This window comes from Strix aluco, chromosome 1 (assembly GCF_031877795.1).
Source record: "Strix aluco isolate bStrAlu1 chromosome 1, bStrAlu1.hap1, whole genome shotgun sequence".
Taxonomy (NCBI): Eukaryota; Metazoa; Chordata; class Aves; order Strigiformes; family Strigidae; genus Strix; species Strix aluco.
Window position 1 is genome coordinate 9,541,617 of NC_133931.1, and position 72,089 is coordinate 9,613,705.

The following is a 72,089-nucleotide window of genomic DNA, read 5'->3' on the forward strand; positions in this document are numbered from 1 at the left end:
TTATACTGGAAGATGGCTGACACTTCTGCTTCTTCAAGCCCCAGATGATTGCCTTTAAACCTTTTAATTAAAATGAAATATGTCATGTGGATGAAAGACAGAAAGAAAACAAGGGCAGCTCTGGCTTGCTAAAACTTGGAGAAGACTTTCTAAATAGGATGTGTTGATATGAAAACTGTAGATATATAGTACTGTAGATATGAGTAGATATGAAAAGTTAAAAGGGTAAATAAGAGAAAATGGTGCTCTGACTGACAGCCTAGAAACTAAGGAAAAATTGAGACATTCACTTTGTTCACAGTCACTTTTATCCAAGCTAAGCCTTGTGGCAAAGATTTCCACATCTTTACCTGTTTAAGAAGCCACATATTCTTATGTTCTGATTATATTCTTAGATATTCAGAAGTACAGAATAGAAATCACAGAATCACAGAATCAACTAGGTTGGAAAGGACCTTGAAGATCATCTAGTCCAACCATTAACCTAGCACTGCCAGTTCCCATCTACACCATATCTCTCAGCGCTATATCGACCCTACTCTTAAACACCTCCAGGGATGGGGATTCCACCACCTCCCTGGGCAATCCATTCCACTGCCTAATAACCCGTTCTGTAAAGAAATACTTCCTGACATCTAGTCTAAACCTTCCCTGGCGCAACTTGAGGCCATTCCCTCTTGTCCTATCACTTGTTACTTGGTTAAAGAGGCTCATCCCCAGCTCCCTGCAACCTCCTTTCAGGTAGTTGTAGAGGGCGATGAGGTCTCCCCTCAGCCTCCTCTTCTCCAGACTAAACAACCCCAGTTCCCTCAGCCGCTCCTCATACGACATGTGCTCAAGACCCTTCATCAGCTTCGTTGCCCTTCTCTGGACACGCTCGAGTAATTCAATGTCCTTTTTGTAGTGAGGGGCCCCAAACTGAACACAGTCATCGAGGTGCGGCCTCACCAGTGCCGAGTACAGGGGTAAGATCACTTCCCTGTCTCTGCTGGCCACACTATTTCTGATGCAAGCCAGGATGCCATTGGCCTTCTTGGCCACCTGGGCACACTGCTGGCTCATGTTCAGCTGGCTGTCAATCAAAAATCTAGAGGGTTAGAACTGCTGAAAATGTCTGATAATTAAGAAAGAAGGAGAACATTGTGGCTGTCATAGAGGGAATCTTGTACAGGATATCAAACTAAAATCCAGATGGGTCAGACTCCTTGAGAGAAACTGGTGAAGTTCTACAGAAAACTGGTCTGATTAAAAAACCCAAACTTTCATTTCCTAGGGGACTTCTGGAAAAAGAATTCAGTTCATCCAATCCTTGGAATGCAGTGGAAAGTTGTTTTTTTTCGGTAGGGAAACTTAAAATAACAAATAGTTAGAGGCTTTACCAGACCTATTTCTAATAGAAAAGGAATAATGATTGAAGAATGGAAAGATTAAAAGAGTCAGTGAAATGACAGGTTTCACAACCCTTAGACTATAAAGAAAGAACAATAAAAAGAGATAAAACAACAGAGTGCAAGACAGTGGACTTCAATACATGCAGAGAATTGACAGATTAGGGTTTATGGGAGGCCAATCTACACAAAAAGTGTTAAAGAGAACTGGCAGCTCCTTAAAAGAGGTATATTAACGAGGATAATCAGGACTGGGCAATATCTCTTCCCTTTCTGCACTGAGGTTTCCCAGTACTACAGTTGAGACCTCATAAACATTGAGTCAATGAGAATGTTTACCACTTTTCTTTTTTCACATGCAACACAGCTGTTGATGCCCCACAGAAATACACTTGACCTTTCTGCACCAGTGTAACTTTATTGGCTCATGCCACATTTGCAGGGTAAAGTATTGTGCACAGTTCAACCTTCATTTCACTGGCAGGTCATCCCAGTATTTCATCAGTATGTGCTTGATTCCAACACTTATTAATAAAAATGCCACACACAGAAGCAAATAAAGTACCCTTTCAGTTTGCTGTAACCTCCCACTAAAATACTCTACAGGTGTTTTTCACCAATCACTTGTTCAAATATGATTTTATCTAGAACATTTTTCCCTGGCTGGTTTATAGGAATATAAAGGGAGACAGTGTCAAACCCTTAAAAATTCAAGTTTAAAAGTTATCTGCAATGCAAATTATCTAGACTATCTGCACCTCCTTCGCCTTCCTCCCACATTAGAATGGTTTGATTTGACTTGTTTTGAAAACTCTGTGCTGGCTGGTTCTTACCACTTTATTATTATTAATGCTTATGTAATAGCGATGAGTTAAGAGTCTCATTCCAACAGCCCAAGTGAGGCTGAGCCACCTGAACTTCTCTGTGAGATCCTTCTCTCTTTTTAAAGACGGATCAGATGTTTGCCTCTCTTCAGTTCTCACTGCCACCCATCCCTCGTGCTACCAAAGATACCAACAAATGATGTGGTGACTAGACAGCTACTCCCGTAAATACTGCAGAGTGATTTCAGCTGAGCTGCTGAGTTGTTTATACCAGTCTTCCTTAAATATTCCTTAAATGCTTTTTCTCTGATTCTTCACTGTCTTTGTTGAATCCCATTCTGACTTTGGGTCATAAGTCACCTTTGTAATGAGGCCTTACAGAGAAGGCAAACACTGCTGTAGCCTTCTGTGTGTCACTAGCCTTTTGTCAGGATTTTCTTCCCTGTCTGGTAGTGAACTTCTCTTTTCCTTGTTGTTTTTTTTTCTCTTGCTTCAAAAGTATTTGTACAGATTTTTCTTTCCCTCACTAGAAATAACTTACTTTGTATATTTTTCTGGTTTTTTGTTCATTCTTAGTCATCCAGTCTTATTTTTACATTTTGTACAGTTTTTTAATACTGTTATTCTCAAACCTTTTAAGGACTCTTCATTCAGCCATAACCATCTCTCACTCCACTTTGCTTCCTACCTGTTCTTAGCATTAGGGGAGTTTACTTCTCAGTATGTGATACAATCTAACAGATCACCTGCCTTCTTTGAATTGGACTATTTTCCCCAAAGATCCAACCTCCTTGCCTACAAAGTGAACAAATTCCTTTCTAGCCTTACTCTACTGGTCCTTTTCACCCATTCCTTAGGGTAGTGAATGTTATTCTTCACAGTAATTTTCTCCCAGATTACCATTTACTTTTGGATCCTCAGTCAGTTCCTCCTAATTAGCTGGAAAGAAAGCTGAAATAGTCATTCTTCTAGTTGACTTCTCTAGCTCCTGGGGGAAAAAAAAAAAAAAAAAAAAAAAGGAAAACAAAAAGGTTTTGGTACATTTCAAAACTTGATGAGTGATTTTACTGTTATAAAATTTTCATAAAGAAAGCTGAAGTTCTCCATCACCATCAGATATGGTCTTTTTGACACCTCTGTTGTTCAAAAACTCTCTAATTAAGCTGACTAGAATATACCATCTCACACATTGTGCCAAAAGGGCTTTTATTCTCCCATGGGTCTTGCTTTTCATACATGCTGTACAGATCTGACTCTCTATATTCTTACTTACAAGAATACATGATCTGTTTTCTCAGTCATGGTCGGGTTCCTGGCTTTTTTGTGCAACAGTTCTCTCTGCTAGCCAAAAAGTGGTAGTTGACTCACTGTATTTACCAGAGCCCAGGGAACTGCTGATATAATAAGGCTTTGTGTGACTTTGTGAGGAAACAGGCTAAACCTCCTAGTGGCTAGGGTACCAAACTGGGAAAGGAGAAGTCTGGGGTCTTACCCGGGCTGAGAAAAACTTGTGCATATTTTACATTAAAGAGCTATTGGAAGAAAAAAACCCAATGCTAGCTATCTTTGTAGCAATAATCAGAGCCCAGGGTTTATAGTCCAGGTTAGCATCCCCTGCCAGGGCATCTCAGCAGTTCTGGGCTTGGTTTAACTACTCTCTTATCTTCTCCTGAGAAACCTGGGTCATTCCTGGAACTGCAAAGGGACCTGATGTTCCCAAGTGCTGCCACAAATCTCGCCACTTATCTTAGGCAGAATTTTAGCCCCTAACCATAAGATACTTGCATTTTTCATTGGAGCTAGTCCAGCATCCACATTACATCAAGCTTTGTCAAAGCTCTTAGTTGTTTCAGACATTGTTCAGAGCTTGTATGAGTGCTTGTGATAGAGAGAAAGGGGAAAAAAAAGGAGATGTTTTCCTTTTTTGGTGTTGTTGTTACTGATCTCTCAGGCTTTTCCACTTGGAGCAGATGCCACATATTCATCCGGGATGAAACAATTCTCTTAATTTCACACCCAACATCTGCTCTTTCTTGACTGAAGACCTGCTCAGTGACTAGACAACAATTTTCTTGCTGTATAAGACAGAAGATAAGATAAGGCTGTCCTTTACTTACATTACAGGGAAGCTTTTCCCCTCTGCTTCTTCCAACTATTATAGCTGCAACAGATTGGACTCTTCTGTGTTAAAAAGCAAAACATTCTCCTTTTTCCAAGCCAAAGGGTATGGAAGTGACACCCATATTATTCATATTTTCAACAGTTACATTATTCTAGATATTGCCCTAGAAGATTAAAAAAACAGAATGCTGGTTTAAAGATGAAATCAGGAAGCAATTTTCAGAGTCCTGTAAGGTTATGCTTTGAATTTTAATTCCTACAAAAAGAAAATGAATCAGATGATCTGAGACATTTTAGCCTAAAGATCTATGACTGGAAGGGAACACAATTTAGAAGAATGAAGGTAAAACATTTCTGAATAGTTATGATTCAGCCACAGTAAGGAAATGCAGTTAATTTGAGAGTATTTATGATTCTTCAAATGACATTAATAAATCTGGCTGGAGGTTTTTATTTTTTGGCAGTAACAGTAACAGTTGTAAGTAATTCACGTTTATAGTACAGCAATGTGTTTTAGAGAAATGGGAAAGAGACTGTAAATTGCTGTGAGTGAATGTTGGTGCATGTGGATTAGGAAGCATGAATTGGCCAGTTTCAGCTATATAGCAAGTTTCCAAGCCATCCCTTTAAACGATTGTTCCTAAACTCCTTGCTTTAGATGGCATGTACAGCTGCACAACATCAGAAAAGCCTTGGAGCTGTCAGTGTTGTACAATGCTGTTCATTCACCTCCCAGACTCCTGCACCCCCAGCTTTCAACACGGTCATGCAAAGGAAGGGATCTTAAGGACAAAAAAAAGTTAGGTAGAGAATTAATGACGAACACCTAAAGTCAAGCGGGTGAGAACTGTTGTTTCAGCATAGAAAAAAAAAAATAAAATTATTGCAATGCAGAAGCTGGTGAGAAGAAATACAGCAGGTTGCCTGCAATCATGGTTACAATACCAGCTCCATGTAAGCAGGGAGGGATCAGATACCTATGGAGCAAATAGCAAGTTGTTCAAACACGAGTTATAGGCAATGGAAGAGAGGAATGGCTGTGAATAAGCCAGCTGGTTCCTTTAAGAGCCTGTTGAGTGGAGCAGCACTGCCGTTTGACCTGCTTCACAGAGCTGGAGCAGGGGTTTCAGTAACTGCAGGGTCCTTGCTGAGTGCTGTCCCACTCACCTCTGGTTGGATCAGGAAGCGGCATTACTACTGCTTGTTGTTGGGCTGTGGTTTCTTGACATGTGTATATACAGACTGAGACTGAGTCAGAGGTAGTGGAGAATTACCTCCTCCAACATCCACAGTGAGTTGCTGAGCTCTGAACTGACTCCTAGTATTCAGTCCCTGCTGACAGCACTATCTGCAAGGCCAGGCAACACCTGGGCTTGTTCTCACTTTCTCCATCAACATCTCCCTGCTTCTTTGAGCACCATGGGATTGCAGTCTTCCACTGCTGGGCAGCCACACAGCAATAGCTAGCAGTGCCAAGACACTAACAGGCAGATGGGGATGCTCTCCATTTGACCTACCTCTATCCAAGCTAAGTGCTTCCAAAAGCATGTGGCTGTTTTCAGCCCCTAACTGGAGTTTCATTTCAACACATCTTGAACAGGTCTGATCCTCAAGGGCTACTTTTCTTGAAAAGTGAAGGGCAACTTGACTTTTCTTGCAACTACTTTTCCTGGAAGTGGTGTGATCAGTGAACAAGGCCTTCAAAATCACTAGGTATTTTTGGAAATCTTTAGTGAGGACTTGTGAATTCTTAAGCACATTTTACCTTCCCAGTGATGGAAGCATTGTCTTGTCCATCTCTCTGTCATCATGTTAGTGCTGTTTAGCTCAATTATATTCAGTATAAACACAAATGACAGCCTTCAGCTATGTTAAAACAAACTGTCATACAGAAAGTTCTCTTTGCTCTTTGCCAAATTTTGAAACTACTTACAACAGCGTATTTTCTGATTCACTCGAGATGCTGTGGAGTTATACCCTTGGTGAGACTTAATTTTCATAAACATCTCCAAGAATAGTAAATTATTCATTATCAAGACCTTTTCATTAATGACTGACATATTATCAGTTCCTCTCTCTGCTCTGATGAGAGAAAAATAGGAGTCTGTTACACCAGGAATGAGAAAAGAATAGCTGTTTGTCATCTAAATTCCATTTAATTCTATAAATACTAAGCATCATTCATAACCTATGATTAGAAACTTCAGCTCAAGATTCAAGACTATGTGTTCAGTTCTAGTGATTTACAGTTTCCCTCCCATTTTTAGCCATGATAACAACTGTTAGTTTTACCTAAATGATCTGTATTAAACCAAAACAAACTAGAACAAAACATGACCTTTTTCTCTCTATAAACTATTGTAAATCAAGAATAATCTGCTAAAAGCACTAGACGTGCCTTCATCTGAATTAGTCCACATGTATACCACCTTCCTGAAAATGGATAATCAGGGTGGAAGTGTGTAATGTTCTCCAGCACAGGACATGGTGTTCATGAGTAAGAGATCAATTTGTCAGGTGAGCTGAAGAAGCTGAGAACGGAAACCCAAAAAACCTCATTGCTTCAAAATTATATATTCTTGCTTTTCCTCTTTTAAACAAAAAATCCCCCAATCAATCATGAACAAACTTAGAGGGTGTCTTAATTTTAAAGCTTTTTTTATACGCTTAAAGGCAAGCTGAATTTTAAAAATGCATGCTGTTTCAAAACGAAAAATCAAACCGTTTCCATCAAAATATATAGAAACAAATGGTTTTTTAAAAGAAATATGTTTTATTTTAGTCAGAATTCTCTGCCCATTTTAAATAGCATTCCTATTTATTTTCTGTGATTCTAAAACTGCATTTTTCAGCAAATATGCTATTATTGACAAAAATCAAACAACCTTCTCCATTTCTGTTCCCCTGCTTCAGATGGAAGGAGGCTTTGTTGACATCATCTTAACAACATAGATGTAAATTCCATATTTCTGTCAAAATTAATGATCTTGTCCTACATTTTGGTGCCCCCCCTGGATTATGGGCATTTTCTAATGAGCTGATCTGATTCATACCAGGATGATGATCAACAGCTTGGGGCATAACATCATCAGAAATCCCTTGGGAGTTTGCAAATTGTCAGACAGATGAAGAAGGCTGCTTGTAGGTTGTGTTTATGACTCCTGCATTATTTTTAGGAACTGTCACTGAAAACCCCTCAAAGTCATTATGTCTCTTCCATGTTTGTCTTCACACAGAAATGTAAGTAATTACTGCTTTACAAACGTGTATCTGCTATGCAATCTCATATTAAAAAGTCTCCTGTGCATTTTCAATACTCATCTCTCTGAACCCTAGTTATTCTTTCCTTCAGCAAAAGTTGTTTTTCCCCTTAAGGGAATATCCACTGTGTGGGGAAAAAAAAATAGAAGAAGAAAATAAAATAAAATTAGTTTTCTGAATATTATGGGCCCATTACATTAAAAAAAAAGATTGCATAAACCAGACAGGTGTTTGGAAGTACTGATAAACTTTGGAGTCCCTAAGAATGGCAAGAAAGAATAACTGTCCAAGTGTTACTCTACACATTACATTTCTCTGAATATTCTTTCCATGTTATTATCAATTAAAAAAACCACCAAAACCCAAAACTGAAACCCCCAAAATAACAAAGTAGGAATCTTGGATCCAGATTGGTCCAGAAGTTTTAGAGCATTCACTTCATTTGATGATTTAAATGTGAATGAGACCCTTGAGCACTTTTGCTGAGCAAGGCTTTTTCATTAAAGGTCAAAAGAGTTTGAGCTTCTAAGGACAGGACATTCAAATACACCAAAAAATGGAAAATAGGAACCCAGCTTGATTTTCAGAAGTGGGAACTTGTGAGGTACTTCTGATCTCATAGGATGGAATAAGGTAAAGACCTCTGGCAGTCTGATCCTCGCTGTAAACATCTTTTTCTAAAATGAGATGTATCTTTCCGCCATACTTACATGATTAAAAAGTAATTAAAAAATTAAAAATCATTCTCCTAAATAAAAGCAGTTTGAAAGTCTTTTGACACAAGCAGTCTTCATCCCGTGGTTAGCAGGCCTCCTAATGGCAATTTCAGTGGATTCTGGAGAACACAGGAAAAATATTTCAAAGCACATAGTTTAATTAGTGCCCTCACTAGGATCTCCAAGAACACCTACTGATTGGGTCTTGTCTTTGAATCAGATCTCAAATAGGTGCTTATATCAGCCAACAGAAGAAAATAATTTCAGCATAAGAAATGGAAGTTTAATATTCTACTTTCAGTGACAAGAAAATACCACAGTAAACATACTGAGCTGATGTTCTTTATGTGCATAGAAAAAGAGGAGATTTGATGCATCCAGTCAGTACTAATTTGAGAAATGACATTATCTATTGATAAGCCTTAATGTGTCATCCTGGTACCATTCATTGACTTGCATTTGCCACTCTGCAGACGTAAGTCAATGAATATGCACTGGTGATGGACATCACCACAGTTGGACTGTATCTAAACTACATGTTGATGCTCTGGATTTTCTGAGGTCATATTTTGTTATTTTCTTTCTTTTTCTTTGGTGGTGGTTTTTTTTTAATTGTTTGTTTGGGGTTTTTTTGTTTATTTCTTTTCCTGAAACATTAGTGATGTTTTTTCTAGTTTATTATTGTTTGTTTGCCAGGGATAGCTCTTTGAAAACAAACAGCCACAGTAAGGACTTATATCCTCCTGGAAAGTATTTCAAAGTATTTGGCAGTTCTCAAAGAAGACTGGCAATAATTCAGTTCTGAAAGATTTATAATACTTAAATCCAGTTTAGTCAAGGAGACTTCAAAATATATGTTCATTAGTACTGTGGCAAGAGCACAGCTTACTAAATGAAGGAAATGCAGGGGTTAAAAAAATCTGTTAAATGTTGGTGAAACATTCAAATTTTAATAGGAGCATCAAATTTTGAATATTTCTGGCAGGCCAGCTTCGTACTTCCGAAGTTTAAACAATGACTGCAATAAAATTTTCATTATTTTATAGACTGACAGATCTCTGCAGATAATTTCTGCTGATTAAGTCTATTTTCTCTGACACTTGTACCAGAAATCCTTTATGTACTCAAGAGGCTTCCAAAATGTTATTTCTGGCTTGAAATTGAGATTAAAAATGTCACTCAACAGCAGCAACAACAGAAGTTATTGCATAGTCTGGATGGTACAGATGATTGCTAACAGAATAAAGTATACAAACTTTCACAGTAAGATCACTGCATTATATGTGGTGGAAATGAAAAACAACGCTTCTATTGTTCCATAGCTATTATTTTGGAATGCCTTGTCTGTTTATGAAGTGGAAAATTGCCAAGTAGAAATACCAGTAACATCAAGTAGATGTCTTTTAAAGTTTTATTCCACACATTTTTCCAGAACTTATCAGATTCAAAAGTACCCTCTTACACAGAAGAGAAGCATAATTGTCTTCATTACAGAAAATACTACTCTTTACTAAACAACAAGAGAGTAGGTATGATCATTGTTCACTCAACTGGCAACTTCATGACTGAACAGCATAAATGTCACCTTCTTAGCCCTTCCATCAGGAAGAACAAGATGGTCCATGATCTTTTTGTCTGCCCTTGTTTTTCCCAGTGATAACAGTGGTTAGAAAGAGCGGCACATTTCTAAGGTTGATTGGACAAGATTTATTGCCACTACAATGTAATAGATCCAACATATAAACAGCAAGCCTGAAGTGAAAACTCTGCAGGACTGTCTTGGCTCACCAAGCTCAGTGTATAGAAAAAGAGGAGAAATAAAAGAGGCAGATTCAAGCCCATATTGCTCAAAAGGTTTATTTCAATATTTCAGTACTCGCTCTAGGCCTTACTCAAAAAATATTTTAGAAGACATCAGACAATTAATATTTTTGCCCATTTTATTGACTTTTAACTAGTTTGTACAGCTGCTGAAAAAAAATTCTTCAAAAGTGACCCAAAGTGTGTTTTAGACATGATTATGTTCTCTGATGCTTGAACACACAATATACTTGTGTTTTCAGATGCTGAGGTGCAGCTTTGTTATTCCTCCCTTGCTAACACTTTGTGCCTGAAGTGCAGAAAGCTCCTCACTGGACACCAGTATTAACATCCCATGTGCAAGGAAGATGAGCCTCTGGGGCCAGAGAAGTGCTTTCCCACAGCGACAATGGACCATTTTGCTCCACAGTGGGATTCAACTCACCAAATGTTTTGGGCCTTTGAATCCCTCCCTGCCTAAGCATCTGGCGTAAAATTGTAAAATATCTGAGACATGGACAGAGCTGGCAGCTATGATGCCAAATGCATAGGAGACCAATGCCTTTCTGGGGAAGTGGTAGAAAACCACATGGAATAACACAGAGCTTCTACAATGCAAACAGCATCTAATATTTTACTACCTAAGTTACTCTGGTTGTCTATTAAACTCTTGTCTGTTGTCTGTTAAACTGTTAAACTGTCTGAACTACTCATCCAGAACTCCTTCCTTTCACTCATGGCTTATCCATTTACACTTATACATTTAGGTCTATTAACTTTAGCACAGCTAAAGGTCCAGGGGACTCTAGCACCCCAGATTTTATCAATGGGACTTGTTAATGCTCAAGATCTTTGAATGCTGTGCTAGTCTGCCACTTGTTTGGGGACATTTTTTTTCTTCTCAGTAAACACTATGGAGAGGATCACTGAGTTCTGTCCAGAATAGTTTAGCTTAATTTCTTAAGTCTTCCATACATCTTAGATGTTATTTTTGTCCCACCAGAGGTAAGCAGCACTATGTCCTCCTGTGTGGAAGTGCTATGGGGATATTTTTCTATCTCACTGGTTGAAGAAGGATTATATTCCTCACTCTCATTATCTCAGTCATTGTGGTTTCTTTGCACTTTGACTTTGCTTTTAATGTGTAAACTTTCCATATCTCTAATCTTTTAATTCTTCATTATCTTCTGGTTCTAGCTGCTTGTGATTAACATCAAAAGAAGAAAAGATGATAGAAAAATGGCTAAGCGAGTATAACACACTTTTAAATCTCATAGCAAAGTGCTGGTTCCCATTTCTCTGGTAATGAATAAAATAAAATAATGAAAGATTATTTTTTTATTTCTGCATATTTAACCTTTAAAATTCCAAATGCTTTGTAAAGGAGACAGAATAATAACTCCTAAACTACCAGAAACAGATAGTTTCACATATTTAACATACTCTTGCATCATATGAGGTTTTTGTCTGATCGGATACACTCCCTGAAACCTACCTACACCCTAAAATCAACATCACTCAGGTTGTAAACAGCATGGATTAACAACATCAATTGAAGATGAACTGGAAAATATCTTTATTGGTGTCAGCTACATTCTTAAATACTGTGAATGAAACCACTCCTGCCTTACAGTAGCAAGAAAAGAAGACCAGATTTACAAAGGTCTCAGAAAGAAACTTTGTGTTGTGTGCAGAAGGCCCAAGAGAGTTGTGTTTCCATAGTAACCACAAATGTTTTTTCTGGCTTTTAAGCCATTCCTCCCTTGCCTCATGAGTCTGTTTGTCATATCCACCCACGTATGCCCAGGTACTAGGATACACTAACCCAAGATCTAGAGCTAACAGATATGTCAATCAGATGAACTGACATTATTCTCATCTTGTTCATGACAAATTTTCAAGCTCCCAATGGCCTTGCAGCCTGGCAGTCACAGAGCCTGAGCCTTGAAGGATGCTTACAATAGAAGCAATGGACATCAGCAAAAGTAAGAGCCTGCAAAGGCAGCCACAGAAGTTGGATGATCCACTGAAGTGACTGAGAGCTTTTCCCTTCATGGGCAAGAGATGTGAAAATCAACCCCTCTCAGACGAAAAAAAAATAAATAAAATAAAATCACCGACACCATGGAAAACTTGGAAAATAAGGTTTCATATTGTGCATTCAAGAAAGACAGGGTTTTGTCCTTTGGAATATTGTTAATTTATGTACTTGCTTTAAAAAGCACATAGCCTATAAAGGTGTTAATTCAATATAACACATTCTGGCTCATAAGATTTATTTAAGTGAAAATGTCGTGCTGGTTCCGTTTAAAATAAGAGTTAATTATAACTGCTATTTTTTTTAATCTAACAAATTTTATCTCAACTACAGGCCACTGTAAAGTATGCTGTTAGATTTCTGTATTTCTGAGTGTCAAGGCCCATTAGGGCCTATGAGTATGCACACACTTACCTTCTTATTATCCCACAGAGAAAAGATGTGTGCGGTAAAGCTAAAGAGAGAACCCAACCACCACCTACGAATGCTCTGGCCCAACAGGAAGGGCAAGACTATGATAATGGAAAAAATCCCACTGGGACACTCCTGATCATACCAGACCCACCAGAAACCAAAAAAAAAAGTAACATTTTTTCCCCCTGAATAGTTTATACTGTCTAGATAGAAGAGATAGGGAGATGATGAAGACTGACAACCAATAGCTCAGACTTTGGACATTCAACAAGGAATCCTACCATTCAGGAATAGGCCCCTTTCATTCCTCACATAGTTAATGAAGACAAGATGGCAATTCAGCCTTCATAAAATGTAGATCTGAGTGTGCCTATCTTAAACTGAAAATATATAAGAAGTTTTTTTGTTTCCTTGTTGTGGGTGGCATGGACTTTTTGATAAGTCATAGGAGAGAAAGGACTTTGCATTTGGCAAATTAGTCATGCATTCTATTTTGCTTTAATTTTGTCTCCTGTATCAAGGATGCAAAAGTAAACTGAAAGTATTTCCTCGCTGCAAATTTAATGTCATGGTCAGTGGAAAAGAGAAATGAACCCAAATATTCTTCTTGTACAAGAGAATTTATATTTAGCATTGCAAACCAGCTGGAAAAGGAGAAACATATACACTTCCCTTATTTTTTGCTTGCTATTATTAGATCCATCAAAGAAAGGATAATTATTTTTTAATGACAAGGAGAAAATGTTATAACTGTGATTTCAGGAGAAAATTTTGTGAAAGAAGAGTGGAAGAAAAAATACAATAAACCAAAGACAAAAAAAATCCCAAAACACCCACAAACCCACCACAGTTCCTCATCAGGAGACCAAGAAGCCTCCTACCTTTTGTCCTGTACATGTCTGATCCAGGTCCCACTTTTCTACAATGGAAAAAGTAGACAAGGCCTTTTTCTGTACAAAATGAAAATAAAAGTCTTTGCAGGATCTGTGCATGATTGATTGAATTCATCACCACTCTAAAGTTGTATGCTACCTGTCTGAATTCTGATCCAGAACACTCACCCTGAATTAACTTGTGCAGGTGAATATCTTCAGACCATAGGTCTGGGTGAGACATCAAGGACCTTGAGACCCATCCACACAGCTACAAGTTGCCATGCAATAGCCAGTAACTTTCAAGAGGTCCACATGAACTTTTCCCAACCTCTGCCTACCCTAAAGCACAGATTATTTCTCCACTCCCACAACAAACCTGAGACCCTTAGCCTACTACACTCTGTGCCCCAGGGAAAGAACAGGATAATCAGCAATATTGCAGGTCTTTGCCGCTGCATGATAGCTGTAAATGGCAGAGAATCTCAGTAAGTGGATCATGCCCCAAGCACAGAGGAAGGCAAAAAACCCTAAGGTCCTTGTCTTTCTGGTTAGAGGAAAGTTTTATCCAACCTCCAGCTGAGAGGTCTATTTAACCAGGAACATGTGAATAAGACACCGCTAACGGGGCATTGAAAAGCTTCTGGCTGTCACTGATGCACCAAAATACTCTACCCAGGGGACCTTTTCCAGCTGTAGCTAATCTCTCTGATATTTCAGAAGAGAACCAATTTTCTCTGTCTCCCAAAGGCAAAGTTAGACATCAAGCAAGAAAATATTTCTTTCCACTGCCTACAGGCAACAGTAGACCCAGGAAGAATGCACGGAACTAATTAAATACTGTTATGAACAGAGCATAACAAACTCACAATGATCTGTCTCCTTTCATCCCTTTTTTGGGAAGTCAAACAAATTATCTTATACTGATATCACACAGTTTAATTTCAAGCTCCTATCTCATCCTTTTCTTATCCTACAATCTCCCCTTGAACAAACCAAACTCCAAGTTTCCATGATTTAATCTCTTCCACTGAAATAATTCAGGTTCCTCATCTCCATGACTATCTCCATGACCCTTACAGAACTTCCCTTGCTGTTAGAGCCCTTCTAATTTTCAGTTTAGAAAGATTTATTCTGAGATTATAGTTCTTTGACCTTGTACTACCTATTTATAAACCCCAAATGTAAGCATCTCCCTCTCAGACCTCATTTTTCCAGGTTGCCCAAACTGTTCTCTTTTAATCCATTTAAAAATAAATTCCTCATTTCCCTAACTATTCATCCCTGTTCATTTTGTTAACCTTTTTTTATTATAGGTGAGAAAAACACAGCTTTAAAAATGACAGATAAGCTTTAGGCAACCTTAACTACTGGAATTAATTTAGCCCTGGATGAGAGGTGAGACACATGAAGCCAGAATAAATGAAAGAGTTGATGGGTCCATGTAGATTTAAACTTTAGGATATTATGGTATGTGCTATCTGTGAACTCCTAGAAAAGAATGATTTCAGCAAGACTTGTCTGAAGATTTTTCTGCTAAGAAACACGTTATAGGGAGACAGAAATATTGATGAATTCTAACAGTAAATTCTAGTGACATCCCACAGGGCTATGTAGTTGTGCCAGGTGTCAGCCAGCCTTCAGACACCCTCTCACTTGGTCCCTGTGGATTATGATGTAAGAGCTGAAGCTGCTGACATTTATCACCTTCAGTTACTTTTGCCATTAAGCCGCTTCTACTTTTGTTAGTCCCTAAAAAGAAGAGGGAATTAGCTACAATTGTTGTAGCTGACCATGTGCATCTTTACATTTGCAGCTTTTGAACATATCCTGCAGTATAAGTAAGTGTCCAGTAGTGTTCGCTGTTTTCAGACAGCCTAGATGAAAAAAAGGGTTTAAAGCTGATGCTTTGCCTCCTTGTTGGAACAGATTGCAGAGATAGCTGCTATCAGCTAAACGGGTAAATTATTACAATTTAATATGAACTAGATGGGAGGAAAGTTTGGCATTACAAATGCAAATTACCCATTTCAACAGGAACATATGGAGAGAGAGTGTCAGGTCTCCTATTAACTCAGAAAACATAAGTTTATTTGCCAGAGAAATCCATCACTGAGGCCAAAAATGCATCATGCTACAGTGTACCTGTAATTCTGTGCTGGGCAAGGTAACATGTTCAGGAACACACACTCACTATTTACTGGCTTCAAGAGGGGCAGAACAGGAGTTCTCCACAAGCACTTTTTTGCTATGTGTTTTGAAATTGTCTTCATTCTGTTTACATTGCCCCCACAAATTGTGACAGTTTCTAGTGACACCAAAAAACATTTAAAGAAGGTTTCTCAAACATTTGTGTTTCACCAGATTAACTTTCTACTCCCTATCCCATTCAGAGGCCAGTGCTGGCAAAAATACTTTTAGAAAAGTGGTGAACAGGTTTGCTGTTTTGGTCAAACCAACAAAAGAAAGCCATAAGAAAGCGCTAGTACTTCCTACTTTCAGATTCTCATGCTTGCCTTCAGACCACTAATGACCACATTTACAAAGACAGTGAGGATGGTGCATGGTGGTGGGGAAGGCATTTTAAGGAAAAAATGCCCAGACCTCTACTTTTGCCCTTGCATTGTTGAGGACAATGCAGCTGACTAAAGTACTTCTAAAAGTTTCCAATTCACACTCTGATCTCCCTGTCTTTATAATGACATTAGTGCGAATGGCAGCAATATGATGTACCTTTGCTGCACAGGAAGCTAGTCTCACCCATCTTTGCTTGAGAAAGTTAAAGTTTGTCCTAAAGAAACCCATTGAAATAGCAAGAGCTTTGCACAGTTGTTTCACACAGTTTTTACCAAATTGTTCCTTCTCCCACAGGCTATTGTTCTGCTCCACCTGTGCGGAATAGAAAGTGCTGCTCTACCCATTAGTGAAGAAAAGGCCATGGAGTAGGTAACACCTCCCCCTGGATGTCTGAAGGCTGACAGCAAAGAAAGCCAGTATTCCATTGTTTCTGAAAATGCCACAAACTCAGAGGGTTACCATTCACTTTGGAAGAAACAGAATGAATAACTGAAATGTAAGAAACAGAATGAATAACTGAAATATAAGAAACAGGGGAGATTTCCCCAACACAAACTGTGGGGGAATACTCTGTGCATCAAAAATTAGATGAAATAAGGGTGACTGTCCACTTGCAGTGAAGTACCAATAATAGGTAGCATTCCCAAATCATCCATCACAAATTCATTGCAAATTGCTGAGTGGAACTATTACACAGGCAAGAGTTAAATGCCGCAGAAAAGTGTATCTGTGATCTGCTATAATTTCTATCTAGGGAAAGCTTTTTCAGTGCAAAAATCTGAATGGTGCAGGTGGTAGTCGGGGGCTGCTTCCTGTTGTCAAGAATTAAATTTCAATTACGAAAGCTCACAGTGAATTTTCTTATATGAAATCAGATGAAGAAAGAAACATGGCATTTGATGATAGACTAAAAGCTACTACTCCAAATAGCTCAATGGGTTTGCCTGAGTAAAAACAATGTGTAAAAAAAATACTCTCCATACTTGGCCCCACATTTACACCCTCACTTTTATCATATGCTTCCTGTGCATTTCACTGGGAGGGTTTTTTTGGTCTACTTAGTCATCAATCCTACTTTAACTGTTTAACATTATGGTGGATGTCTACCCAGCAGCTACTCTAAAACACAACAAATCAACCAGCAGTTTGTAATTTGTGTGCATTAAAACAAGTCAGAGCTGTAGGGAATGTTCAATATGGGATGCAATGGAGGAGTAACCAGTGATAAATGTGTGATACAAAGCAGTCTAGCTTTAGTGGGAGAGAAGGAGAGAAACAAAAAAGACTCCTACCACAGTGGACCAGAGCCATAATCCATGGTGCTAGATAATCTTTTGACCAGTCCATCTCATCTGAATGTAGATAATTTTCTTAGAGGGAGAAAGTCTTTTATGATTAGATAGGTACGCTGACATAAACAGTCCTATTCCTCAGTTGTGTGGCTAATCAAGTTAATTACTGCTTTCCATTTGTGCCCAGTTGAGAGTGACAGCAATGATTTCAGACCAAGAGCTGATGCTGAGCCTCTCCTATTCAGGCTACCTGACCAGTGTAGTCTTTAGAGGAACGACAGTCTTTACAAACAACACGAAAGACATTGTAGGTGTCAGTCCGTTTCACGGTTTATATCTCTGTGATTGACAGTACACAGTCAAATGCAACAGCTGTACTCAGAGGTAACGTTCAGATTACTCTGAATAAATTATTTAATAAGTGTGTCTCCACAGGTCTGATGGAAAGACTACTGAAAGCAAAAAAAGTCTTTCCACTCAGGCCAGTAGCTGTTTGAATCAAGTACTTCTGTCATAAACAGATCTTCAGAAATACCTATAAAGGTGCTTATATAAATAACTTGAAAAATTTGAGCACTGTTTCTTACATAGAGGGAAGCCATTGAGAGATCTGTTACTGTTAATCTGTCTTTAAGCAAGTTCAGAGGATACATTTTGTCATTGGGATTCAAGTGGAATTTAGATGATCAAGTAAAGTTTTGGTTGCAGCATCTGCAGTGGATGCAGCTTTGGATGCCCACCTGTGCCCACATATGCCTTGTTTGTGAGCCTCGCATGGGCACAGGGAAGGAGTGATGTTGTGATCTTGGGTTTTTTTGGTGGTGCCTCTGTGTGTTGGCAGAATCACAGGCAATCATAGATGCGGTGATCAGAGAGATCCCTATGCCTATCAACAGGCAGCACAGGCATCTGGCTGTACCTGTTGGCTCCCAGGTACATCCCTGAAGAGTGGGGATGGACATGGATTCAGATTCTTTCAGGAGTGTAACATAAAGTACCTTCAGATTTTAAAAGAAAAATATAGGAAAAAGACTCTGCGACAGAGAAAAGCACATAACACTGTCTCCTAATGTGTTGCTTTCCCATTCATCCTGGGAAAGAAACCCCAAAATCCAACCCCATCAGTTATTTGCAGAGAAAGGTCTGCTTTCTGAAGTCTGGAGATAAAAGAAATGAGATGCAAGACTTCTTGTGACTGCCTAAGCCTGAGAAGTATTTGTCTGCTGTTTGCGTTACATTTTGCAGTGAATATTGCCCTTCTCCCACCCTCCTATTCCCTACCAGTTTGTTGCTATTGCCTGAATCACAATCAGCAAATCTTCATAGGATTAAGTTTCACCCTCAGAGAAGAATATGAGGCTAAATTCCTTTATGTTTCTAAAGGACTTTGAAGTCCCCAAAATGAAAGTTCCAGTGAAGCACAACATTGTCTTCTCCTTGGGGCAAGGTAAAAATCAGGGTCATCTGTAGTTGAGGAAGAATCCTGCAGCTCTGAAATGGAGAAGAAATATCAGCACTGAGGAAAGGATACATATTCAGGTCTGCACAGTCATCCTTCAGCTCCTACAGCTCCCAGGTTTGTATTAAGCAGAACAAGTCCACATGACGAAGTTCATTTTGGGTCAGCATCTTTCTGCGTGCTGCATTTATACCCCATGATGTCTGGGTTTTACGTCTGACATTGCAATTGTTGCTTATTGAGAAGGGCTCCCTAGGGCTGCGTGGAAACCAGCTGTGCAGCCTGTGTAAAGTCTATTGCAGTTGCACCAGCTCTTTGCTTTTACAAGATCTTAGATCTCTTTCAAAGATGTGATCTGCATCCTCTGCAGCTATTTATCTTCATGTTTTATCACTTTCACTTTCGACAGAGAAATGGCCTAACAGAATGACATTAGAAATATATTCCATTATATCTATATATATATTAAATAGAACTTGGAAACCCTCACATGACATTAAGTGTTTCTGCAGCTTCTAGAAGTGTTCAGGCTGTCTGGTGGAAGCATGTTGGCCCATTTCTACTGGATTCATGTGAGGAGTATAAGCCCTATGCAAACAAGGGCTCAGGCCAGCTAATTGCTAGTGCTTGACCTGCCTGTCCTCCATCTCTGTGCTGCTGTTGTAGCAGTGCCAGTTAGTTAAAACTTATTATCGTGATCTCATATTCAGAAAAGAAAAAAAAAGAAACTTGCTTATGGGAGTTCTTATGAGGAGTTCTGGAAAACCTCCACTCAATTAGGTTTCTGTGGTTTAGATTCAAGTTCTCCTTGCTGTATAATTGGTGTAATTTTGCTTTAAGACTCTATTGTTAACTTTATGATTCACTTTTAGAGTCTGGGCTGTAATAGAAAATTTAATGATATACACATTATAAAATGCTTTAAACAATGAGAAAAAGGAACATATTATCTTTCTTAAAGCATCTCTTCTTAAACTACAAGATCCCTATTTCTCATTTACACCAAAGCCCTTTTATACTCTTCCAGCTGTGGCAACAAGACATGAATTGTGTATAAATTACATTTATATAAGTTTTAGTAAAAATAAATAAAAGTAAAATAAATTCAAGTTTTCTTTCTTCCCTGGGCTTTGAGGTAGAGACATTCATGCTGTGATTGGTTCAGTTTTCTTTTTCTAGAGGTGAATAAAGATAGCTGGACCCTATTACTTATCTACTTTTTAATCTTAAAAAGCTCATCAGCACACAGAGTCATTAAAATACAATGTGTATTAAAGTACAATGTGATATGTCCATCACATTGCTAACTGATAAAATATCAAAGATTTATTTTGCACAAAAGCAGTGAGTACCATATGTTTTCATCTCACTGACTATAGAACTGTGCTGAAAAATAACAGTATTTTCTTTCTGTTTGGACAGGTAAACACAAAGTTATGTTTTTCTAACTTGGACTTCTAGTCACACTCCCAATTCCATCCAGAAGTGAACAGATATGTAAAAATGAATTAGCACTGTTACAAATCTCAGGCAGGGTTCCTCCTTCTTAGAAAGGAGAGGAAAAGTGAATATATGTATTGATATAAATATTATCCCTCTGTTTCAATAGCTTTCTATATCTGTTGCAACTTCAGAAGTGTTTGTCAGAATGCAGGGGTGGGTCTGTATGAAATAGTGAACTGGATTATTTACCGTATCTGTTTCTTACTTTCATGAAGGAAGATGGACTATTCAGAGAGGGTGCTTGTCACAGAATCACAGAATCATCTAGATTGGAAAAGCCCTTGAAGATCCTCCAGTCCAACCATGAACCTCACACTGACCGTTCTCAACTCCACCGGATCCCTCAGTGCTGGGTCAACCCGACTCTTGAACACCTCCAGGGATGGGGACTCCACCACCTCCCTGGGCAGCCCATTCCAATGCCTAACAACCCATTCTGTAAAGAAATGCTTCCTAATATCCTAATATCCTATTCCTAAACTTGTCACCTTACTGAAAACCAACAAAGGTGCATTGACTCTGAGAAGCCCTTCTACAGGTTCACCTCATTCATTTTAGACCTAAGATGAAATTCCTGAACTGCTGGTGGTGGCTGTCACCATAGAGCCATCTCAGTGGGCTCTAGAGAGAAAATACTCTGCTAATTCAGACTTGATACCCAACATGCAGATTTAAAAGTAAGTTGAATTCCCCCCAAAATTATCAGTTCAACTTTCTAGAAAATGGACTATTTATACGTGGTCCATTGTCAAGATATTGCACTGATACTTCTGGAGGAGTCCAAGAGATGAAGAGAAAAATCCTCTATTGAAGATTCATGTGCTATGTTCAGTGTAGGTGAGGAAGGAAGGGTAAAGCTGCAGGCTACTGCTGTGTCCAAGACTGCAAGAGAAAACATAGAGGAGAGACTCAAGTTTGTCTGGATACTGACAAACCTAGGTTTCCCACTAAACATGGAATAGAATATGGAGAGTTTCTTAAAAATTAAGGATAGTTTAACATTTTTATGATTAATAGTAGTACTTTTAAGAATAGAATGCCTGCAGTTATAAAATTTCCTAAGTATCTCTGCGTGTCTTAATTTTTCCCTATGCTTCGCCTTAAGCAATTCAACTGAAGACCTCATTGGCACTTTGGAGAAGCGCATACAAGAGACCATGGAGAAGGGTTAGAGCTCAGGGTTAGGTAGGGTGGCTGTGAAGGTTGAACTCTAGGGAAAGCTGCCAGAAAGTCGATCTAAGCTTACACATGTGTTCTATAGGCTTGGAGATAGTAACAGTGACAGCTTTCCTTCTTGACCAACTTGGAAGCACATGGGATCCAGGGCTGGCTCCATTCACAATAATGCACTAGGCACAGGGTGGTGCTTAGCCAGACTGTGACATATACTTTGAGACATTTCTTGGGGAGGATTAAAGACGCTGGTAATAGGAAAAAAATAGTTACAGACTCTAGCCAGTTGATTAAATATTTCTGTCTATAGACACATTTACTGAAAGGAGCCTCTCCTCGTGCCTCAGTACTTGTGCTGGAATTTGCAGGGAAATTCCATTGAGATGCCTTTGTGTTTACAGATGGCCTGTCTCAGATCACTGCATTTAAGTACTTACTTCTTCCCCTTGGCCTGGTACAGTGTAAATGTGATAACTTTCAGCTTCCGCTGAGGAAGCCATTTTGGGTGCTTTGGAAGTGTGGCTGGTTCCTTGGCTATTGCTGATAAACAGCATTACAGGGATTAGTTGTAGACCAAATAATTTGTTGTTCTGTATACATTTTAACAATTCTGTAATGAAGCATTGTTTTACTCATGAAACACAATAGTCTTGGAATAAAGTACTAGAATAAATGCCTACCATTTTGGGTAACTGATCCTTACTTTTGTAACTCTTTCCCTATTCAATAAGTGCTTACTGTATAACATCTATCTTCAGATGATTCAAAAAAAAGAAAAAGGAAAACTATTGCCTCTGTCTGTGTAAGCAGATTAGAGTTTTCATTAAGATTTTTAATGAAAAAAGCATTAAGCCTTTATCTATTCATTGTTTCCATTCTTAAGTACTGTCCAAGTAACTTATGTTCAGCAAAATTGTGCTCACAGCCCATTAGGACTAATTGTTTTCAATAGTTTAACAAAGAAATATCCTTAATGTTACTATAAAATGTAATAAGGTATTCTGGAAAGCAAATACAGTTTCTTAGAAAATTTTGTTCACAATCAGGTTTTATATCCTTTTGGTGTAGTTAATATTTTAAAAGTGTTTCATAAAGCAAGACTGCATATATTAGCAATGAGTACATCACCACAATTTTTTTCTAGTATCTTAATTCCCAGTGAAGTATTTGGGCATCTTTACAAAACATGGTAAAAGACAAATAATTTGATGGGGAGTATAATGACTTCTGGCTGGTATGTAAAATTATCAAATAATAGTGAACTAACTTTAGCAAACGTATTAAAATATTAGTACAAAGATCCTGGAATGACCCAAATAACAAAACATACATATTTTTATTTCCAGTAAGTGCTTCCCCTTTTAGCTATTTTCCTCAGTAACACATTTACTGCCATTCTATTCTTAGACCAATGGAAGATCATCTGCATGGCTGTAATTCTAGAAAAGCATTTAAATATGCAAATTAAACCCAGAATTGTGTGGAAAGGAGGTTCATGTCTCTTTCATATTCAAACAATAACATATAAACATTAATCATCTCTCTGTGCTTTTATTACCAAACCTAATTACATGATACTGAATTAAATAGTCCTGAAAAGAAATTTAGATAGCTTTCAGTGAACATACTCTGTAACAATAATATGTTAGCTTTATTATTTAAAATGATAGTATGCTAGCTGTTGTCGCACAGTGTTATGCACAATTTACCAAAAGTTTCCTTGTTCATACAATAGAAAAATTTTATGGGAGCAATGTCATAAGAGCTGGCATATTGAACTGTCTTTTTAAAAGCTGCTATTGAAAATGCATGAGCTTTAATAAGGCATGTGTTGTTTTGGGTTTTTTTTACACTAACAGGTCAGGAAGTGGGTGGACAGCTCTACTGTGACATTTTCAATTTATAAGAAAAATTATGTAAACAGTTTATGATGTCTGGTCATTTAGTTTGGGAGCTGGCAAAAAGTGCATCTTGGCAAAATTTCTAAAAAACAGACAAAAACCAGATTCATGTCGTGTATACCACTCTCTGAGGGCCCAATCCTAAGGTCAATGAAGATAATGGGAGACTTTTTGCTAAGTTTCATAGAGAATGAATAAGCAGATCTACAGAATGTCTCGAAGTATCAGTTTTCATCTTACTTCCAAATAAACCCCCTTAATGTAAAACTAATCTCCTCAAGGACCCTGCTTAGCTCTGTAGTGCTGACGTTAGACCATTAACAAAAATATTAAGTGTAAATGAATCTCCTATGAAATGTTGTTACTTTCATGTCACAGTAAACAAAATTATATGATACTCCTAAAAACAGAATTAAGCACAGTATGAACCTGTAATTGAAATATACAGTTCAAGAAATAGATACAATTAGCTAGGGAGAAAACTTACCCCGAACTCGACTCATCAGGTGTCTTAGAATCAGCTTCTTTGCCCACATCCAATAAATCTGAGTTATTTAACAACCCTTCCTGGACCAAGACTTGGATACCCTGCGTTTTCTATGAACAGAAAAAAAAGATAAATACCGTGTGTGTGCTGAAACTTATAATCCCATATGAAATGTATGTCTCATGGTTCAATTCAAGGTCCATTTGAAGTTTTCTTGGTAGCTGGAATATTTATAAGAGCTTTTCTCTGCCCTATACTAAGTCTCTGGGCCCTAATATTGATTCAGGACTTCTCTCAGATAAAGCATTTTACAAGGATCTGCTCTCAGCCTGGTGGCCTATTTTCATAAAAGTCACAAGAACTTAATTTTCTTTGTTTTTTTCTATGTCTCTGTTAACTTTATTTAAGTTGACTAAATAGTTCAAATGTTATTTGGGGATAACAGACAGGCATTCACATATACAGAGACCATAAAACTCATAGTCTAAATTCTTAGGGAAAAAAAGACTAAAAGCGATCCCCAAAGAACTTAAAATTTAATGGAGAAGAGTAATTTTATCACAAGTAAAATCTTTCTAGTGTTAAAGAGTCTTTTTTTTTATAGGATATTTTTGCATCAAACTTTGTCATCAGCTTCCACCACGCTAATGGCTTGCATTGCATAACATCATTCTTTGCTGCTTGACTTAGCTTTAACATTAAGAAACTACAATCAAAACTTCTTCAGTCCTCCTCTGTGTACACACCTGTGTGGGTCAGTCTGATTTTTTAATAACTTTTCAACTCACGAATTTCACAGTTTCCACCAAATTTCAATAGGTGACAGGTATCTCAAAGGCAGGACCCACTTCTGGTTCACATAACCCAGCTACTATCTGGACATCTCCATTTCAATGTGTGGCATCAGCTCTGGAAGAGTAATTTTTTGATTGCTTCATGCATAATCTGTGTTTTTCGTGAGTCAGCTGGAATAGATCCCACTGGAGGACAAAGGATTTCCCCTATTTTAAAAACTTTTCACTACTCCTCCCAGTCTTTGAGTCTGTGTATCCCCTGGTAACCCCATGTGGCTTGTGAATCCCAGCCTACCCACCATGCAGAGGAAAGCAGGCAAGCAGCAAAATATCCATCGCAGTGATTTTAGTCCATCATGCTTAACTTCTCTGAAGACATGCGTTAGCACAAGACATAAAATAGAAGTATGATAGTGGAGGAAATTCCCAAATAGCTATTTTTTAACTGAACAGGTAGTTCAGCCTCTCCTTTGTTTGTTTCAAGCCTGGGAGTGGTGGGTCTTGGTTCCTGAGTATGTGGTCTATTTCTTCTCTTCTATCTCATTGCTGTGTCCTATATCCTTAGCTCACATGGGCTCTTCTAAACCTGACAAATTGCCAGATCATACCAGATTAAACTTTTCATTGATTTCACACTCCAGTAAGGAAGCATTTAGTGACCTTTATCAATCAGTCTTCCCTGGCTGAAAAACAGTTTTATTTATAGGATTTGTTGTTATGTAGCCATCACAACTAACCAGAGCAAAGGCACTTAATGAAATGCCTACTTGACTGCCACATATTTTCTGTATTATTTAGGTAGGAAGGGGAAAGAAAAATGCCCACACATACCAAGGAGGAACCAATTTCTACCACTGCAGAGAAACCAGATTTAATCCTACATTGTGTTCCTAACAAAGTCCCAGGGCACAGATACAGCTCTATAACAAGACTTGGTGTGGTGGAAACCAGCTGTAGACCCTAAAGGCTATTTCAGGGTGACACATTATTGTGTCCACATAGTTTTGGCCAACCTGTGTACTTTCAATGGCTGTGAAAAGTAACATTTTGTCTTCCACACCTCTAGCTTGAGAAAGTGACCTTGGCAATAGAGTTAGCCAAAAATGGCCTTAATAGGTTTGTCACCATACCTAGACATAGGTGGCAAGGAAGACAGCAGCTGCTGTGACAACAGCAAATGTTCACATAGTCATGTCCTCAGGCTCCTCAAGAAATAGTAAAAAAAGTCATACCGGTTTGACTCTGACCCGGAGTCCTCAAACCAGATTGCTGGCGAGGAGAAAGTGTGATGTCTGTGGTAAGGGAGTACTCTAGGAGAATGAGGTAACAGTTCATCTGAATTTGGTCTTTCTAAGTTAATAAGAAGCTAAATGGCAACATGAGAAAGATACGTACATTGGCACAAACTTCTGATAACCAGTCACAGCATCTGACCACATTCAAAAATCTAGTCAGTTGAGAGGTATCACACTTATCCTGCAGTAAACAACTAAAATGGGTTAGATGTGCCCTAAGAATGTTAATTTCTTCCATTGACTATAAAATGGTCCCCGTGCGACTAGCTCAGACGGACCTGCATTACAAACACTTGCAATCAGGCAAAATGAATCTGACATTAAGTGTCTCACTGCAAGCATCTCTAGCAATCACAGAAGATACTTGCTGTATTTACAAAAAAGCCCTAAAGCTCCTTGGGTAGTGTCTAAGGTGCACATCAAAAGAAGGAACAAAGTTACAACTGGAGAGAGGACTTGTACTAATAGTCCACATTAATGCTCTATGATTGCCATTTGTCAGGACAATTATCTCTTTGCTGAGGCAATCTATCAGCTGAAATGCTACATTGTCACGTAAAACTGAGAGGACATGACAAAGTAAAGCAAACATCACTAACATTAGGCTGCGCTAGAGGAAGAATATTCTCATTTTCATGTCTGGAAACAAAAAAAAACCTCCTAAACCAGAGTATGTATGGTTTGTTTTCTAAAGAATCTTTCAAACAAGTTTATGATAGCTAGAGGTAGATTCCATATGGCAGGTTTTCTTCTTCAATAAGGTGAGCTTCTTTTTGAAGGGTCTGAAGGTCAAGCCTTACCCTTGCTTTATGTAATGCTATTGTTTTGCTTTCTTTGATTCTTCTATGCAGTGCTCTACATAAAATGTTTTCTGACATGGAGGATGTCTCTGGCACTTCATATTTGTAACAAATCAAACTCATGTGGTTGCTTGGCTGTCATCTCACGTAAGGGGTTCTGTTCACATGTGCTGGCAATCTGAGACACTGGGAGTGCAGGGGGCTCTGGAATAAGCACTTTTCTGCAAGTTTCCTGATTTATGCAGAGAGAAAGGGGGAATTAATTCACCTCTAAATAATGTTGTTAAATAAGCTAAGATAGATATATCTAGAATTCGCCTTTAAGAACCATGAAAAAAGAGAAGTGTGTAAATACTTTGGAAAGCACTATAAAAAGTAAAATAATGACTATAGATATGGAAATCACAGAATCAGAATCATCTAGGTTGGAAAAGACCTTGAAGATCATCCAGTCCAACCATAAACCTAACACTGACAGTTTCCCAACTACACCATATCCCTCAGCACTATGTCAACATGACAAACACCTCCAGGGATGGGGGACTCCCCCACTGCCCTGGGCAGCTATTATGAAATAATACCTTTTGGGGTAGGTAATTCAAGCAGTTCAATCCATTATTTACTTGAAGAGATGACTAAGAGGTGACCTGAGCATTGTGCATAAGTACCTCAGAGCGAAGAGATATCTGATGTTACACAACACTGGCATTCAGAAGCAGCAAGAGGAAATCCCAAGGCTGGAAGCTGAAGTGAGATGAAATGAGGCAAGAAATCAGGCATACAGTTTTTTGTTTGTGTTTGACTAGTTGGTTTTTGTAATTAACTTCTGGAAATGTTTATTCAGGAAGGGGGTGAGCTCTCTATCATTCTGCTTTTCTTTAAATCAGGATTGGATATATACCTATAAGAAACACCAAATTGTAACACAACTTGATGGACATTTTATTTAGAGAAGTTCTTCAGCCTGTGTTATACAGAAAGTCAGACTAAAATATATCAGTAAGAATGGGTACAAAAAAAATCCCACAATACCCAAAACCTAATCACTTTTAATCTGTCTGTGAATGAGATTTTAAAACTTGATTAACTGCAACATGTATCCCACTCTGGACTGGCCTTGAAGGGACACCTACTAGTGACTGATGAGTTTATTTCCAGTGCTGTGTTCCTAGGAATATATCATCTCATGAGGTTTCAGAAGTTAAATATCCATAAACCTGGAAACATTGTTTTCTCTTGGTTCAGTCAAAGGCAGTTGATAGCAAACATCTGTGGACAAGTTAAGGCATTGTTGAATAGCAAATGGGAATTTCCATCCATCATTATCCCTGATCATATCCTGCCTCCACAGTCCAGTTAAATCTTTTGAAGAAGCTGTTTTTACATTTACTTCCTCTCTTCTGAAGCTGGGAAACCCAAACCCTTATCAGGTTTGCTGCAACAGTTTGATAATGCTGGAGGACTTTACATCACCTATTTTGATGCAGAGTTACCTTAGCTCTGTGAACAACCCACTGTTAATTCACTTCTCCATTGATTCTCCCACTAACAGCAAGAGGCTACCTCACAGTGCAGCAGTCCACTTTCCCCAGGTTCCATTGTGGCATCATCTCAAATGGACAGAAAGCAAGAGGTGAAACAATTGCAACACAGTAAAAATGAGATAAAGTAGCAATTCATGCCCAACATCCAAAAGCTAGCATGTCCTGTTTTGTAAAATGGTGATTGTACAATTCTATAAAAATGTACATTTGCCTTTTGTGCAACAGAAGCTGGCAGATATTCTGAAAAGAAAAGGTACATAGTAACAGATGCAAGGCAGTCACCTCCAAAATTATCCTATTGCATGTGGTCACCCTCTAACAGCAGTGTTAAGGATGCTGCCTATTGTTTTTGCAGTATTGAAAATATGCACCTGGATTCCGAGAGTGCCTTTCATCAATCTAATGGATACCTGTGGCTACAAAATAAACTTGCCAAAAGACAAAAAAAGCAAGAAATCTTTGTCTGTTTTTAAACTCATTGCAGGTAAAATGGCCAGACTTCGAACACTGCTCAATCTTAAGCTTTTTTTTTTTTTTTTTTCATAAGGGATCTGACCGCAGAGTCCTTGAGCAGAGCTGTGGTGCAGCACTGGGGCACTCTGGACCCATGTTACAATGCCCACTTTTGCCATGATATTTTGGAGCAACTGAGACATCTCATTCATCAGGCCTCCCTTTCTGTTAGTGGGGAGAACATTGTCTTTCTAAGAGAGGTATTATGAAATCAAATTAAATGAGTGTATGGCGTATGTGTATATCCATATAAGCCGAGTAGGCATGTGCAGAAACTCTTAATTTAAGCAGGTGTGAGAGTGAGCTCTTTAAACTGCTTAAAATAAGCAGTTGAGCCTCTTTCTCTCTGCTGTGGATACTACCACAGTAACTTCTGCTTTGTGACTGTCATGACTAAGATCACTATAATATATAAACTATATGAAATACCGAGGAGTGTTTGGTAGCTCAGAGGGAGACAATGCACTAGTATTAGCGAAAGGTATCCAGGGGAACAAACTACACCAGTCCCAAATAATTGCTTTCTGAGACAAATTGAAGATTCAAGAACATTCAGTTTCAAGATTCTAGTTCTTCTAACACTTATTTTTATTTAGGTGACTCTGACAATTAACATCAGCTGGTAATAACCTGCTAAGCTTTCCTCAATTTGAATACTGAAGGTTAAACCAAATAGAATGGATATCACTGTATCCCACACCAGGCTGAGTCAAATGTAAATAGTTTTACACTGACATTTCCATGGGGTTTGAAGCTGACAGCAGAAGAAAGAATCTTAGGGTAAAATAGGAAATCAAGTAATTGAGAGGGGGTCATCTACTTTTTGAAGTAGAATTGCCATTAACTGATGATGGTTTGGCTTTCTTGAACTGTTTCTGGGACAGTTTGCTTGGTCTTGATCAGCAAATCATTAAAAAAAAAATCAGAAAAAATGTTAAGCACTGAAAAATTCTTCCTTGAAATTGAAGAATTCTTTCAGTGTTTTCCCGTTTCAAATCTGGTTTAAAAATTACTCCCTTAAAAATACCCTCAGACCTTTTCCCCCGCAAGCCTCCTCTCCCCACTGTTTCTCTCATCATGGTGCTAAATTCTTTCCTCTGATCTGAGCACCTGACTCTACCTGACATTTAAGTGAGATGCACACCCACATCTGAAGGCGGGCTTTGCCTCTCTGAATCCAGATTTGCCTTTGTTTATTTCCAGAGAACAGAGTGCAGGGAAGACAAAATAATTCAAAGCAATGATTAATGGACTACTCTCATCTATTTTGTGCTAACAAAGCTAACAAGCTTTTCTTTGACACAGGTAAAACTTACATAAAATTAAGTTTACTTACATAAAATAGTCCACACGTACCTGCTTTTTTGGGAGGAGTTTTTATTGTTATTTTTTGGAAACCATCGTAATTTTGTTCTTTTAAGCAATTCCATTTACTTCTGTGTGCAGTGTGTTATGCAAACGTCTTTGAAGGTAGCAGTTTAAATAGAGAGATTATCATTGGTTTTCTGGAGATTATATTTTATCAAGTGTAAAGCTAGTCTTTTAAATTAACCAAACATTTATAAGATGCCTTACTGATAGTTTTATAAATGCACCTGAGAGGCTACTCTTAGCGTTGTTTTCCACTTAAAACTCCTGTTTTGTTGATGGAATCTAATTTTGGACTCACATCCAGGTAACAATATACTAATCCATTCTTACCGCAACAATCTCCCACAAAGCTCACTGGATATAGTGATTTAATAATAGCATAGTTTGAACACTTACTTTATGCATTTATTTTTGAAGTGTGTGGACACATTCTCATCTAATTTCCTTGAAGGAGTTCCAACATTTTTTCTTATCACATAAATATTTATAATAGATGCACTGAAATAGTCTCCAGAAAATACAAAGCCAGACGTTAATAGAAAAATTTTACACAGATGAAGGAAAAAATTGCTGTTTTATTTTAAGTGCAGAAGAATAACTTCTAATGTTTTATTCAGAAGCGGAATTTCTGAGAACTTCTTGTTTAACCTTCCTCCTGTTCCCAGATAATGACAAACTGTAGAATTGGGGGCCAATACTGCAAACTGCTAGGCACAGCCTGCAGGAAGTTGAGAGCTCTGAACTCTGGCTGACTTAGTGGGAATAAGTTTGAGAAATTGAGAGTTCATTTCTGCCCTCAGATGGATACTCCAAAAGCCCTTTGAAATCACTGCAGTCAATCAGACTCCAGACATTAATACTGCATGAAGTCTCTTCCTTCAAATGATATTTTGCGTAACATAAAATAAATCAAGAGACCAAAGACTGATGTTTAAGCAAAATGTGTACTTTGATGAAAGGAGTACTTGATGAAGACTGTCATGAGCTGCTAATTACATAATGCTCTTAATATTTCTGAACCTCAGTGCTATGAAGGGGAAGGATAGAAAGAAGTACAGCATGGTTAGGGGATCAGACTCTTCTTTGAAAGGTTATGATACAGAAACCCTTCTCTCTCCACAAAGAAAAAGCTACACAAATATACCACAGCACTTTGCTTCTCTCAGCTCCATCTGTGCCTCAGAGGCAGAGGAGACAGTGCCTGTTTGTAAACACAGGAATGCACATTTTGCCTTGTTGCTAAGCTATATAAAAGCAAGGAAAGTCCTGATTCATCCCTCACCCGCAGTCTGGGAATAACCAGCTTCCCACATCTACTTCTTTGTTATAAAGCAAGACCAGAGTCCAGAGGCCATCTCGTGCAGTCTGACATTGAACAAGGCTATTACCAGGAGAAAAAGGAAGTTGCAGGGAAGTCACATTACCTTCTGGTAATGGTGAAGGCAGCTGTGGACATCCCTGTCAGAACCTGTTACTTTCTGCCTGGCTTGTTCACCAGTCACCTTTGTTTTTCTGGATTGATTTTTAACAGTTCTACTCCCGCTGCCGCTGTTGGTGAAATGCTCATGAGAGCAGCCATAGCTGAGTGCCACTCTTTCTGAAAGATTCAACCAGAAACACTGCATGAATGAATACATGGATGGAATAAATACAGGTTTTTTATAGCCGTTAGATTTTTTTCTCTTTCCAACTCTGCAAGAGATAAAGCTCTCAGTGATTCACAAGATATCCACCCCTTTGCTGCTGGTTTGTTTACTTGGACATGTTGCTGACACAATGGTCCAGACTGTCTTGTTGCTAGCAATGTTATATTTGTACATTTTTAAAGTATGTTGCTCCTTGTGTTCATTTCAAGATATGCTGGTAGAGGGATCTGGGAAATGCATATCTGCTATATAGAAATTATTTTTGTTATGTTTTATATATATAAGTTACATATATATCTGACATGTCTAGTTATAATCTTTTATATGTAATCTTAGCCTTATTTATATAAAGTATAAATAAATATCAATACATACAATATGAATAAAATTTGTATACAAATTGTATATACATGTATACAAAGTATATGTGTGTATTTTTTAGATATACACACAAATCTATCTATACAGTTATATCTAGATCATTTGCTTCTCACAGTCTGGATAGGAATCCTAAAGTGGAAATGCCACCTAAGGAGCCTACAGAGAACAAAAGGCAGCAAATTATAGAACTCCAGCACCCATCCAAATTCTGTCTCCTCCTGATCCAAAACACCAAAAACTGAGGATTTAATGCTAGTTAGGATCTGAATATCAAGGCAGAAGCTAGCTGACAACATATCACAGGTCTATAATCAAAGTCAGCTTTGCAAACAGGCTGAATTTCTATTGCAATCTAGACATCTTGGCTTCAAAACACATCCCTTTCCAATGATGTGGTTATGTATAATGGGCAAAAAATGACAAAATAAAAACATTCAATTAACCTCTCTACCTTAAGCTTGGCTGTCTCTACATCCTCTTCCTGGAGTTGCACTGTCCTCCTTCCCTGCTTGAATGAGTCAGTAAAATTCCTTAAGAGGGGGTGGGGGGTCTTGCCTTTGCTGATACAGTGAGTCAGCAGAATGTGCTGACCTCTTATTCAATGAAAATTAGGGAAAAAACACCCACCAAACTTCAGCAGGAGGAGCAACATTTGAAAATAGAGGTTTTATCCTCTGCAATTCAGTTAACTGCAGTGCTGGCACTCTGATTTGTCACCAGTCAGCAAACATTAATCCTCATATTTATAAACACTTCTGCATCCAAAATCCCTTTTCCATCAGATCCATCCCTGATGCACATTGCTGGAGGGAGGAGGTGCTGTCATACTGCCTTGTAGCTTCTAAAGGTCAATGGGCTTGCAGCTCTTTTGCAGGCTAAGTAAACGGATGTCTTTTGGGGAAGTTGTGTCTGAATAACTGCCTTCAATTCAGTAGGGACAAGGGCTAAATGGGAATCTGGAATTGCATGGAGAGCACTACATGGGAAAATAGCTGAACACAGAAAGATCATTGCTCCTGGTGTTGGGCAAAATATGACAAGCATCACAAAAAGAGTATTACTGGACATGGAAGGGCTTGTATGTGGACTGCAGCTTTAGCACTTTAAAGGAGTACAAAAAGTCTCTGATTAAAGCATGGAGATAACTTCTGTTTAAAGATGGTTTTGATGTACAGTAATAAATCAAAAGCAGCCTCTGACATGTTGTGAAGACAGTTACCTTTCTGCTTCTTTAGCTTTTAATACTTATGGTTCCAGTTATCAGGTGTACTTTTAGAGATATCTAAAGGTGCTCCTATCCCATCTTATACAAGTCCTTCACGTAGTCTATGCAGAAAGGGATGAATGGTAGACATTGGCATGAGTCTGGGGTTTGACTATTTAAAAGCTAATTTTTGGATCTGGGATGATTTTGACATGTAAAAGACAAATCCCTGCACTAAGGAGCTAAGGTGTAGGGCCAGCACCAGCTTTGGGGCAATCCTGAGAAGGGGATGGGACAATCTTTTTCCCCAGAATGAAAACTAGAAGCCTCCACATTTTTCCCAATAGCCTACTATTGGAAAAAAGTACCGATTTGGTATGGGGATGCAGCTCAACCACAGATGGTAATGAAGTGGGCTGCTCTCAGCCTGTTGATTACCTTGGTGAGCTGCCATGAAGTGCCTGATATTTGGTTAAAAATGTCCTCCATATAAAAAAAAAAAAAAAAGGCCATGATCCCTTTGCATCGTTCCTGGTTTTCTCTGTATACTCATGAAGAAAACTTCTAAGATGTAGTCCTGAGATTATAAACTAAACTTAAATTGCAGTTTTCCCAGTGGAACTTCCACAGTTTATTTCCACTGGACACATGTCTGTGATATCCAAGCACAGTCACTCAGGTGCTAAATCACTGACAGCTCAGTTCCCACTGTAGCTCCTGAAGATGTCTTTTCATTTGTTAGCTCTTGGCTTTCAATACTGCTGCATTCAATTTCTTTTTTGTGTAAGCATCACTTATCCCCATATGTTACCTACCTTCCCTCTCTTCACAGCACCCTTGCTATGATAGATATTGTCCAAACATGTATGAATACCTAGATTTTGCCCTTTAGAGCTTCATCAAGCAAAATGCCAAATAGTAATAAAATCAGATTCTGGAGAATAAGCAGTCTTTTCACCCATTTCAAAGTTGCTGCCTCCCACGCTTAGAGATTTGATACAGAGCTCTTCAGCAGTAAGCAGAGATGAATAGCCTAGCAAACATATTCTTTTGTATGGAAACATCATCAGTATAGAAGTTTATTCTCCCAAAGGACCCCAAAATCCCCAACCAATCACAAAAGCAAAGTTCTGCCAACACTGCCGTGTTGCCACCTTTGAAGTCAGCATCAGCAGCCACATGTTGTGAAGGAAAGCTTTCTGTTCAAATGCCAACGTCAGTAAAGGCTTAGAGGCACAGGCTGTAATTTCCAAGGTGGCTCTGAGTTGGGATAGTAAGGCTTAAGCTCACATCTTAAGAAAAGTTAGGTTCAGAGCTGACATGCAGAGAAGCAGAGGAACTAATCCCTTACTCTAAGACACAACCCACACTCCAGAGATGTACATTTACCTTCTCTCCTGTTGGGCAGAGGACTCTACATCTGTGTGCCTCTGGCAATGAGGTACTGGAAGGAGTATGACAATTAGTTGGCAGTGGAATTATACATGTGTGTGTTTAACCCTCTTATTACCCCAGTCTCCTTATCTCTCTTCCTCTTGAGCAGGGATTTCAGGCAGGTATCTGCATTCCCAACAAATTGGCACCGTGTCCCTGGCCTGCCTTGTGCCTTTGCAAGTCTCATTACCCTTTGGAAACAGCTTGCTCTCAATTCGCTTTGCTCCAATGCAATCAGTGCAGCCAGATGGAAACGGCTTTGAAATTTACCTTTTCCAGTCTCGGCTTCATATTTCTCCTTTGATGTTTCTTGTCAGGTTTTCCAGTTGTCCTTGCCTCTCTCAGCTTGCCGCAGCTCCCTCTCTCCAGGCTGTGCTTTCCCCGGGCTTCTGACTCTCTGAGCATCCTAACTTGCAAAGGCATTTCTGTCACGGGGTGGTTCTCACTGGAGCACTAATTCACACTGCTGCCAACAACAAGTGTCACGCTCAGCAGCTGTGTCAGAGCTGGACGGCCACTGACAAAAAACCCACAGAAATGTTGACAAGCTTTTGAGACTGCAGGAAGTTACAGTTGTTTGAATAGTCAGGTAAGGTGGAGGCACACACGATGAACAGTGTCCACAGAACAACAGCTGGGAGAGCACGGACTCCAAGTCTGCAAACTGTTGTATGGTTCAAGTAGATGTGAAAGTCACGTTGGGCCTCCAGGTGTAGTCAAACTTGACAGCTGATCCTGATTCAGACTTTTTGCTTTCTCTCTGTCTTTGGTATGCATTTGTTAAGGGAACAGTCCTCAAAGGAGCTGTTCTTTTTGTTACTTCTTTATTAAATTGGATCCATGCTCACAAGATTCCACACTGACACTTGACGGAAATCATTACTGTAAAGTTTATAGCACATCAGTGCAAGAAGTAAATGGATGATACTCCAACCTGGTTTTAACACATCAGGCAAGGCCCTGATGTCCTCTCATTCATACATAGTTGCTGGGTACAGAATGTTTTATAAAGTGTCTGTAAGACTGTTTCCCAAATATATATATATATATAAAATATTTATATAATATACTTGTTAGGAGGAGTGTTTCCACAGCCTGGCACATGATTCTTGCTTTGCCCCATCTTTTACTTCACAGTCAGCTACCGCAGTTCATGTTTAAAAGGAAGCTCTCCAGGACTGGGGAAGGCAAACAAGATGTCTCCAGAATACTATCCTAATCAAGTCCACCAAATATTATGGGACAACTAAATGAATGTTAATAAATTTTTAACCTTGCTGCTGCAAATCAGTGCTACATACTTCGAAAGCTGCTCCAGAATCAGTTGCATAGTCTAACAAATATGTTAATGTACAAGCAGCCCAAGTAAAACAAACCATTCTTCAAAAAAAGAACCTGAATCTTAATCAACAAAAGTGGCTTAACTAGCTTGCACAACAGCTGAAAATGAAAAGCTTCCAAAATTTTCTGGTCCTCCACCTACACACACCTAATATCACCAAGCAGAATGTGAGAACCTGTTAAAACAGGCTCCCGTGATGTTGAACTCACCAGAGTAAAGTGTTGAAAGCACAAACATGAGCAAATTCCTATTTATCAAAGTATAGCTTCCCTCTCTTGCATGGTCTTGGTGGCAGATTTTTTCCCTCCCTTAGATATGCCATTCTGTGCTACAACCTCCGCAGCAAAGAGTAAATTTGGAACACAAATCTGGATTGTCAAAATGAAAGCATGAAGAAGGGAAATTATTATTTTATCCCTACCTCCCTGCTCAGACTCTTCTCCCTGTGCTTAGTACAATCTATGGCATTTGAACCTGGGACTGAACATGTGGGCTGGGAATGGGAATATCCTGAATTGTTTTACACAGTTCCAGTTCTTTATTATTGTTTAGATCCAACTGGATTTCCACTGAGGCTGCAGCAGTAGTGCCAGCAGAGTTGCCAAATCCTTCCAACCTCTTTTGTTTGTTTCTATGCATCCCTGTGAAGGCCCTGGTGAACAATGTGTGCTATTATTTGATAAAAGACCTTTCTGGAAAGCATAAAACTCTCCATCATCTTCACTAGGGTTTGGGCATGAATGATATCACCATAGGTGGTATATAGTGCAAAGACCCAGCTGAAGTTTATGAAATTTCATGACATGAAGCACTAATTGATCTGTCTGCAAAGTAGGACTGGATATGCTTCTGATATTTCTTGACTCTCTTCACTGCCAAGGATTCCCTGAGTGAAATCTTAGGGTTGTTAAACATAACCTTCTCCTGGTGAAGATGATAGAGAGTTTTATGTTCTTCAGGGATTCTTTTCCATCAAATAAATTATTTGGGTTGCAGCTTTTTCCCTTTGTAGCATAAAAAAAGATAAAGGTTTTAGTTTTCCCAGGTTTGATTCACCTCTTACTAAACTTGGTAGAAATCATATGAAACCACAGCAACAGTTTAAAAAGTTGCTGTGGGAGACTAACTGGTTCCTAAAGTTTAAATGGAAAGAGCTAGAAAGGACAAGAATGAAAAACTGTGACCTTTTCTAGTTATGATTGCTGTTACATATGTTACTCATATTGAAATTCAACATGAAACCCAGTGATCTGAAACAAACTGTAGCCCAAAGTGATATGGCACATACAGGAAGAAATCTCCACTCTATAATCCATTATCAGGTAGACAGCATGGGAATACTTCATACTGCCACTTAAGGGGATAGGAATGCTTGACTGTGTTAAAATAATTGCTGAGTTTGCTCCTGCTGGCTCCTTTCAGGTCTCCTAAAGCAATCTCTGCTCAAACACACTTGAGGCAAAGAGATTATATAGTAAGCTTTCTCTTTTTGAAGTCTAATACTCTAAATAACACAGTCCACTCTAATTAGCTCTGTAAACATGCATCCAGCAGGCAAGTAAGCAATAGAAATAACCAGTGAGCAATGTAGCAATCCACTGCTTCAGGCCAAACATTTTGAAGCATTTGCCCGAATGATGGTATTACAGTAATACTGCACAGTATAAACTGCAATCGCCCCTTTCCTCGATACTCGATACCAAATGACAAATCTTCCAGGTGACTCACTGGCAGCAAGACGCACACTCATGCACCAAGTCTGCATTTGGATAGAGACACTCAGAGTGTGGACTTTCTAGCATGACATTATCAAGCTGTGAAAATATTTCCAAGCAAATATTTGGACTTTTTTGCTGATGATCAGCCCAATGTTTCTCAGGCAGAAACATGCTTCCTCTGTCCTTTTTTTTTCCTAGGAATCTCAATCCTGTGCATCCGGCACAAAAATACTTTTATACCAATCCTATTATTTTTAGCATTGCCAGTGAGGTAGGCAGTCATCAACTGGGGCTTCAAACAGACACAATTCTCTTGCCCAAGTTTTTGAGTATTTGGTTTTGAGAGGAAAAACTGCAGATAACTCTTCATTTATGAGCACTTAAATTTCCACAATGCAAAATATTCTAGAATTATTTTAGGCCTGGTGAGCAATGAGAAATCAAGTTTTGCAGTTACGAGCTATTTCCAAGAAGAATACCCTCCTGTTTGAGGAGATACCTGAGGGTCTGATATAGCACTTCTTCCCTTCTAAAGTCAACTCAATTTTTAAGAACAAATTAACAAAACTATTTTACAATTTCAAAGGTTTTAATAGTCTCCTTGTTTCACAACATGTATCACTCTCCAAGGCAGAACTGCTGCCCAAAGCATCTTGTGGGAGGAGAATCGTCCCAGCCAAAGTCCAGAAAAGTACTGCAGTTTGTCCCTGGTTCAGTGACACTGGAAATCCTCCCTATAGCCAAGATTATAAGAGCCCATCCCAAATAAACTGAACTGAGAGAAGGAGGATAGGGAGGTGGATAAAAAAGAAGATATATGTAGGTAGAAGAAGCATTTTGTTTGTGTCAGTTTAAAGAAAAAATAAATATTCTAACTTCTTGGAGCCTTTCCCTTTTTATAGCAAAGAATAAGGAAAAAAACCTCAGCTTGCTCATTACTAAAACTGTCTTTGTTTCAGAAAAGACATCCTTTAACCTAGTTTGCTAATAACTACAAATATTGTCTTTTCTTAATTTTCAGACATGTTAATAATTTAGTGAAGTTCTTATTTCAGTTTCTAAGGTAACCACACTTCCAGTTCCCTTATAATATCCCAGCTTGTCAGCTCTCTTGAGACAGGATCCCATAGTGCAGCCTCTCTTAATTGGGCCTTAGCTAAACCCCCCTGCAACTCTTAGCAAGTCTGACTCAAAGTGAGTATCTGCCACCATTGTGCAAGCTCTCCAGCTCTCATGAAGTTATGAACTATTCATCCAGAATAAAAAAATTTAATGGGAAACATGTCTTAAAAAAACAGCCACGCAATGCACCTACTTGGTGGTCATCCATCTTCCAACATGGTTATCCATTCAGACTTTGGGTACTTTTAGACCTCTGAAGCATTTGTCCTTGTTAGTCATAGCGAGTTTTTAGAAGACATCCCTGTCCCCAGTTAGGACTATTTCTTTTTATAAATAGTTGAAGCTTCCTTTGGTTTGACTTTAAACCTTAGCAGTCTGTGTGGTAGCTACCTTGGAGAATGGGTTTCAAATATCTTCCACCTGAAGTTGTTTCAAAGTTGAAAACAGTATTAGTTACCTCTGCATCTTTTTCGTCTTGAAGGAAACATCTCATGTCTTTTTTATCTGGGAACACAGATACTGACAAGAACTTGAAGTTAGTTAGGAAACATTTCTAACATTTATAAAGTTAATGCAATCTTCTTTAAATACTCCATATCTTGAAAGCATCTGTCACAAGCCTTTTTTGGCTTCCTTCATCCTTTTAACATCAACAGAGTCTGCCACACCCCCGAAGCCATCTGTGTATCTCGTGTAAAACTTCTACAAGGGCTTTTGTTTCTCTTGACCACCTACATCCCACAAATGGAAAACATCACTTTTATTTTTCTCCCTTAAGCCTCCACAGTATCACCCCCACTGTGGGGGAAGAAAGTCAACAAACCCATTCTGTCTCAGCCTGCAGAGAAGGGGTGCCTTCCCAGCAGCCACGTGCAGTGGAAATGGTGGAGGGTAGGTAGCTGTAGGGCATTGGTGTCTGAGGATTAAAAGAAGTGTGTGAATAGACTGCTACAGCAGGTTGGAGAAGTGGGGTCATGCCACTGTCCAGGTCTAAAGTTGCAACCAAATCACTCTTTGAGGATGCCACTCCACATTGATATTTTAGCATTAAACTGAAGTAACCCTGAAAAGCAAAACTATCGTCTGCTTAAGAAGGTAGTTTACTTTCCCTCTGCTAGAGGTATGATCAAAAGAGTGATTCATTTGTTTTTGCTGAATCTCAGTTTTATTCCACTGCATTTTTCTTGGATTCAGAAAATAATTCTGATCTGCATTGTCACTCAGAACTTGAACCAAAACTTTCTCTGAGATTTGTAAAAGTTTCAAATCTTATTTCCAACCCACTTTTATGGGTTATTTCTGAACTTAAAGACCCACTCAGCAGCAAATCTATGATTCGAAAATACATGAAAAAGGCTGTCCCTGGGAGGACCTCATACCAATTTGCAAGCTCATGAAATTTAGTGTCAGTGAGAACCAGACCTATGTGACCCCATGGTTCAAAACCCACTGGAGTCAGCCAGGCCTTTCCTGCTAACCTCAATAGCTCTTTTCTTTGTAATTTTTAGATAAGGTTGAGAGAAATAACTAAAAAACTGGAATTGTTAGCCAGCTTTTTGTCAGTTTGACCATTATGCATTCTGGATTTCAAATTGAGGGATTATAGCCAGAAAGAGAAAAGGAGAGCTGAAATCACTAAAAAAATGGTACGATTGTGATTGAGATATTTATTGTCTGGTTCTTTGATGTGAGAGATTAAGACATGGTTTAGGACTAACTAGATCCAAGTCAGAACCACCTCCAATTTTCCCTTTTGTTCCTCAGGCTGCGAAGGCTTGCGACACCACTGCTGCTCCAGAGCTGGCGCTCCCTGGAGCATGGCAGCTGCTCAGCAGAGAAGCAGCCACTAGAGAGCATGACGAGACCACTAACCTCTCTGTGCTTGATCTAGATTAGGACTGGAACCAGGTCTCCTGAGGTAGAAGGCTGGTGCTCTGAAGCATCTTTATGACTGAGCCCTATACACAAAGACAAAAAACCAACACAAATATAAATCTTCAAGGGCAAACTAAAAGGGCATTGACCTTCAAGCTCAGTGTATTGAATAAAAGACAGCATGAAACTCTCTCATCTCTACTGGGCCTTTCATATGAAAATTATATATAAATGTCTGCATTATACATGTATTTGGACTCAATGGAAAATCTTCAGTATGGAGTACATATAAATATTTATGTGTTGTTGGTAAGCCTCTGAACATCACTGCTTTATGGTTATTTCTTCTGTGTAAGGCAGCCTACAAGACTGTAAAAAAAGGCATATAAATGGAAGAAGTTTACATGTTTAGTATATTTGGAAGACAAAAGCAAAGCTAAGAATGAGTAAGCTATACAAACATGACAGGGGAGTTGGAACTAGATGATCTTTAAGATCCCTTCCAACCCAAACCATTCTATGATTCTATGACTCCATGATTTAAATAATTCTATAGAAGTTTACTATAGCAAAAGGAGAAATGTGAGACATTTGGAATGACATAAAGAGCTCTAGAGTTTTTACCTTTATCTCTCTGTGATCGTCTATAAATCAATATCTGAAATGAGTTGATTTTTTTTGTAATTTACTTCCTACTGGGCCAGTGATTGCTACTATGAAACAGAAGAACTTGCAAATTTGGTGCATTATTCAAGGATAGAACAGAGTAGGAAGAAAGAAATTTCCTTCACACTGTGGGAAGAGCTGTCTTTTCCAGCAGTGAGGACATGGACTACATGTTGCTTATATGATAAGCTTTTCTATGGGTTAAATCTTGACTGTTTTTTTAAGGGAAAAGATAGCTTCAAGGATGGCTCTGTACTGAACTTGGTACCAGGGAACACCCACCAGTGGGCACCAGAATGGCCCCAGATCCATCTCTCATCAGAGCTGGTGTCTCCACAGTGTGTTTCATGGCAGTGTTCCAATAAACAGCATCAAGTGGAAAATGAAGATGTAGGAAAAATGCAGAAACAAACAAAAAACCCCAACTCCAAAACCCAACCTCCTGCCCCAGCCCTTCCCCCAAACTAGAAACGGATAACATTGAATCCAGGTTATAATCCATAGTTTATGGTGGTGAAGGAGGTGCATTTCCAACTAACAGCAAACTATTCTTGTGTTCAGCCTGTGTAGTTAACATAATATGGTGTTACCCTCCTGTAAAAAACAGTGGGAAGCATTTCAATATTCTTGTATACCAACTAATTTTCCCTCTGAGCTCTCACCTATTCCAAATACTCATGTTTTGTTTCTGTACAATATTAAGTTTAAAGCCTGTTGTCTCTCTATGTATAACAAGCCTCCTACTCCATTTCTGTACCTGAGGACCAGGGCACAGTGGTATGCATTGTAAACTTTCTCTGTTATTTCCTCGGCATGGCTCAACTTCTTGTCTGAAGGAACTTTTAGGCTATTCCCCAAATCACAAAGGCTCTCCAGCATCCAGGCTAAAGAAGGAGTAATCACTTGTTTTGTGCATATTGTATTGAACGAGAAAGCTTGGAATTTGATCAACTTAAAGTATATTGAGTCAGGAGACAAGATTCTTATTGACAAGTACAATGAACTTTATTTCTGTTGCGCACAATCAATTATAATCAGGTATAAAACAGTTTAAACCATTAACCACAAAGCCAAGGGCAGGACCTCCACAGCCAATCAAGCAGAAGACAAAACCAAAGTACTCTCATGGCCTCATGCCACATGATGGTCTAGAAATCACTTTTGGAAGTTTCATAGAGAATTAAATTTTTAGAGTGATTTCTTTTTTTATACAGTGAGTATAAAGTGTTTAGCCAGGCAAATGCTGGCTGCCAGGAAAAAGAAAGGAACACGCTCTCTGAAGAAAGGAAAAGACAGATCAGTGGCTATCAGAAGTAAATGTGCATTCCTGGGAAGAAAAAATATGCTGAATGGTTGGTGCCATCCCACTTGCACACAGAATTACAGAATCAGAATAGTTTGGGTTGGAAGGGACCTTTAAAGGTCATCTAGACCAACCCCCCTGCAATGACCAGGGACATATTCCACTAGACCAGGTTGCTCAGAGCCCCGTCCAACCTGGCCTTGAATGTTTCTAGGGATGAGGCATCTACCACGTCTGTGGGCAACCTGTTCCAGGTTTCACCACCCTCCTCGTAAAAAAATTCTTCCTTATATCTAGTCTAAAACTACCCTCTTTTAGTTTAAAACCATTACCCCTTGTCCTATCACAACAGTCCCTACTAAAACGTCTGTCCCCATCTTTCTTATAAGCCCCCTTTAGTTATTGAAAGGCCACAACGAGGTGTCCCCAAAGCCTTCTCTTCTCCAGGCTGAACAATCCCAACCTATCCTCATAGGAGAGTTGCTCCAACCCCCTGATCATTTTTGGGGCCTCTTCTGGACCTGTTCGAGCAGGTCCATGTCTTTCCTGTGTTGAGGACTGTGGCAGGTGCACCCATCAATGAAAATAGGGCTTCCCAGCCACTGAAGTGCAGCAGCTCCTGATTGCCTTTGTTCTCGGGGCTTCACAGTAGTTGGGGCCTTTTGTCAATGGAAGCCACTATGGACTACAGATCATAATCAGCCTGGGTATAAATGGAGTACCCTGAGGGAGCCATTTTGAGCTTGTCTGCTGGAGCAGCATGCTGGGATCAAGGCCTCTCCCCTTGGGTTGGGACGCCGCCCAAGGAAACTCCTTGATGTTACTTGGGTTGGGACGCTGTCCTCAGAAGTTCCTCATGGTTGAGAGCCCTCACCTGTTTGGTGAGTGATAGAGTGTTTTGGTTGTCATTAAACCCTGGAAAGTGGTGCTTTGTTCTGCCTTTTGGGTTGTTGTTAAACCCTAGGAGGTTGTTCTGCTCTCCTCTTATGGAAATTCAGACCTGTAATTGAATAGTTGTGGAGGGCTAGTTAATTGTGTTGACAAGAAATTTTTAATTTTTGGCAGTTGGTTGTTCATTTGAGAGCCTCCATAACAAGGATGCCAGAGCTGGATGCAGTACTCCTGGTGGGGTCTCATGAGAGCAGAGTAAAGGAAGAGAATCACCTCCCTCGACCTGCTGGCCACACTTCTTATGATGCAGCCCAGGATATGGTTGGCTTTTCTGGCCTGCAAGCACACGTTACTGGCTCATATTCAGCTTTTCATCCACTAGTACCCTCAAGTCCTTCTCCACAGGGCTGCTCTCAATCCACTCATCCCCCAGCCTGTATTGATACCGGGGAGTGCCCTGACTCATGTGCAGAACCTTGCACTTGGCCTTGTTGAACCTCATGATGTTCACATGGACCCACTTCTTAAGCTTGTCCAGGTCCCTCTGGACGGCATCTCATCGCTCAGGCATGTCAACCACACCACTCAGTTTGGTGTTATCTGCAAACTTGCTGAGGGTGCACTTGATCCCACTGTCTGTGTCACTGACGAAGGCATTAGACAGTACTCGTCCCAGTACATACTCCTGAGGGACACCACTTATTACCAATCTCCATCTGGACATTGAGCCATTGACCACTACCCTCTAGATGCGACCATCCAACCAATTCCTCATCCACTGAAGAGTTCACCCATCAAACCCATCTCTCTCCAATTCAGAGTAAAGAATGTTGTGGGGGACTGTGTCAAAGGCCTTACAGAAGTCCAGATAGAGAGATAATGTTCTTTGACCTTCCTTTTCTGGCTGACATAGCTGTAGAAGCCCTTCTTACTAGTCTTTGCATCCCTTGCCAAGTTCAGCTCCATCCACACCTTGGCCTTCCTAACCCCATCTCTACACAACTGGGCAGCAGCCCTATACCCTTCCCAGGATACCTGTTCCTGCTTCCACTGCCTGTACATTTTCTTCCTGCCCTTTAGTCTGACCAGCAGGTCTCGACTCAGCCATGCTGGTCTCTTGCCTTCCTTGCCTGATTTCTTACACTTGGGGATCAAGAGCTCTTGCACTCTATGGAAAGTGTCCTTAAAGATCTGCCAGCTCTGTTCTGCTCCCTTGTCCCTGAGGGCAGTTTCCCAGGGGGTCTTATTGACTAACTCCTTGAACAGCTGGAAGTTTGCTTTCCTAAAATTCAGGCTTTACTCTTCGTCTGACCCATATCCCTCAGAACTGCAACTCCACCAGTGCATGATGACTGCAGCCCAGGCTGCCTCCAATCCTGCTGTCACTGATTAGGTCGTCAGTGCAAGTGACCATCATGTCCAGTATCGCACCCGCTCTGGTGGGGCTGTCTACCACCTGGCTTAAGAATTTATCCTCAATGCGTTCCAGGAGTCTCCTGGATTTCCTACAGCTTGTCATGTTATTTTTTTCAGCAGATGTTGGCGTGGTTGAAGTCCCCAGCAGGACGAGAGCCTGCGAGCACGATGCCTCCTGTAGCTGGAGTAAGAAGGGTACATCAATAGGCTTCCCTTGATTGGGTGGCCTGTAGTAGACACCAACTACCAACCCTTTGTTGTCTTGGTCTCTGATTCCTACCCATAAGCTTTCAACCTCCTCATGGCTATTCAGAGCCTATTTACATATGGGTGGTTTGTGGAATGACTGTGGCTCTCTGCCAATGGGCACTTTTCTAACCAGATTGCAGTATTGGGGTTGGAGCCCACAATGAGAGAAGGCACTGTCCTGCAAAGCTGGATGCTGCAGCAGTGTTAGTAGATGTGGATGATGCTTGATCATAACTGTGATGGTAAGGCAGGCTGTAGGTATGGTAGACCTACTTGTGACAGAAGTTATCATCTGTTATAAATGTTATGAACAGTGTTACCATAGTGAGAGTGCAATGTGATGCCTTGGGTAGGGGAGCTGGCAATTGTCCTGAGTAGGAGGCTGGTACTGCTATACAGGGAGATGATGGATTAGATCCTGCCTGTCATGAGCATTTAGGAGAGCCCAGGTGTGTCATATTGACACAGCAATTTAAGCTTTGCTTCTTGAAGTAAGATCTGCAAGACTAGTAAATGTGTGTTATTTCCTGCCATCCCGTCAATGAGAGCCTAGTAGGGCACATTGTGAGCCAAGTATACTTGAGACACCAAGCAGGATGTTTGCTAGAGCATCCCTGGGACCAGACAGGGAGGGCATTGTCCTTGTTTATTTTCTTGGAAGTATAGATACAGCAGAGTCTGGGTTTGCACAAATAGCGTGTACTTTGTGTTCACTTGACATTAGTAAGCATAAACAAAACAGGGGAGGCAGACCTCAAAAAAATTGGAAATCCTGACATCCCAAGAAGTCTGCATTGGAGGTATAAAGAGGTGCATAATAATGACAATGCTTCATAAGTCATCCCATTTGAATTGGAGTCAATCTTGGGAAACCAAGTTTGAATAGAAAGAACAAGCAGTTATAGCTTTATAACTCCTTTAGCTTTCAGTGGGAAGAACACAATTTTCACAATCCTAATCTTATCCAGTAAAGAATGAAGGAGAGTTATGAGCTGCAAACATGTTATTCCCCAGAAAGATCATCTTTTATCTTACAGGGTTTAGCTATCATTAGGAGAAATGGAGAATTTTAAAAAGTACAGAAGCTTTACTTTATGTAGAGGATTGTGTGTGTCTATGTATGTGTGAGAGTGAATACTTGAAAGTGAATGCTTGAAAGAAAGAAATGGTGAGTCTGGAGAGTGCACAAGGGGGTCTTCATCATGCAAAGGTGGGAGTGCAAGTGTGTGTGAATGTGTGTGCCAATGAGAGTGAGGAAGCTAGGAAAGGAGAAAAAGATCAGGAAAATATATAGCTATTCACAGCTAGGAATTTTAATGATGCTACTCTAGCAAGATTGGTTCATTTTAGAGACTCACTAAGTTAGGCTATTTGCTGCCATTTTTTGCCAGCTGTCCAGAAATCATGGAATTGAAAATCTGAAAAAGTGATGTCTGAGAAACTGTTGGATTTGTAAAAAGTGATGCTGGGGAATTTTGTGGTGATTATTTTGTTGGTTTGGATAGACACTGTTGTCCACTCCATTGAAAATGTGAATTTTGGCATTTTTGTCCTGTCTCCATTTTGGGTTCTGTCAACTTGAATTGACACATTTGGCTTGTCACACTGAGCTCTTTGTGAACTCAGAATTAATCTCCAGCCCTCTGAACATCCGTCTTCATGGATGTTGAAGGTCACTGCCTCTTATCCTTGATTTCTACTGTAGGTCAGAGTCTTGGCCTGAATCAAATTCACAGTACACTACAGTACACTGACCTGCTTTATTTCGACCCTGGAGCGATGAGATTATAGCATATCCCAGAATTGTTGTCCATCTGGAAAGTCAAATCCACCAGAGAGAATAGGAGTCTGAAGTGAAACTCATGTTAGGCTCTCCAGCTGTCAAGGAAGCTGATCAATGTTGGACCATGTTGGAACAACATGTTTTGACATTTCCAAAGCATATTTTAATTGCATGTTCTTTAATACGCACACACACACGTATCTATTAATTACTGTTGGCTCAATTGAGGCTGAAAACAAATGTGTAAATGTGTAACTATTTAAATGTATCTTCTAACCAGTTCTAGTTGAGTTGGATAACATGAAATGTTCTATCATCATATTGTTCACTCTGTTTTGTATAATTTTTAATAAATTTCAGGAAGACCTGGATAGGCCAGAAGAGTGGAGTAACAGAAACCTTCTGAAGTTCAACAAGGATAAGTGTAAGGTCTTGCACCCAGGCAAAAGTAATCCAGGAGTGCAGCACAGGCTGGGATCTACCTGGCTGGGGAGCAGCTCTGTGGAAAGGGACCTGGGGGTCCTGGTGCACACCAAGCTCAACATGAGTGAACAGGGTGCTGCTGCGGCAAAGAAAGCCCACAGGATGCTGGGTTGCATCAACAAGGGCATCACCAGCAGAGATAAAGAAGTCATTATCCCACTCTATTCAGTGCTTGTCAGGCCACACCTGGAACACTGTGTTCAGTTTTGGTCACTGCTGTACAATAAAAAAAAAAAAAAAAAAGATGTGGGCAGGCTGGAGAGGGTCCAGAGCAGGGCCACAAAGATGATCAAGGGACAGGGAAGCCTGACGTATGAGGAAAGGCTGAGAGGATTGGGTTTGTTCAGCCTTGGGAAAAGAAGGCTTAGGGGAGACCTTATCATCATGTTCCAGGATTTAAAGGGTGGCTAAGAGAAGATGGAGACTCCCTTTTTACAAGAAGTCACATGGAAAAGATGAGGGGTAATGGGTACAAGTTACTCCCAGGGAGATTCCAGTTGGACACAAGAGGAAAATTTTTCACAATGAGAACAATCGGCCACTGGAATAATCTCTCCAGGGAAGTGCTGGATTCCCCAACATTGGACATTTTTAAGATTCATCTGGACAGGGTGCTGGGCCATCTTGTCTAGACCGTGCTTTTGCCAAGACAGTTTGGACCAGATGATCCTTGAGGTCCCTTCCAACTTGGTATTCTGTGATACTATGATTCTATGAACTGGGGCTATTAAAAATATCAAATGAATGTGTGCAGGAGTCCTGATGACACTGATAAGCTTTATCTGTTGATCAGTGCACTACCAGGTGCAAACCTCTGCTTTCTGCCCACCCTCTGAAAGGGACTTTGCAAATAAAGCAGTACTTACAAACAAGAAGACTGAGAGGAAAATGGGAATAACTATAAATTCAATATAGTTTTGAGAGCCTTGAAATTTTAAAGCTTTTGTTTCACTAGGAGCTTTTCATTGCTATGAAGCTTTACCAGCCAGTTGAAATCACAAGACAAATCTAGAATCTCACATAAATCTTTAATTAATCTTTAATTAAGGCTGAGTAGCTATGCTCAGATGCTTATGAGTAGTTTCTAATCAAACTGGAATATTACAGTCTATTTGTTGAGAAGTCTCATGAAGATATACCATTGATCTATCTAGATATTCATTAATTCAGGATGTGATAGGGCCTTCCTCCATCTTCCATCATTAGCATTGCTTTACTTCTCAAAGTGTTGCATTGTAATGTTTCAAATCTGACAGTGTGATTAAGCAGTAGGAGTATATACCTTGTAGCTAATATTTTATTATAATTCTCCTTTCATTTAGTCTCCACCTTAATTAAATTGTAAGCCTGACTCAACAGCTTTCCAAATATATCTTCTATAGAGGAATGTGGGCTGTTTCCGTAGCATAATGAGGAAAATGCAATGTCTGACAGTTTTACTGCTCCTTTTATTTCAGTCATTCTAAGCAGAGAGATCACCTGTGTGGATATTTTATCTTTATAGTGGTCATTGGCCCTGATTTTCCACTCAGTGAAAGAACATGTGCAGTGCAACTCAAGGTCCAATGAAAAGGTGATGATTGGCTATGTTTCATCACCGTTATGCCATGGTATGAAAAAAGTTTGATGGTAACTGATTTTGGTTTATGCCACATGCTTGTGACTGAGGAAAAACAAGGTAACAGAGAGAAATCAAGCTATACCTTTGCCTGGCCTAGACTGGCCTCCACACACTTACCAGGTCCCCTGGCTTCTCCTGGATCTCCTGTCAAACCCGAGGCATCAGATTCCTTTTAGCTGACTGTGCAATCCCAGTTATATGAAAGCAAGCTGTTGAGGCTCCCATTACAATTAATGAAGATGCAGTCAACATCATCAATGGAATTTAGGAATCAATTGATTTGACCACATGATAATATATACTTTAAGATGAGATGAATTGAGACATGCATTTTTTTTACTGAAAAAAGGTGGCCACTTGATTGTAAAGGGTGATTAGAATGAAGATTACCAGATAAATCCCACCCCAAATATAAAAGACTTCAAGTTTTGTGGCATAGCTAACAATGGAAGCCATTAAGTAACAGTCATGGCCTCCCTCACTCCCTTCACGTGTTCACTTTCATTAACCCACTACACAACAATATTTCCTAACTGGCTAATTAGTCAAACCTCAGGAAACACTTGGCATGGTCCACTACGGTCCAATTTAACTTTGCCCTCAGGAAGGTTCTGACTGGAAACAAAAATAAACTATCAAAGACATTACAGAAATCAATAGCAAACAGCATGGTTGCACTTAACCTTCTCTCTCAGCAACAGAAACACACATTGGCAAATATATATTCTCTCAATAATTCTCTTTGTAATGATACCAAAACAAAATCTAACATAAAGCATACCTCCTGCCTTTTTCAATAACACATCAAAACATCCGGATTTACTGCTATTTCAGTGATGTCAAGACTAGATAAAGTGGAATGTTTGATTGATAACAAAAAATTGAACAGCACATCAAACAGAATTATAATACTCCAATCCACACACTTTCTCTCATCCCAGTCAATACAGCACACACTGTGAATGTATTAAGAAAGGCAGATGCATTGATCATTGTCAGTCTGACAAAGAAACACCATACCGTTGACATTAAAGTAAATTGCAGATACTGTAAGATAGATTATAATTATTAGAAAATTAATTTTGGAATTTCTATTCCAATACAAACTTCATATCTTATTATCTGCTGGGTTTTATTATTATTTAAACAGTAACCAGAGGTGAAATATCAAGCTAAAGGATTTGGTGCAATGCACACATTTTGTTTCCAAACTTAAAAAATGCAACGCCTTCACTCCCTCCGAAAAGGAAGTAAACAACCACTTTTCATTTGACCTTTTGAAGTCAATTTATAATAACTATGTGCAATAGCACCTGATAGATGCACACAGACATCACAATTATGCAATGATGGATATCAACATTTGTGAATCTTTCTAAAACATCCTCATGGTGTGTTGTTCAAACTGTTATCTGGAATTCCCTGAATGCCTCTTCAGTAAATATATTGCCCATGTTGACACAGGATGAAACAGAGTCAATCCTTTTTTCTTGAGATGCACAAATGCCTATTAAATAGATACTTCTTTGGAAGTCTTAAGTGATCAACTTCTATATGGTTGATGGCTGATTCGGGCGTGTGGGGAGGAAGGGCACTGATCCATCATGATTTTTTCACATTGCTGTCTGCCCCAAAGAAACTATCATAGAATCACCATAGAATCACAGACTATCAGGTTGGAAGGGACCTCAAGGATCATCTGGTCCAAACTGTCTTGGCAAAAGCACGGTCTAGACAAGATGGCCCAGCACCCTGTCCAGATGAATCTTAAAAATGTCCAATGTTGGGGAATCCAGCACTTCCCTGGAGAGATTATTCCAATGGCTGATTGTTCTCACTGTGAAAATTTTTCCGCTTGTGTCCAACTGGAATCTCCCTGGGATTAACTTGTACCCATTACGCCTCGTCTTTTCCATGTGACTTCTTGTAAAAAGGGAGTCTCCATCTTCTCTTAGCCACCCTTTAAATCCTGGAACATGATGATAAGGTCTCCCCTAAGCCTTCTTTTCCCAAGGCTGAACAAACCCAATCCTCTCAGCCTTTCCTCATACGTCAGGCTTCCCTGTCCCTTGATCATCTTTGTGGCCCTGCTCTGGACCCTCTCCAGCCTGCCCACATCTTTTTTTTTTTTTTTTTGTACAGCAGTGACCAAAACTGAACACAGTGTTCCAGGTGTGGCCTGACAAGCACTGAATAGAGTGGGATAATGACTTCTTTATCTCTGCTGGTGATGCCCTTGTTGATGCAACCCAGCATCCTGTGGGCTTTCTTTGCCGCAGCAGCACCCTGTTCACTCATGTTGAGCTTGGTGTGCCCAGGACTCCCAGGTCCCTTTCCACAGAGCTGCTCCCCAGCCAGGTAGATCCCAGCCTGTGCTGCACTCCTGGATTATGTTTTCCCGGGTGCACGACCTTACACTTGTCCTTGTTGAACTTCAGAAGGTTTCTGTTACTCCACTCTTCTGGCCTATCCAGGTCTTCCTGCAGGGTGGCTCTCCCTTCCAGAGTGTCCGCTTCCCCATTCAGTTTGCTATTGTCAGCAAACTTCACCAGGTTACACTTCATCCAGTTCTGGCAGTAATGTTCTCTCCTGATATATTTAATTGTTCTTGGAAATAAACCATAACAGAACAAAATAAAAGAAAACAAAACATTTTGTCTTCCTCATTATGAAGAAAAATTTGACAATTGAATTGAGAATTCAAACAAGTAGACCTGCATAGACTATTTGAAAAAGAATGGAAAAAAAGAAATTTGCAAAACATTCCTCTCTCATAGATTTTTCCCAGCACTGTGGATCCTCCTCTGAAAAAGACGTAGATGATTTTATTTGCCAAACAAACAACTGCACAGATACAGTGCATCACCAGTGTACATGGGAAAAGAAAAAACAAACAACAAAACAGAAAGGAAAAAGTAGTAATATCAACATATCTCAGAGGCTACTAGAAAGATGAAAGACGATGTTATCCCTTTCAAAAAGATCTAGAAGATGGATGATCTAGAGAATGGAGGACAGAATCTAGCAAAACTTGATCCCAATTCAGCCTGAATTTCCTGTCCTCGTCTCCCATTAGACACGTATTACTTCCTACTGTGAAAATAGTGGTCTCCTAACCTGTAGTCAAGGAACATGTTTCTGCAACATACCATGCCACCACTCTCATATCACAGCATCACAGAATAGTTGAGGTTAAAAGGGACCTCCAGAGGTCATCTGATCCAACCACCCTGCTCAAGCAGGGCCACCTAGAGCTGGCTGCCCAGGACCGTGTCCAGCTGGCTTTTGAATATCTCTAAGTATTGACACTCCACAACATCTCTGGGCAACCTGTGCCAGTGCTCAGTCAGGCTCACAGTAAAAAAGGTGTGATCAGAGGGAACCTCCTGTGTTTCAGTTTGTGCCCATTGCCTCTGGTCCGTTCACTGGGCACCATTTAAAAGATCCTGGCTCCATCTTTTTTACATCCTCCCTTCAGTTATTTATATACATTTACTATATATTACATACATCATATTACATACATTATATCAGTTTGTTATATATTTATATCCTCTTGAGTCTTCTATTCTCTAGGATGAACAGTCTCACCTCTTCCAGGCTTTCTGCATAAGAGAGATGCTCCAGTCCCTTAATCACTCAAGTGGCCCTTTGCTGGACTTTCTGCACTATGTCCACTTACCTCTTGTACTGAGAAGCCCAGAGCTCCACACAGTACTCCAGGTGTGTTTTTACGATGGCTGAGCAGAGTGGAAGGGCCACGTCCCTTGATCTGTTGGAAATACTTTGCCTAATGCAGCTGAGGATACTATTAGTACTGCAAGGACACATTACTGGCTCATGTTCAACTTGGTGCCCACCGGGATTCCCAGGTCCTTTTCTTCAAAACATCCCCAGTATATATTGGTGCATGGGGTTGTTCCTCCCCAGGTGCAGGACTTTGTGTTTCCCCTTGTTGAACTTCATAAGGCTCCTGTCAGCCCATTTCTCCAGCTTGCATATGTGTATATCTGTCTATATGTATGTATATCCACATATACATATATCCATATCTTTTCCAGACAACATCCTTAGGAGTATACTACAAGCTGCAAGCTGCAATCAAAGCATCTCTCTTTCACTCATATTTCAGAAACTCAGTTCAGATATTTTGTAACATGGGGACGACTAGTCATATTTATAGATGAACTCCACATGGTAGTAGGCAAATTATGAATGGGGCAACTGTTAAGACAACATGGCCATTGATATTGCTTTTAATAGGGTGGTGGTTCTTTTATTGAGTCTTATGGTTGAATACAAATATTTAGTATTAAAATCACAGCCTGAGAAGTTAAAGGCTTTGCAACCCACCAAGGTTTCTGGTCATTGATTATTGATTCAAAACTTGCATTCTGTGTGTATAGAGAGGACTGTATTTGTGATATGGTACTTTTCCACAAATACAATATATGCTAGTAATAACAACTGAAAATCCATACTGAAAATTGTAAATATCTGCAAGTATAGCTCTGTCTACAGGAAAAACTTCTATTGATTTGACTGAGACCACAAAACATAGAATGATTTAGTTTGGAAGAGACCTCAGAAGGTCATCTCGTTCAAACTCCTGTTGAAGGCAGGGCCAGCCTCAAAGTTAGATTGGGCCAAGGTTACATAGACCTCAAAGCTGCAAAGGACAAGGCCATGAGCCTTGTCCAGCTGAGTTTTGAGTACCTCCAAGGATGGAGTTTCACAGCTTCTCTGGGTTGCTACTGCTGTGTTGAGCACCACCACTGTGAGGATTTTTTTTCTTATATTAGAACAAAATTTCTTTACTGAATTGCATGTCTATTGCTTCTTTTTTTACATTCCACAAAAATGACAGCAATATCAGTTTATACACTTAAGGTAAACATCAGCTAACATTGTATCTATTACCTATCTGAGGAAATCAGGTGACAAATCACACACAACTCAAGTTATAATCTTGCATAAAAATAGGATATAAAGACATATTCAGATCTTTTACATGTTTCACATGTTTATTTTCTAGGTGTATCTTACATAGCCACTTTTCAGTTGAAGTTAAAGTACTTTACATAATACAAGTCAATGATTTGCCTTGAAGAAATCAAGTACGATAATTAAAAGCAATAGTTAATCTTAATGAATGTATCCAATGTGTCAAAAAAAAGTAGAATCTAATTTAATTTCTTCGTAGACCTGACTGATCCTATGTCTCTGCACAACAATTTTACTGAAACGAATTTAGGCAGAATCGCAGGTTATGATTTATTGATCTGTCATTCATTTAGGTGTCTCATTTTTATAAACATATTCCCTGGATCATAAAAATATAACTCTGTTAGAACACTTAAAAAACTCACTTGGCCTTCAAGTATTTTCTTTTGTTTACCAAAGTTGAAACACTGCTCTCTCCTGTTCCAGTGATGTTTTGTATTCAAATCTCTACTTGTTCAGCTGCAGACACAGGGTTTAAATGAAGTAAGACCAACTATGTTAAGCAGATGGCCATTTAAAAGGCATTTAAAAGTGAAAAAGTAGACAATGGCCTATAGAAATAATTTTTCTCTCTGAAAAATATTTAACATTAAGAAAAAAATCTTAGCTGTATTGAAAATCTCATAATGGAAGAAAAAATATGGAAAGAGTGAAAGAAATATTAGCAGCTATAGCAGGACTTAAAACACAAGGCAAAATGCAATCAAGTCAGAAAATAAAGTAAACAAGGAGACATAAGAGAATTAACTACCATTGTTGAAAAGGGAAAGTAGAAGAGGTCTGACATGGAACAATTCAACACAGTGTATCTGCTGGTGCTGCACTATGTAGCTGCTTGTAGCTGGAAACACTTTGGCAAATCGTGTGACCTGTCTCTATATTGTTTTCCTTCACATTTTCATCTTGCATTTTCCGTAAACTGGTCACGTACTTTTTCTACTTTCGGGTGATGTGTTTATCTTTCTTCCCTTGTTCATTTGAAGATGTAACAATGGATTCATAAGGAGATGTTGATTGAATGTCTGTGACAGGAATGCTCATGTCTGTGAACCAGGGAATAATCAAGAAACTAACCAAGAAAATAAGATCCCCTACCAGAATTTATGTGCAGCACAAACTGTTTGATGCATCTTTCTTACATACACATTTCCTATTTGTCTATATATACACAAAACCCTAAACCATAGAACCCAGACATATTTATACAATGAAAGACAGATCACCAATGTCATCTTTTTTTTTTTTTTGTCATTTACAGCCCTATTTTCATTGAACAAAACTGTAAATTTTCGTGTGTAAGACAAGTTTCACAGTTCCATTATTCATCTGTCTATAAACTTTATAAAAAGTCCTATTTTAGGATCTCTTTTGTCTAAGGCAGACTTATGCTAAAAGAAAAAAGGAGCGGGTGAGGCTGGGACAATTTGGTCTCTAAATATGGGCTTTTCATTGGTCTTCTAGAAAAGTCACAAGTAACTATTTTCATGAACTTGGGGTTTTTGATTGACACATTTTTATAGGGTGCCATGTTGCTTCTCATTGCTAATCACCATCTCAAATGGATTCATTTGCTGATTTTTTTCTCATTAGACATTCTTATTAGGCAAAAACTTCCTCAAAGAAGAACTGCTATGTTCTAACCTCTTTTGTCACACTTATTGCCAAGGACAAATGGGCACTTAGCCATCCACTGGCTGTGAAAAACAGCTAATGGAGAGGCACCAAACTAATTTTCTTTCATAAAGAGCTCTTCCTGCAGCCAATTTATTTTATTTTGCTTCCCATACTAATAATCAATCATTTCTTAAACAATCTCTTTTTTATTAACAGGTTCACTTGATTAATAAATGTTACATTCTAACATTACATCACAGAAATAGATGTAATATCATGTCATAAAATAAAGATGCCAAACAGACAAGTCCAAAATATACACGAGCTTAATAAAGCTACTCACAATATAGCTGAGAATACGTAATTGAAAAGTACCATCCATGCCTAATGTTAATTACCCAAAATAACTTTGAATACTGACATCAGTAAGAGTACACAGGATCACATCAACTATGGACATAAAATCTTGCAGGTTCAAGGCTTTACCAGACATCTTATTTTCACCATTACTTACAGAAAACAAGCAATGTAAGATTATTGCCTGTTCTTTCAGGTCAGATGTCTCTTCTTATATTAAAAATCTTCCTCACTAAGACTGGAGTGTTAGGATTACCAGCTGACTGGCCAGTGAAGCCAATGTGGTATGGCAATGTCACAGTATATTCTAATGGACTGTTATTTCACATATATACATCAATCCAGCTATCATGGCACTTAAACACATTCAGGGCAGTCCACTTTTCCACAAACTTCAGTACGATGCAGACACCTTCTTGCCAAAGGAAAATTCTGTTTCAGGACTTTGAACCTGAGACAAAAAAAGAAGGAAAGCTCTGATGCTGCTCCTAGAACTTCTGCAGCACAGGTGAATTCACTGAGCCTGAGAGCTATAAATAACCACCTTAACTCAACTATGAGGAACTCCACCAGGTGAGTTTTAACTCACAGGCTAAGATAATGATTTGGGGACTGGTGCCATTTGCTGATTGCTGTAACACTGTGTTCAATTCCCATTTAATATGCAAGCTTATTATTATTTAAATATTTCTCTGTAATAATAAAAAATTGATAGCCAGCACAGAACCTCTACTTCTCTTCAGTACTTTGAATGAACACACTAGTTAATAAACTCAGCAGCATCTGCTGAAGGAGGTGTTATTTCATGCATTTTATAGAGGGGAATCAAAACCAAAATGTTGGGTCATGGTCTTCATCCTGAATTTCATGTTACTCTGGCAACACAAAGAGACTCTATTCAGTTTAGCCATCTGACTCAGTCAGGCTTGTCGCTCATGGGTAGGATGCAACACACCAGTGAAATTTTTTCACCAGACTGCAGGGTCTGAATCAGTCTCAAAGCTGGAAATTTGACTTAACTGTTTCAGGCTCAAGATTTCATGATTAGGCCTCAAAACACATCTGCTTTACTACTTTTACCTCCTGTTGACTTTAACCTAACATGACAGTGGTAAGCTTTTGTAAAGTAGCACTCAGCATTATACAGGACTTGATTATTTCCAGTCTATTTTTTTTTCTACCAAAAGTGCATAAAAATCCCAACATGAATATCTGATGCTGCCGCAGGCCACTGAGCAAAAGACAGACTGTCTGTTCTGAAAGAACAAGTTCTTGCTAATGAAACTTTCTGCTGTCTTTTTCCCATTAAAACAAAAACAAATTGCTAACATTTTTCCCACTAACAGGTCTGAGATTGTTTGTGAAAGCTTAGTGTCAGCTTCTAAGAAACATCTACGTTAATGAATTTCTATGAGATGTTAAAGCTTTTTTTTTTTTACACCAAATTATTGGCAAACCTGTAGACCCATTTTTAGCCCTAAAACCATTGAGGAAACTTTTATTTTAAAACTTTTATAAAACAAATTTCTTCACTTTGCTGGTTCAATTAATAAACACTTCATTGTTCGCCATCTTTCTAGTGCCACCTATTTAAATTCTGAAAGTATTGTTGTATGACAGCAGTGCCTATTAAGTCCCATATGCTCAAATGTGTGACAGAGCTGCTGCTCCACAGAACCAAATGCCAGTAAAAACTTCTGTTCCAAGCCACTGTCAAATGGCAAAACATGCCTACCAGAATTTGCTCGCTTGTACTCCCCATTACTCTAGGTCTGCTCATCCACTCTTCTACTTATGTTATGCATTCTTTAAGAATTACATATTTGTGATCTCTGCTTGGGCAATGTGTTGCCCATGGGACTTCAGAGCAAAAAAACCAAGTCTCCTAGGTTTTGTGATAATACCATTAGTAATATTAAGGGCAGAGCCAAGAACAGGAATAGGTCTCCAGGCTCCTTCAGGATCCTATCATCAGGTGGACATCTCCTCTCGCACTTTGCTTGCCTACCAAGGACCCCATTTGATATGCAGGCACAGTTAGGAAATAGCCACAGTTCAAGTCATGCCTGGCACAGGCCATTCCAATGGGAGTATTTTTGCCTTCTTTGTGTGGGGTATGGACATTACCAAAGGAGCAGAGCCTTTACAATGACTCGCCTGAAACCACTGCGATCACATTTGCATGCTGTCACTCTGGCTAGCTCTTACCACCTGAATGGCTTGATTTCCCCAAACTCCCACCCATGTTGTAATCTGAATGTAAAGCTTAGCCTAACACAAACATTAGAATTTTGAGATATTTTCAGCTTTTGACCACTTTCAAATACGTTAACATAAATTTGGAACAAAGTGGAATGAGAAACTGTTTCTCTGCAGATTGTCCAGGTTTGGCTATCCTGCTGTCATCCCTAATTGAAAGAACCACAAAAGATTCTACTGACAGTTTCTTTCTGAAGGGCATTTTATTGTGGAAATGAAACAGTGAAATGATTGCAATTAGTAAATCAAATCAGCATGCCAGAGAGAGTAGTCATATAAATGAACGCACAGACAGCAAGCCATTTATTCATATACTCATATGTCAGTTTTACAAAAATTGTAGAGGAATTGGCACTTCCTAATAAAATCAGGTTGAGTATTTATTATTTTTTTTAAATAATCTTACTGGATGGGGAATAATTTGCCGTAAGTGCTACTACTGTTAATGAGAGAAAGAGGGCAGTTAACTTCATACATATTTTATTGAGAATTCACTCCATCCATGAAATAATTTCACATAACAGTAGGTGGAATACAAACAGGCTAAACTGATAGTATGTGCATGGTGAAGAAGACCAATTAAAACCAGAAGGGAATATTTTGTAAAAATAATACTTTGACAGCATAATAGAAGTCTTCCTGTTCCAATTCAAGTGGAAACACATGCAATCTAGACAGTATTAGTTAATCAGAAAGCCTAGTCCTCATGGTAAATATGCACAGCAGGTTGGGCTCTACAGCCCTTTCTAATAATTTTGTAATGACATTAAAAACAAGGAAGCAGCTCTGCCCTCAGTGGTTGTGTGCAGACAGTCCTGCCTGCTGTTACCTTGGGTTCCTGTGCAAGCTGAGAAAGACCTAACTGCAGCAGAACAATGCTAATGCATTCACATCAACCTGCTGTACTAACCCATCCTTTCTATTTAAGGAGTACCTGGCTCTGTTCTCTGTAATAACTAGCCACACTAAGAATAAAAGACCCACTTCTCAGCTGTGCTAAAATGAAGTTCTTGAAGGTCCCATGTATGCATAGTCTAGGTAATATCTGTGCAAAACCTGCAGCATGCAATGTATTGAAACATAGTCTGGGTCGTCAGCTATGAAAGGCATATACTGAATTGATTGTGGAGATCAGTCATGGGAGGAAAGCTCATCCAACCTTGAGGCTTACAGTTTTAAAGAGGGCAGTGAATTATAACTCTCAGTTCAGAAGTCTTGAAGGCAGATGATAGTGTAGTTTGTCACCTGGCTGTTAATCTGTTTCACCTTTTTCATCTTACCTCTGCAGGGATGTGTGTGTAAAACATTTATAAATATTTTGAGATGCCCAGTAACTTTGCTCTAGCACTGTCCTTCTTTTTATATCAATTTGCTTACCTCTAAAAATTATTGCCTGAACCTACTAGACTCAAAATGCTGCATATCAGTTCAAGCAAGCTGATATTGGAAATAATTTGTATGTTCACAGCTCTCACCAAGCAGAGGCTTAGTTTCTTTGGGACTTGCTTTTTGCTCTGAAAGGGAGATCAGGCAGACCTGACAATGTCCAAGGTGCTATACACTTGTTGTGCCATTATCATACACTCCCTATTCCATTATACCATTTCTTCAGATCAGTAACATTCCCTTCTTTCCACAAGGCCATGATGGATTGATTCCACTATAGTTCACATAAATTGGAAATATAATCAGATCTAGCATTTTGTATGTCTTATCCCCAGAAGGTGTTTGAGTACTTCTTAATGAGCCTTTTTAATGCACTTATTTCTGTGACCAGTTAAAATATATCAGCCTAATGGAAGAAGTGAGTTTAAAGGAAAGCTTTGAAGAGTAAGAGAAAACTAGCAGACTGGTGTAAAAAGAGAAAAGGCTGACAGAGCAGCAGGCATGGTACACAACCATAGAGACTCATTTTGTTAAGAAATTTAGCTAAAAAGATGCTAGGCTTCTCAAGAAAAGAGAAGAGAATAATTTGTCCAAGAAACAGAGATGGAAGTGGGTGGGGAAAAAAAAAAAAAAAAAGAAAAAATGAGCAATAGCATCTGGTGACATGCTGAAGGAAAAAAGATATTGAAGTTGATTGTGCTTTCAAAGATGGCAAGCCTGAATGATGGTGGAGAATTTCAAGGGAGTTACAAAAGAAAGAGAATGAATACATGCATGCTTAATTTTTTTATTTGGCACATAAGACTGTTGTGCAGAGAGGTGAGTCAGGGAAGGGGCAGGGATGACAACATGGATGATGGACCAGTGACAAAGGTGAAAACAACATCCAAAAAATCCAAACAACAGACTCTAATTATTTTATATCAGAGTATCCAATAGTGGGAGTTTGAGAAGGGAATAACTATTTCTCCTCCTGACAGCTTCTCTAGTGATCTGGAAATGCCACCTGGGCGGGTGAGAATACATCTCTGCACAGAAAAAGGTCCAAAGAGCAACTATTGGAGATGGGAGAGGCTGAGAGCAGAAGTAATCCAAGACATGCTTTAGGCTGTAGCAGATACAGAACTAATCTGAAGAATGCCACTGAAGGTAAATTGGAAGGTGACAGCTGAAAATCAAATTATATTCCTCATAAAATAACTATTTAAGAAGAACTTTAGGACTGGAAAGTGAGTTGTGCTCCTTAATTCTGCTCTTCTCTTTACATAGTTATGTGATCACACAAGACTGGTTCCAAACCAGGTGTCCTTCTCCCCACTCACAAAAAAAAGATGGAGCATATGGCAACCTGCTTCATTTAACTCTGTACAATTAAAATAAAGGCATCAAATACACTCAGACTCGTATCATTTGACCAAATTAGCCCAAGAATTTCAGAAACTTGGAAGTGTAGACTTTATTTCTTTTTTTGAATTTTTAACTATAGCAGTCCTGGTCTGGGACTTTGTGTTATGCTGTTTTCCCTATTGTTGTGCAAAAATAAATAATACAGGTTTCACAGTTTCCATTAATACTTAAAAACAAAGAGCTCTGCCTTCAGATGTTGGCTGATAAAAAATGTTACCCCCTTAATTCTGAAATGTGAATGAGCATGAATTTTAAATTGTCATCTGGATTTACATCTGATCAAATTGTTACTTCAACCTGCATATCTTATATGGGATTGAGATTTAGATGAGTTTGTCCACAACTTCCCCAACCTTAATTATAACTCTGATTAGAAGAGAGGATGGAAGGTAACAGTAGATGGTAATGTGGAGAGGCAAAACAAAATCAGAATAACATCTATTTCATTGATGAGAGACTCCTTGTTATAGTTACTACGTCTACAAACAGCTTAATTTGGCAAGAAACTGCTTCAAAACAGTCTTTTTTCCACAGCAGATTGTATTTTGCAGAACCTCAAAGGTATTATGGCATTACCTTAGTATTGTGCTTACAGTTATTCAGCATAGAAATGATCAATATATTGAAAAGAACGACAGAAGAACATGTATCTGCTTTCCAATTAGTTAAATCCTGCAGAAGCTTATTTAGAAGAAAATCACTGAGGACATAAATGAGCTGCACAGGTCTTTATGAACCTTTGGTGTTGATGGTGAGGTGACAAAAAGAAACACAAACCGCAGATGTGGAAGTCCAGGATCAATATTTCTGTCTGACTTTCAGAAAAATAATACTAATGACAACTAAATTTATCAGTAAAGTGAGAATATTTAATTATGAAATTGTTAAAGGGCATGGATCTCCATAACATTTTTGTTAATTTATTTTTTCAAAGCAGAATTTTCTTTTTCAAACAAATGTGTGTGTTTCTGTGCAGACAAGTACAATTCAAAGGACAGGATTTAACAATATTTACTCCAAATTCTCTTTTTCCAGCAGAGACAAATAACACAGGAGCAGAAAAAAAAATACCATTCATACCACTTAAAAGAAATCAAGGATGAATAAAGTTATCAGAAGAAGTAAAATCGTGCCTCAAATATTGTATTTCAGTCTTAAGGAGCTTCTGCATTTGCCTGTTCTGTAACATTCTGAAACATAACTGGGCAACTGCTTATAGGCAACCCCAGGCATGTAAAGGTATGTATAGCTAAAGTTAGCAATCTGCCAAAGAGGATGCAGAGGCCCTTTTTGTCCACAAAAACAGTCCTTCCTAATTATTAATTTCCAGGTTTTTATACTTCTTACAGAAATTATGGGTGAAGTCTGCATAGATGTAAACAAAGAGAATTCCTACCTTCTATTTGACTGTATCTATCTGTAAATGTGCAGGTTTCAAGGGCAAAGTCTTAGCAAGAACATTTGCACCCACAAACTTCTTGCAGCAGAAGCTCAGGTCAGACAGGACTGCTGAATCTTAGGTTGCAGGAGAGAATTAGCTCAAAGATAACCAGTAATGTCAAGGTGTCACTGTCAAGTGACATAGCAGTTTACTGGCTGTATATCAACAAAGTACACATCATAGCATGCAAAAGTAATTCTTCACATACCCTGTATGCAACCAAATTACTGGTGTAGAATAACACAATTTACTCTGATATGAGAACTCTGATATAGTTAATGGGAATTAGGAATTAAGCATAAAGCTAAATGTTTCTTCAGGCAGATATATGGAAGACTTACTCTGCTCAAGGGCTGCTGGTATCAGAGAGTACAGATTTATAGGACACCTATGGAACAGCTATACTGAAAAAAACTATTTTCTACCATTACTTGAGATAGCAAGTACATGTAAGAAAATGCTAAGACTGGCATTACACAGCACTCAAGTTTTGTAGGAAGAATGAAGAAAAAGTTATCAGATCATAGGTCCAATTTGTTTTCACAGGAAGTATTGAGCCACAGTTTCCCCTTTTGTAACCAGACAGCTACTAGTTCTGGTTGTATTCCTTAACCATCTTTTCATAGTGAACTGAACTCCATCTCTCAATTCAAGAATATTTTTACAGCAGGTAAAAATAAACTATCAGTGTGAATCTTGCACCTGAAGGGCACAGTTTTTCAAGGCATTCTTCAACTTAAACTAAACCTTCAACTCTCTCAAGGTGTTCCTCAACTTTTCAGCTTGGCAAAACTATGTAACACGTGATTCAGTTTTAAAAACAGCATTATAAGAAATGTCAGAATGACATTGCATTTGATATTTACATGTATCTCCTATAGGGCTGAACAACATGTATCACAGTCAGTTGCAGTTAATGGGATAGTAGTTGGAACGTGTGAGGAAAATGCTTGTTGGTTTGAGCATTCTTTTTAGGAGAGACCTGAATGTAAAAGTTATTGAGTTTATTTGACAAATAAGGAAGTGGGAGAATCTTTGTTTTTCCAGACATATTGCTTCTGAATGTTGAATCTGACCTAACTAGATGTATATATATTCTGCAGTAACATTTTATGTTCAAAGATTTTGTTAATCTTATTCCTTTCCCCAGAACACAGTGGTAAGCCTTGGTACCATTCTTTGCTTTAGGATTGGGTTACCATCCTTGTTATTTCATATTCCAAGTCTTCAGTGAATGTAACAGTGATGACAACAAAAATCACTAGCCTGCCAGATATAAGGAAGTGGTTTTGACTCTACCTCCTACGGAACTACACTTCTCCATTCTGGTTGTACCTTCTACTTAGATTTCAAATTATCAGCTTGTGTCTCTTCCCATGCCAGTGAGACTGTGTCAAACCATCTCTAGTTATTACCCTGCTATATGTTGCCTTTTCTGCTTTTAATGACTGATACAGAGGACTAAATATGTCTGTTCAGCTAAGATTTCTTTTAGCAATGTAGCACTTTGTTTTGTTTCTGGGACCAAACACTTTCAAAGTGAGCCCTGCTGTTACTCTTCCTTTTTGTGGTTTGTGGCTTCACCTAAGGAGAATCTATCTTAACACCCTGTTGTCTTAGAATAAGTCAGTCACATCTGGGGTATTTTAACTGGGAAAATGAATTTGTTCTTCTATAATTTGTCTTAAGAGAGTGAAGTTTTTTTTCAGGTCCCCTTTTAGGGCCTCTTTGGCCCTAATTATCTAGGAGGCCGAACAGGCTCAACCTTCAATGATGGTGAAGTGGTAAGCTTCCTGGAAATGCATCATTCACAGATCATTAGCACTTTTTATTGTAAATTCCATTAGAAATGATCAGATCACTCTACTCTTCCCTGTAACACATAGCCCAGGTTAACTTTCTAATTCAAAGTGTTGTCCAAAACTTTTTAATATCTGCTTAAAAATACCTGTGAGGTTTTGCTCAACTAAAAAGTTAGTAAGCCAGACGATGACATTTTAAGTGCTCCTTGTCTGAAGACTCTGGTCATTCTCACACAGAATTGTGGGTTTGTCAGTTATTGTTTTTTGCTGACCAGATGGTCTATATTATTCACACTGGTCCTCCCCAGTCCTTACTCAAAGTATTCGGACTAAACATTTGGTTATGCACTACCTTTGCAAGTTTCATAGCAGGATTCCCTGTCAAAGCCATGTATCTGATGATTAATCCCATATGTCACATCAAGCCAGATTATAGAAGTTAACCTGTATCTTCATTTTCACAGATGTGTTTATAAAGATACAAGAACAAAAATCCTCAAGACAGTAAAGTTACATAAGTACATTCACCACAGGGTGCCTATAAAGGAAGAAGGAGTGGGCCAGACTGGGAAGATTCACCTTTGGCTTTTGTTATTTCTTGCACTAATGCTTGCTTATAAGTCTTTAGTAATGTAATATCTCTTTTATTTATTGCCATTAAGTTCTCTACAGCACCCATCAAGAGTAAGAGAACTTGTTATCAAAAATTGTCCTTTATCAGCAAAAGCAACATTACCTCAAGAACTACTGATAAATGCTGTCTCTACCTAGTCCTCCTCTGTCAGACAACTACTCCTGATTTGTCTACTTGGCAGTCCTTGGTAATCCAATTCCTGAAACAGATGAAATCCTATATTTGGACTAAAATGTATGTGTCTTTCTATATCATTAGAATGGAAACTAATTCCATGACTGTAATATGAGGTGTCTGTCCCTGGCAGAGCGAGTCAACAGCTTGCCTTAAACTTGACCTGAATAAGCATGTCTGAAAATTCTCTTCTTTCATAAAGTAGAGCCATAGTGAGACATTTTCAGCCTTTTCCAAAGATAGATTCCTACTCACAGGCTTTGAAAGAAAGAAATAAGGTCCAGCCTTTTTAAAGTGTAGCTGGAAAATCAGAAAAGACCTGTTTGATGTGTGTTCTCACCCATAGCTGAGGGTGTGGGTGGGGGCTTAGATGGGGCTCTACTCCCACACTGACCTTTTATCAAACCTAGCTATGTAGGAACCACATATCAGCTAATTACCTGGGGTCACAGGGTAGTTACTGACATCTAGGCAGCATGGTCACTGAAGCTGGGAAAGTGGTGCAGCTGATCAACACAGAAGTCTGCTTGAGGATTAAATGAATCATTCCCTAAACCCCACTGACTATCTTGACTAGATCTTCATTGACTAAAAATAGAATTTTAAGTTGTTTTTCATAGGTGTGAAAGTCTATGAACACCACTCTGGAAGTCACGAACTTGCTCTCAATTCCCTGTTGAGCTGTTACCCAATGAAGCAAATATTCAAATATAAGTTATATACAATTTAGGTATATTGAAAGCAGGAGGGAGTAAAATGTGCAGTATTTAGGGGAAAAAACTCACTCAGAGATATACTTACAGTCATGCTGGGTGCTCAACTCCTTGGAGGGTCAGAGTTCTCAAGGAGATGATGTCCAACAGCAGCTCCCCAGGGTGTGCAGCAAGACAGACCCTGCAGCAGCCCTGGGCCTCCACACCCTTATAGGTGTCTGGGCTACCAGGCTGGTTCCTTCTGGAAGATTCCAGACACCAGGCTGGTTCATTTTGGAAACTTCTTGGCCACCAGACTGGTTCTTCTGGAAGCTTCCCAGAGCTAGGTTGGGTTCCTTCTGGAAGCTTCTGTTTTGCCAGGCCAAGGTCTCCTTGGGCAGCTGTACTTTCCAGCACTCACTGGGAACAGCAAATCCCTCAGGGTCTGAGGCAGCATTTCCTCACAGGGACATTAAAAAAATCTCTTTTTGCTGTTTCAGCTTGACCTCTGCCCAGTCTCTTGTGCCTGCCTCAGCGTTTATCTCAGCTGGTGTAGCAACAGACAGATGAAATTACAGAAATGTGTGAAAAGTTCAGAACAGGGCTCCTGATGAGAGTAAGCCAACATGCAGATGAGAATGCAACAGACATGTCGGGGGAAGAAGCAAACACAGAAGAGAGTAACTCTAGTCAGAAGACTATGCTTTAAGAGAGGAGAGGCAATGACTTCCTTCCTTCATGTGCTTAACACTGTTCCTGCATTATGTATTAGTCTTTTGGATTAAAAACCCCCAACAAGCACACAAAAAAACTTTGAGAAATGTCCAGAATCTAATGCTCCAACTTTCTGTCTCCTTCTAGCTATTCTCCCAGGGTAACCAGAATTTCTTGAATTTATGTCCCTAAATCCTACCTACGCCTTCTTGTCAGTAAATACTCTGAATCCTTTCTTAATTCTTCTGCAACAGAAGTCTGAACATCTGCAAGATGAGGCTAAATGACTCTAACGGCATATTATTCCTACTTGCACTGCCTTTTGATTTAATATCACAGTTTTTAAAAAATATTACATTCTTCCACATCAGACATACTAAATTTATAAAAAAACACTAATATTTTAGTAAAACACTCAACCATTCTTCTGTCTCCCATAGGAAGACATCTCAATTTGGAACATTATTTTAGAAAGGTTATGTCTTCTCAGTCACCTAGTAGGTAAGGTATCAGTTTCATGTCTTATAATGTTATTTATTAAGTTTACTGTTAGAAGCATTTTAATATACTTTTGGAAGTAATGTTATTGACAATACACCATTTTTTCACTTAAAATTATTTTCAAGACTATGTCTTTGCAGTAAAACGTAAGATTCTCACTCAGCAAAAACCAAGATGAAAATATGATTTGTTTTGACACATTCCAGCCATTGTTCAAGTTTTGTAAGAGCACAGAAATACAGCAGTTGTGGAAAGAGAAATAATCACTCATAAAATAAGTTATATTGGCAGCTTGTCTAGCTGGGACCTGGTATTGACAAACACACATGAAATGTTACTACTGCAAGAAACAATTATATGCTGACAGAAAGTCTTATTCTCCTTGGAATATGAATCCTGCTAGTGCAACGTTTCTGCACTACATATCTTTGTTATATTTCGTCATGGAATGGTCTAGATTGGAAGGGACCCTTAAAGATCAACAACTCCAATCCCCCTGCCATGGGCAAATGTTCAGTATGAATAAGTGCAAACAACACAGATTCCAAAGTTAAATATTGACATCAGTGTCAAGCTTCACTCCCCAGATCAGCCAAAAAGACACCTGTTTCATTAAACTTGTTGCATATACTTACTGCTTCCTGTGTTCTTAATCAATTTGTTGCTTCTTAATACCAAGTAAAAACTTGAATTATTCAAAGATTTTTTTTAGTGCACCAGTTTATTTCTGTATACTCAAAAGCAAACTAAATAACATTTTTCCACTTCTGTTTAGAGACATAAGGACTTTAATCATTTCTTGCTGCCTTACTTGGAACACCTAACACCTGGGTTTACCTTATGTTTTATTTATCATTAGAATACTTGATAGATACTACATGTCCTAGTTACATTTCTGTATGAGAAGATCAATCCAAAGACTTAAGACTTAAGTTTAGGATATTTTTAAATGTGATCATAATATTCACTTGTGCTTTTCAAGTAGCTTATTTATTCAAAACAGAAGTGAACAAAATCTCCCAGGTAAATACATCCATTGTTTTAAAAAAATCCCAAAATTATAAAGGATATGGTTATCTGCAGTCATTTTATATTTCAATGAAAATGTTCTCTTTGGTCTGTTCAAGTCCATTCAATCACTTTGGCTTGAACTAAATTTTACAAGTAAAAATGAAAGCAAAATATATCTCTGTAGATCAAAATGATAAAAGCAACCATGAGATTGTATCTATGAATTGAAGAAACAGCATATGTGAATGGCCATTTAAGTGTTTCGGAGTCTATCCATTGGTAGGCTCCACACAGCCAGTCCAAATTCATTAACACAAAACTTCACAAAAACATAAAAAAAATAATGGATTCTCATAACAGGTCTGGGTTTTGGTGCTGAAAAACTAACAGAATACAGCCCTGCCCTGCTATTGCACTGGGCAGTCCTTTTTAAGGGATGTGAAGAGATTTGTGTGCTCTCTTCCCAGATATCTTAAATCAGGGGTTTTTGTATTTGTGGGTAGAAATGAAGGGCTGAATTCTGAAGTCTTGTTTTATATCTTTCCCTGGGAAACATTGTATTAGACTGGAACCTTATAAAGATTTAAGATTGCAGTATTTGATGCAGAACTATATATTATACATTATATTGGCAGATAATGAGGAAAAATCAAAGGAAAAGAGAATGGTTTTGCCAACTCTTGATATTTTATTGCTATAGTTACAACATTTGGTGGGGGTTTTTTTGGTAATTTGATAGAAATCTCAACTGTCATTAAAAAAATAAAACAAATTCTAGCCTTCCTGATGGGAAAAGCTTGAAAATATGATCCAAATCATTGTCTCAATATTCAATAGCTTGAAAACAAATGTAAAGAATGTAAATTTCTTGTACCTTTGAAAATTCTTTTGATTATGAGAGTGTCATTCAGGGTTAGCAAATGCTTGGACTGACAAAGTTGTATTCATTGAATTCCACAGCTACGAGTAAAAACCACCACAAGAAACCAGGCTTAAGGTGTCTCATTACAGGTCACATGAGGCATAAATAATAAATGAAATTTAAAATATCTGTGCTTTTCATGAGACATTGGCAGAATCATTTCCCTGTCCTTCCCTGTTAACCAAAAGTGGAAGTAAACTGTGAGTTTTCTACTGCAAAGTAAGGTATGTAGCTACTATATGTAGACCAACTACTATACTGACATCATGGGCATTTTTAAAAATAAATTCACAGAATCACAGAATTCATGACAGATTGAAGCATATCTTTCACCATTTTTATCCTGTGGTGTTAGTGGAAACCTTTCTACACCACTTTCCCCTATGAGGATGATAAAATCAATAAGTCTTACTCTAAAATCAGTCTACTGCATGATTTATATCTTTTCCAGTGAATTGAAGGATGTTCATACTCAGGAACAAGCCAGATGGTCTTCTGGTGACAAAGGTGATTGAAGGGTCTGAGTTTTCTGGAAGAGAGTTTTTTTGGGAAAACCTATTTTGAAAGGTATATAAAGCAATTAAACATAACTTTAACACTGGTATGATCCATGGAGCAGCTTCCTTGGAACATTTCACTCCACAAAGCTATTGAAGCTTCACAGAAACCATTCACAGGTGTTATACTGAGCATTGCCCTGACATAAGAAAGTCTGTAGGGGGCATACGATTACATACCTGACACTACTTAAGGGTGTTGCCACATTTGGTTGTCAGTTCTAAGCATCTCCTTTTCCCCTCTCCCGAATAGCACCATTTCAGAAAGGAACCTTCATTTGCTAGGAGCTAGTCTAAATTCAGGATCAGCCAGACTTCTACGCTGCTATTTCAAGGAACTAAATGGCCTGAGAGAAACTGGCAAAGGGAGTACTCAGCACTTCTTTCTTCTTCCAGCTCATTGATAACTAGAGTAGGCAGCAAGAGGAGGAATCAGCCAAAATTGTGATGGATATTTGTAGATGCAGGGAAATCAGCAGGATGAGGTTACAGACAGTGCTTCCTATTTTCTCCCTGTAATGCTGAGGATGACTCAACTACTTCCTTTAAGAAAGAAATCTGTCTACCTCTCAGCACTTCTGTTATCAACCATCTTTCATTATTAGGTGGAAAAACAAAGTCAAATGAAATCCATTGCAACTAAATTTCCACTGTTTATACAACCTCTTGATAGAGCCAACAATCAGTTGTATTCATGGGCAGCTTATGTGACTTGTGGATTACCTGTTCTGGCAGAGCAGAGGCTTCAGAGGTGACTACACAGACTCTTCCACATGCTTACCTACTTATTGTATCCAAGCTGTCTGTTACCTAACATAATGAAGAGTTAATTTACCTGTTTTCATGACACCATTTTAACCATTCCTGAGCTGATCATTCCACATATCCTATAGGGAGAACTTTCTGTCTCTGAACTGAATTCACCAAAGAAAAACTCATTTCAGTGATCAACATTATTCTCCAAAGAGATTATGTCTGCCTCTTTCTCTGACTATTCATATTATCAGATAGCCATGCTGAAATTACAGCCTCTTCTTTATTTTGTCTGTCTTCAAAATTAGACTTATACAACAAGCCCCCAGAACTTGAAGATATAATTTCAGACCTGCCCAAAGGCATGTTCTTATAGTCGTGTGGCAGTTAGCTGTAAAAAACACATGTTCTGCTTGTCCACAAGCTGCCAGGAACAGAAGATGGACACCAACTCTACTGTTTCTAGTTTGCTAAACATAGAGTTTGCTTATTCCAGGCCTCACAGGCTGCGGTCACCTGTGTTGCAGTGGCACAGCTCCAGGATGTAAAAATATTAACAATTTTTAAGGCTTAATTTACCAGACAGATTAAATTATTGGTGATTAAGCTCATTTTCATAACTTCTGTTTTTGATTAATTAGTATTAAAATGTATTTGCTTGGCAGTATTTACCAGACCATCTGTACCTTTTTGAATATCTTTCACTGATTTAGTTGGAAGACTGATGTTGTCTGCACAGTCAAATTCTTAGCTCACCTCCAATGCCATCTGAACTGATGGTATATTTTATAAGGGGAACAATAATTATTCCAAACAAGATGGGGAACCAAGGTATGGTCTAAGCCTTTGTTAACCGACATTGTTAACCTACTTCCTATGCACGGTGTACCTTCATTAACAACCATCTGTGGACTTATTTGAAGGATTGCAGAGATTTGTATAACCTCTTTCTCATGTTACAAATGTTCACTCTGGAATTCATGTGCAATTTCGGAGCACTGGTGGGAGAAACCCTTACATTAAAAAAGTTGTATTTTCAAGCCAGGATGCATCATTTCAAAGATCTTTTGCTCTTGTCAAAGTCTAAGCACTTTTCTATTGTGCCTTTGTTTTGTTAAAAGGAATCATGTCAATTTATTTTTAAAAGTAATTATTTTTCACTGGTGAGGTCTAGGTTTATGAAACTCACAGTTCCTAGGCAGAAGAGACATTGATCCATGTGTGTTTTCTACATCTACCTTTCAGTTATCATACACAACCACCCTATTCCTTGTGGTTTGTGTTTTTGTTGAGTTTGACGTTTAGCTTTTGAATGGCTGTTGGAGATTTAAAGACAAAGTGTTTTCTATCTTTAATAAGGCTACACACTCACATGGTGGTTTACTGCAGTTTACTCTGTGTAAACTTCTACTGTTGTAGTAGAAACCTTGTTACAGAAAAAAAAAGAAATACATCTTCTATGCAAATATGCGAATTCATTGTTGGCTTAATTAAAATCTTAACAATCTAATAAAAATAGAGCAAATACTTGTTATTGTTGCAATGATACTGACAGTCGCAGACCCAATTACCTAATTAATCCAG

The 72,089-nt window shown here is 38.8% G+C and overlaps 1 long non-coding RNA gene across 1 annotated transcript; it reads right to left on the minus strand.

Annotated features, from left to right (window-relative positions):
• Positions 1-3,015: 3,015 nt before the first annotated feature.
• LOC141932667 (uncharacterized) lies at positions 3,016-32,702 on the minus strand. Its single transcript, XR_012625875.1, has 3 exons — positions 32,622-32,702; positions 23,827-23,936; positions 3,016-3,200 (listed from the first exon to the last, which is right to left on the minus strand). It is a non-coding gene; the product is annotated as an uncharacterized LOC141932667 (long non-coding RNA).
• Between the last annotated feature and the right edge of the window lie 39,387 nt (positions 32,703-72,089).